The 72,089-nt window shown below is 36.2% G+C and overlaps 2 protein-coding genes and 1 long non-coding RNA gene across 3 annotated transcripts in view; 1 reads left to right on the plus strand and 2 right to left on the minus strand.

The window, feature by feature from the left end:
• gabra6b (gamma-aminobutyric acid type A receptor subunit alpha6b) overlaps positions 1–3,044 on the minus strand; it is a 30,502-nt gene extending 27,458 nt beyond the window's left edge. Inside the window, exons 1-4 of the mRNA XM_015034435.1 lie at positions 2,843–3,044; positions 2,580–2,698; positions 2,196–2,263; positions 256–476 (exon numbers count right to left, since the gene is read on the minus strand). Coding sequence (XP_014889921.1) covers positions 256–476; positions 2,196–2,263; positions 2,580–2,698; positions 2,843–2,901 — 467 coding nt within the window. The 5' untranslated portion in view covers positions 2,902–3,044. The remainder of the gene's footprint in view (positions 1–255; positions 477–2,195; positions 2,264–2,579; positions 2,699–2,842) is intronic.
• An 11,600-nt stretch (positions 3,045–14,644) lies between these two features.
• LOC106948642 (gamma-aminobutyric acid receptor subunit beta-2-like) lies at positions 14,645–56,403 on the plus strand. The gene is made up of 10 exons (XM_015034434.1): positions 14,645–15,159; positions 15,313–15,410; positions 16,016–16,083; positions 35,474–35,694; positions 41,468–41,550; positions 46,333–46,470; positions 47,806–47,958; positions 49,706–49,950; positions 51,209–51,349; positions 51,601–56,403. Exons 1-10 carry the CDS (start codon positions 14,984–14,986, stop codon positions 51,946–51,948), a joined length of 1,671 nt encoding a protein of 556 aa, XP_014889920.1. The 5' UTR covers positions 14,645–14,983; the 3' UTR covers positions 51,949–56,403.
• LOC106948645 (uncharacterized) lies at positions 26,226–30,595 on the minus strand. Its single transcript, XR_001425220.1, has 2 exons — positions 28,489–30,595; positions 26,226–26,729 (listed from the first exon to the last, which is right to left on the minus strand). It is a non-coding gene; the product is annotated as an uncharacterized LOC106948645 (long non-coding RNA).
• Positions 56,404–72,089: the final 15,686 nt, after the last annotated feature.

Consider the following 72,089-nt stretch of genomic DNA (forward strand, 5'->3'; position numbering starts at 1 on the left):
TATACTGTCGCTGACTCTAGTGGACTTTATATGCTGCATATTTACTTTTGGAACAAAGCTTGATGTCATGTTTGTTTGAATTGCTTTCAAGGACTGTTTTGAGTATCAGATGGCACATTTCACATTTTCTGGCACTCTATGATTCTTTTAATGTTTGTGCATATTCTTGGATGCCTATTCAATTGAATAGCTCTCCAGATCTGTGCTCTATTCCGGCTTTGGCTGGGTTTTAACTTTGCAGTCCAGCGCCGTTACCTCATGGTGTAGAGGATGGTTCCGTTTTGCATGATGCGGAACAGCTTGTTTGGAGTGGTCATGTTGTGAGAGATTGACCTCTTGCCATTCCGGAAAAATGTGTCGGGGGTCCAGATTTTGCTGACCATAAGGTTGTTTAGCCGCAGGATCTCAATTGGGCCTTCAAATTTGAGCCGCTCATCAATCCACGTCTGACGAAAGAACACATCCATGGTGTACTCCTGGAAAGGGGTCAAAGTGTTTATTATTACAGGTTTTACTGATACTAACACCATGCATACTGCTGATGCTGCTTCCACCATCTACTATCTTGAGTCATTATTATTTGGTGCCCCAGAGAGAAGGACAGATGGGTATGTGAGCAATGGTTTTTGATGAAAGCAGCTTGATACTATGCTACCAGTGCTGAGTTATTTTCCCACTCATGATTATTATTCATTTTGGGGGAGGGGATACTAGCTGCTATTGCTGAAGGGTTGGGTTATTTAGGCACTTCCAATGAAAAGTTATTTCACGGGGTAATTTTATTTACCACCTTGTTCTTTACTAGTACTGCATTTGAACTCTTTCGCCTTCAGAAATGTCTTAATTTTTCATGCCATTCATTTAACACAGTGTCTCAATCAGTCATCAGAGAGTTTGATAGTTTTGCTGAGTGTGTCAAACAGTTGCCTCATATTCATGATGTGAATTTCCCATTCCCCTGCCAGATGTGGTTACTATCATTTTAGCATGGTGAAATCATTTTCAGCAAACTAGTTTAAGAAGATTTTAACTATGCAATCTGGTCCATTAGACCGATGGAGGTGAAATTCAAAAGACGGTACGTTGAAGAGATGCACATTGTCAGCTTAAGCATTACTCCTTAGTCCTAAGAAATCCCAAGAGTCCAGAAACTATCCCCCAAACACAGGCAGGATGGATTCTTGCTTTCATGTTATGTGTTCCAACCCAAAATGTCACATCTTAATCTTGAAACAAAGTTTTATGGGACTGTGAAAATTGTAGCAAATGTTTCCTGTTCTTACCTGACAGGAGTTAAAGGTGTAGAAGTCTGCTGCTGATGAAGCCCATCTGCCTCAATGTTTAACATGTGCTATATTTGGAGCTACTGTTCCCTTTCTATCATCTTGAACCAGCCCATTTTCCTATGGCTTCTTGTGTCAGCAAAGAATTTTGTCCACCAGATCACCGCTTAAAGGATGTTTTCTCTTTTATACAGTTTTCTGCAAGCATTCCTAACATACTTAGACCAAACTGTTTGGCACCAACATCCACAACACTTTCAAAATCACCTAAATCTCCTTTCTTTCATATTGTGATGCTTGGTTTCAGTTGTCCTCCGCATGCTTAGATGCTTAGTTTTGTCATTCAATTGTCTGATTTGCTAAATCTGATGAACTGCCCAGAAAGGGCTAACATCTTTTGGGAATAAAAATAAAAATAATAACTTTGAAGTCAATAATGCATGTTTTATCAAAGTCAAAGTTTCCACATTTTCATAGGACTGATCTTATTCAGCTTTTAAGAGCTGCTCACATGCTTCACAACACAAATGCCTCCAGCATATTACAGGCTATAGATGCAGTCAACTAGTATCTAAAGCTACAGTGTAGAGCACAAAAGACATATATCAGTCAGCCTATCCCATGCCAGGAGTAGCCAGCCTATCATGTCCCAACATCAGCCACATCAATCTCTCTCTGGAAGGATGGAGTGGAGGGTGAGGGAGGTGGGGGGTAGAGGGGATTGCCAACCAGATTAAAATCCTAAGCTGTACTAATGACATCCTGCTCAAATGCCTCAATAATGAAGGATGAGAGAGCTATAAGTTAAGACATATATGCTTTGATTCACTAGGAAAACAGTATATTTGCATACAGCTGTTTAAATCAATACATTTGCAAATTGAAAATTAGAGTTTAACCAGGTTTACATACCATCTCTACATCTGAAACTGGACCAAAGCTGGTGACAAAGATGTCAGTTTTGACCTCCGTGACGGGACCTACAGCAGAAGTATAAGTTGTTGTTCTGACTTTGAATCAAACTATGTAATGTTCCTCAATATCTAAGAAAAAGTTACAATCAAACTTTCATTTTAAAATATATAAATGACAACTTCAAAAATTAGCAGAAATTTCAAAGATCAAGCAAAAATACAGTTGAAATCTAGGGATGATGTATCAGCTGTACCAGCACTAAACAGAAGATTAAATACACACGCACTGGAGTGAAACTATCCTCTGAGAAAAAATAAAATAATCCAAACTGTTAACTGCAAGCAACTGACATGCAAGTCAATAATAGAAATCTGTTTATACCTCCAAATCCAGGTCGCAGCCTGTTGTCATAGCCATCCAGTAATCTATCCAATATACGCGTGATATTATCCAAATAAATACTGGTTTCACTGTGTTGCGTCTCACAAACAGTACTCGCACTGAAAGTAGATCAACACACACAGATCATTCAATTAGCTATTAAATCATAGCAAGAGTGTACAGTATCTTTGTGCACAATATGACTGCGTTGCCATGCGTAAAGAAGTCAGCCAACAATGCAGAGAAAGAGTTGCCACACTTACCAAAACAGGAACAAGCTCGTTAAAACGAAAGCCATGCCTCGCAAAGACCCGATCGACATGTTGCATTATTTTAGAAGCATGATTGTTTGCGGATTTGAGTCCTTCCTTTTATTTGGAAACAGTGCGAGGAGATCGCGCCAGTCCAGCACGACTTGACTTTCCCTCTAGTGCGGTTGCGCCCGCCTCAGCCTGAATTGCTCAGCTGGAAAAGCCTAAAGAGTTTTCAAGAGAGTGAAGAGGAGGGGGAGTAACAGGGGAGCGAGAAAGGGGGGTGGATTTTTGAGTTTTTATTTTATTATTATTATTTTTATTTATTTATTTATTTTTATAGGAGACACACAGGTTTCGAGTGTTAGTGGAACAGAAATCGATAGTGCGTTCAATTGAAGGAAATGATGGTTATTGCCATTTTGATTAAGAAGGTTGGAAAGAACGAAGCGCTGGGAAGAAACCGAGAGAGAGGAGGGAAATGTGAAGGAGATCTTACACGTCAACTGCAGGAACAGTTTCAACCGAAGTCATTCTAAAGCCCCTTTGCTAAACAGTGTAATTTCTGTACGCACCACTGCTGCCTCTCAGCCTTTATACTGTATGCCTGCCCTTTACATGAAAGAGAAGCAAAAACAAAAAAGACAAGAAAAAAAAACATGAAAATTTAGAAAAGTATGATTCACATGGTGGTTCTGTGGTTGAGTGGAGTGGGTGGTAGGTACATTTGGTGCACTATGAAACTCCATAGACCAGGAGCAAGGGGACACAGCATCCAACCAAACTGAGGAATTACCACAAAGTACATTTTTTGTGAGCGTAACCTCAACACAGCTGAATAAATGAGTCCTTCCTTTTATTCCATTGTGCTCTTTGATTTGCTTTCAGCAGAGACCAGCATTGTTGTCTGTTCAGGCACCAGAGCCGTTCTCTAGCTATGTGGGGCCCCAAAGAAAACGTGATTGGGGGCTTTGAAACTGTGACGTCCAGTCAGGGGAAGCCTCACATGTCATCATGTTAAATACTAACAATAAGAGGAAATCAATCTGTCCACTTGACAGTTCTTTGAATTAGTTTTCTGCATTATTTCGAAATGTTTATGTTTTAAATTATTGAATTTGTGCATTGCCTGTTAAAATAAATGGTAGTAGTGAAGTAATGTAGCGCTGTGCCTGAACTCTAGTTGGGTGAGGCAGAAAGTATTGTACCACACTGATAGGGGGCGATGCTGCGCCCCAACCGCACAGTTACCAGTTGCTCTTATGCATGGAAAAAAAAAAAAAAAAACTATAAACAACCAGAAAAATACAGTCTTATCATATTGTTCAACAGTATGAAATTGATTAATGCATACTTTATAGCTGTTTAAATTGAAGTTAAAATATACAAATAAGCTTTTATTTTATATTTTTATATATACTCAAGAGGAGTCAGTGCCTCACCATGAAACTCATCACACATCACAGCTTTGGAGCTACCATTAGCCACCACTTTCATTTCAATTTCATTTAAGTACAACCAACTAAGGCTGAGGTCATGGAAGCACGGTAAGCTCTTTCTAGAAACTTGACCTGAGCTTTGCTTTGGTGGTCCATTATATTGTTCTGGTTCATAACAAGAACAAGTCAATATTTCAACAAACTTGTACCATGGGTTCAATGTGTGGAAAGAAAATATGACCTTAACCACACCACCAGCCAGAACCATCTACGCAGAGCAGGATGGATCCACACAATAATGTTGTTTAAGTCAACAGCTGAAAATTAGACTCATCAAACCAGGCTATGTTTTTCTAATCTGTTATTAGTTTGGTGAGCTGCTGTTAACTGAAGTCTTAGCTTTCTGTTCTGAGCTAACAGCAGTGTATGCTGTGTGGTTTATGCTACTGTAGCCCATCTGCTTCAGGGTCTAGTGGCATTGATGCAGCAAGTGATTAAGTTTCTGTAGAACTACGTCATCAGCCAGACAAGCAATTCTGTTCACTGTTCTCTTACATTAGCACAAACTTTTCACTGGATATTTTCTCTTTTTGAACCATTGTAAAACGGAGATGGTTGTGAGTGGAAATCCCTGTACATCAGCAGTTTCTAAAATAATAAGCCGAGGCTCTCTTGCTGTTCAAACTCACTCACATCCTTTCTTCTAAATTGTGATGATCTGTCTGAACTCCAGATAATTCTCTTTACCATGCAGAAATGTTTGAATGCATTGTCGATTAATTTACTTTATTTCAAGGGGAAAATGTACAACTCCAAAATAAAGTCAAGCTTTAATCTGCAGTTTCACACTATATTTTTTAGCTATATTAATATTCTTAAAAATTTACTGTGAGTTAACAACCAGTTAAGCATCTGTACCTAACTGTTAAATACACAACCCAGTTTAACAGTTTGGTTAAAAAAAAAAAAATCAAAGGTTAAAAAACCTAAATAATACTGTTCTTGACTGACATTTATTGCACTTCTACAAATAATGAGGAAGGAGATTAATCACAACACCTTCAGTAAGCAAAACTTCAACCTGGAGCAGAAAAGAGCAGATTTCCTGAAACAGAGAAAAAAGGAGCATCAAATGTTCTCTGTACAATGTTAGCAAGTTTCTGTAGCCTTGTGTCTTGAGTGATCAATGACCTAGAATACATTCTGTCTTTTAGCTATACATTACTTTTTCATTATAAGGGATATCATAGTCATAGCATCAATAATTCATATAAGGGAGAAAAATATAGGATTTTGCTGTGGCAGGATGAAAATGTGAAGACTGATTGCACAATAAAATCCCTCAACTCTTGTCTTCTTTTCTCCTTAAGCCATGACTTCCACAATGTCCTTAAAATATTACTTGAATAAAATGCAAACAATGGCGGATTAGATTTGCATATGACAGAATTAGGTTAAACATCATGGGTGGATCTGGTTTAATGATTTAAATTGCCTCTTAGGTTTTAAACAATGTTTGGGTTTTATACAGTTCACAGCATAGACATGTGTTCAAAGGAGTTGTGATGAAACAGGCTTATACGGTGCAATGTGTAAACAACATTTACTTGCCAGTAGACATATTAGGCATGCCAGCAGTTAAAAATGTTTCCTAAATTTATGTCGAACCCACAATCCAGAAGTTATAGTTATTGTCATATTACAGGAATTGCAGTATAAATTTTTATTAGAAGTAGATCAGTGTCAATTTTTGAATCTCTTTTGGATGGTTGACAGTGTCCTCTGACCTTGGTGTTTTTATCATCTTGATCCCATTGGATCGTCCGTCCCATCACAGTGTGCTGCCCATGACAGGCTTCTGGTCTCATTTGTTTTTGTGCCACAGAATGGGATTGTGGATGATCCTTGGGCTTGGAGAAAATCTCATTTCGCCTGTTTCTCATGGATTGAATATGCTTCATGTGTTTCTGAAATGGGTTTGATAACTGATGGGTTCACATGAACAAGGGAAAAACACAAACACACACAGTGTTGCATGATACCAATTGTTGCTGTAATCCCTTAATCCATAGTAGATGACTTTATGTTGCTATGGACACACCCACAATGATGGTAATAAAATGCTTGTTTAGATATTAATGTACTTTATTCTTTAGAATGAAATACTTTAGACACGTTACTTGGCTGAATGGGTTTGCCAGAAGCTACAACACTATGCTTAATCCCACACATGGTACATATTATACAGGTATCTAACCTACCTAAATGTCCCACTGTAAATTTGCATGTAGAGGAAATAAACTGACACATCCACGTGTCAGTTTCTTTCCCACACATGCAAATTTACAGTTTCTTGCAAAGGTGTTCATACACCTTTAAATTTTTCATATTTCTCACATTGCAACCACAGACTTCTTTGCATATAATTGTGATTGTTTTGTGACAGCCCAAAGCCACATAGTGAATTACTGTGAGGTGGAAGGAAACTGACACATGGTTTACAAAATGTTTTTACAAATTAAAATCAGGAATGTGTCTCATTTGCATATATTTTCTTCTTTTGATGCTCCAACATAATAGCCAGTGAAACCAACTTGATTCTTAAGTCACATATTTAGCAAACAGAGTCCATTTGTGATTTGTGGGTGATTTAATCTCAGAATAAATACAGGTCCTTTCCCTGGTGTTTTTTGAGAGAGAGTGAAAAAACAATCCAAACAATCAAGAATAAAGCTGTAAAGAAATTTAATAAAATTCTCAAAGTTCTGGTCAGTCCATAAACTTAAGTTCAAGAATTGTCTGAAGTCTCTTTATTGAAGTGTTTTAAGAGCAAAACCATTATTAAATGATATACATATATGACATCAATTTTAAAGTCAGCCAAATTCAATTTAGGGAACTGAGAACACATGTTAAAAATCATATGAAAGAGTGCAAAAACTGTGGAAGAGTTTCACCTCCTAGCTTGACATCAACCCTAACAACACACTAGGAACCACAATAGAAAAATGTAGTTTAAAGCATATGGATGTGCTGGTAAGGTCTATTCAAAATTCAAACCTAAATCCAGCTGAGAGTCTTGAGCTTTATCTGCAATTATTTTAATATGCAAAACTGGTAGAGACAAACTTAAAATTGCTAAAGTGAAAAAATAAAAAATAAATGTATCACTTTCCTAGTACTTCAGAGTTTGTGTTGGTATTTCACATAAAATCATAATAAATAAAATTAAAGTTTAAGATTGCAATGCGCCAAAATATAAAACGTTGCAGGCTTATGACTATTTTGCAAGTCACTGTAGTCTGTCTGATTGCTTGGTTGACTGGTTTGTTAAGTGGCTGATTTCTAAAAGACTAGTAAGTGTTTCCTCTGTGGTAATCTAAAGTACAGACAACTACAAGAATCCAATACTTGACTTAATGACTGGATCAATGGCAATCTTTACACTCCATCCTGGACCATGCTCTGTCAGGCATCAAACCTCCACAGTAAGTGGTGCAAGGAAAGGAGAAGTAAATGTTTTGACTGACTGTATTGGGAGGCGGCTAAGTGCAGGTTGTTAGACATTAAGTCTAGATCCTGAAAGCTAGTAGCAGTAACAGTGAGCTCCGGCTTTATTGATTATCCTGCTACACCAAGTGCAGTCTTGATATTTCACTACTTCCTTTTGGTGCGGTTCAGGCTTCCATTGTAAATGGTCATTAGGTTTTTAAAAACCCAGTTCAGTGAATAATTCTAAATAATGGGGGGTCATTACCTCCTGCAGATAATATTTCTGCAAAATATAAAACACTGTAACAATGTGTTGGACTGGAGCTTTGAAGTGAGATGAGAAAAGCCCAGTGATTATGATGGATTGCAATTATGAATGCCCCATTCCATGAGAACAATGCACCTCATATGCCAGGGATGTGGGAAGCAATTCAATTATGTCATTTTAAGAAGTACAATTACTTGTAAGATAAGGAAACATACTTCGAAATCCACTGGGTTTTGGAGAAGATAAAAAAACGCATCAGCAGGAGTTTGTTAATGAGTTCATTACTCAACAAAAAACGGTTTTAATTAAAGAAGTCATGATATGCCTTCTGTGTTTGATTCTACTTACACAAAACAAAACTGCAAGGCTGCATAGCTTGCAGATGGCTGCAAGAAAGTTTTCTAAACCTGCTGACCCTTTCAAGGTAGCAGACTCTGAATTGGCAGGAAAAGAAGCTGCATGCAAAAGTAGAAGCAAAAGGATAGAAAGGACAAATGAAGAAATATGAGATACTTGTTCAAGTTATGTTTTTTTTTTTTTTTTCCGCTCCATGGACAGGTTTAATGTCACATGTTTCTGAATTATTGTGATGTAAATAGTCAAACAAATCCAAAATAACTCTTGATTCAGTATCCATTTTTCACATTGTGTATTTTATTTCTGGTTATTACTAAAAACCAGAGCATTGTCTACACCCAATTCTGGCCACACCACAATGCTTCTATAAATACATGATTTCTCCCACATGAGATGGACCCACTGTACTTTATGAGCCTCACCATGTGGTATCTATGGTAACCACTTAGAGTAGAAGAAACTCAGCATGCATGGTGCAATTTGAGTTTGAGTGTGTTTCAAGACTATTAAGAACCGAGTGTGTTCACAAAATTGAAAAATAGAACAAATGTTCAGGTCACAGCCAGTAAAATGACTTGAACCAAATGTCATGTAAAACATGAAATTAGAACCAAGCTAAAAGTTCAGAATGAGCTTCAATCACTATGAAGTGAACAAAAAGGTCTAAAGTTGCAACAGCAATTTTGAGGTACTGTTATGGGAGTCAGTGAGGCAAATATAATAAAAGAAATAAGTAAATTGACTTGTGAATATCTTATATTCACAAATATCTTATCTTTGTAACTCACTGTAATAGACAACTCAAGTATTTTGAAGAATTGTCTAGGGATCATTTAAAATTAATTATTAGAAAATGTTAGACTTAATTTCCTCAGCCGCATTTCAACAGCAGTACTGCAGAATCTCTGCCTACTTCAAATGCTACGCTGCAACACCTGCATTTGACATCAGGAACAATCTTACCATGCTAGAACAAGCCAGTCATTAATTCAAAGAACATTTTATTTTTAGAAAACGGTTGACCATTTGAATGTTCAAACCCACATTCATACTCATACTTTGCCATTTGGAATATACAGTTGACCTACCAGTCATGTTTTTGGACAATGAGAGGAATCCAGTACACCCAGAGAGAACTCATGCAGCCCAGCTGATGCAAGGTAACAGTGCTAAAAACAACCTAATCATGAACAAATTCACCGGACACAGTAAGAACAGTAATTTAATCTTACCAGCACTTTCATGTTTAAGTGGCTCAAATCAGACTCCTGTGTAGCAATGTGCAACATCCTACTGATGTTTCAGAACCATTTGCCTAAGTGTGTGTAAAGAATCCATGCCTACAGCCTCTCTAACAGATCCCAAACAAGAAGGGTGATGAAGACAAATTCTTATGACCTTTTCCCCTCCTCTCACTATCTTCTGTATTTGTCTAGTTGCAGCTTGAAAGGCTGGATTTGTTATGGGGCCATAGCTGAACTGAATCTGTTTGGTCTACCATTTAAAAAATGTTAGAACAGAGAAAAAAAAGGGTTGAACATGAATTTTGTTTCCAATCACAGTTGAAAACATTAACGACTCAGATCTCAATGACTATCAAACAAATTAGTATGTAAAAAAGCTACTGGCAATACAGAAAACCTACTAAAACTATCAGACACCTAAACATGTTGTTTTGTTGATGACTGTTTTTCTTCCTAAAATTAAGAAAAATCCTTCATCCTGTGAAAATAAAGTGCTGACATTTTAAAACATTGCAGTGGATTTGAATTTCCTCTTTTAGCCCATGTATGAATAGAATGTCACTATCCAGTCTCTATGGTTACCCACTCTGGAAAAAAAAAAAACACATCAATGTTAACTTAAAGTCAAGGAGCCTGCAGAGATAGTACTTGGCAGACTAAACAGAACTGTATTTTCACACTGATGTGATCTGATTAAGCAGATGCTTATTTTCAGGAGTATTGCTTCAGTTGAATTTTCTTTTACTTGACAAATAGCTGCATAAATAGAGTCTGAAAGCTGATGTTTTTGTACTGTCAACATACCATCTATTATAAATGAACAAGTCTCCAGTGTTTATAAAATTGTAATCCCTTAGGATCTCTTTGAATGTCAGCTTCACTGCATCATGGGAGCTCTTGATCTTTGTAATCTGCAGGTGGTTTGGAGGAACAGCAAGAGCAGAGGCCAACCACTGCGTTGTCATCCTGTGTCACAGTCTAATCACCTCTTTTGATGCCAAGACACCAAAATAGGGTCGTTTGGCAGAAGTTGTCCAATAATCCTTCCTTTCGTTTCTCTTTTTTATCAGTCCCTCCATCTTTCCTTCCATCCAACTGTGGCTAAAGCTGACACTCAACCTGGACTCGAGTCAGCAGTTCTGGCAGAGCTAGCCAGCGTCTGTCAGGGGCAGGGTGAGCAACTGAGAGAGAGATGAAAAGAAACAGAGTTAGCCAGCAGTCCATGGTTTTGGTATTGGTCAGATGGGTAAGGACATTGCAACCTTGAAAAAAAAGCAAGTGGCGCCTCCTCTGGTAGTAGTAAGGTAATGAGGCATAAGGAAGGTAGTTGATGGAATTTGTTTGTTTAACTATGATTAAGAGGTCAAAACTGTTGCCATGAAAACTTAAAGGCTATGAGGAAATAAAGGGTTAACAACAGCTTTCGAATGGATACCTAAAATGTTCTGTACCTCAGTAAGATTGGACTGCAAAAAGTGAGGCTCAAGCAGTTTGTGCCATCACTTAGGGATAATATAATATTCATGATCAGTACTTCAGCAAAATGGATGTATAAAAACCCCTTTAATATTTAACATTTGTTAAAATGGGTTACAGCTGCGGTACAACTTTTACAAAAATATGTTTTTCCATATTTATTAACACTGTCACCATGTCGTCACAATATACTGTGAGTCAGTTAATGTGAAAAAAATGAGCTCCTGCACCTCCTCCCAGTGCTACTAATGCCATCTGCAAAAATGCACCACTCCAGTCAAAAACAGCCAATCAGAGCCAGAAGGAAGGTTTTAGCACTGTAAAAACAACTTACAGGTACAGAAAAATCATTTATCATTGGTGGCTATGCTAACTGGCCTTAGCATTTGTGGCAGCCTATGTTTTGGTGAACCAGGTGCAGCTTAGCAAAGAGCAAGCAGGAGGGGAGGTGAGCACCAGAGTTATTAACAGTGCTATAACCCTCCTCCTGGCTCTGATTGGTTGTTTCCTTCTGAGTGGTGTATTTTTGTAGCAACTAGTAATAGCTGCAGATGAATGTCAATTTCTGAGGAAATTCTTGTGATAAAATCTTTTATAATCAACAAGTCATTTTTCCCACAAGTTTCTGTTGATCTCTTTCACAGGTATCAGTGATGCAGAGTGATCATGGTTTTACTGAACAAAGCTCATATGTCCCAGAAACTATTGAACCAAACAAGAAGTTCCTAACTTCACTTTATGAGGAACAATTTGACATTTTTTTCCATTAACTTTACAATAAGCATATAGATTTTTCTGTGGTAAATTACACCACTCAGGTATATTGAGTATCTTTTTGGATGTATATTAACGGTGGTTCACATACCTAATTTTAGCGAGCCATATAATCAAGGTGTACAATATAAAAATGGATGTAAACAAAAAGATAGTGTCACTTTAAACCAAAAATGTGATTTTATCAATTTAGTCGCACGTTTGTTTTACCATTTAGAGTCGAAGGCTATATCCACTCTATTAATGTCGTGTTGGGTCAGATACTAAAAAAAAAATAAAAAAAAAAAAATAGCAAGTTAATGGAAGGCAGGCCTGTAAATATGAAAGCTCCCCTGCTGAGTTAGGGAGTTTTAATCAGCAGTGTCAATGCTGTAATTACACCATGCATAAAAGAGAAATACACAGAGATGTTTTAATTATAGGCAAACGAGAAGGCAAAGCAGACAAATTGTGTCTGATTATTCCACATATATACATCCAAAAACATACTCAATATGTCTGAGTGGTGTAATAAACTATATATATAATGCATGATGCAGATCATTTTAAGCTCTGGTACAGATAGGTGAAACAAGGAGGCAATTACTGTACTTTATCTGGGCCATGTGCTCTGGCATGCTGCCAGTCTATCAACACAGTCCTGGGTAGATATCAGCCTGCCAATCCATGGGAGGTGTTACCTGCTGAGAGCAGACCAGGTGCAAGCTCCACAGTAAGACAGCATGAAGTAAAGGTTTATCAAGCACTGCATGGCAATTCACCCTCTTTTCGTAGCGCGGTCATTCTGTACACACTGGTTATGTATCAATAAGTAAAAGCCAATTGCTATTGATTGTTATGGTCTTGTTGGCTTACCACTAAATAAATGGTAAAGACTATTACATGTCTTAAAAAAATTTCTTGGTAACCGAATGCATCTTTCAGAAATTTACACAGATGGTAGAATTAATCAGGCTATCTGACAGTCTGATCCCATTTGTTGCTAAACTTTGTTTTAAAACACATGCTAAAAAATAAATACGGTAATTTGAATTCTGACTTTTTCTGTTCTGAAGAACTAACTTTGGAGCTGTGAATTTGTGTCTTTTTAAAAACAAGGTGACTTCATGTCTTTCTCTTGCTTAAAATCAAATCATTTTAACATTTAATGTCATTCCCACCTAAACAACAAAATGTTCATCGACTACTTTTACTATGTTTAAAAAAGTTTTAAAATGACATCTCAGAACAAGAAAACAGAAAAAAACACTCCTGACTGAAGCCTGGATGACTGGTCAGACATCTGTTATCTGTGTATTCAGGCCCTTCTCAACACATTTCTTCATCAATGTATGATGTTGTTTACTAAGTTTATTTCCAGCATTAAAAAAGCTTTTTTTTTTTTTCAATTCAGCAAAAGAGGCACATTAGACTGAAAAGTGTGGTGTTTTATTAAGGGGCTCATAAAGTCTATTATATTCCTCTTCCTGGAGAGATGCAGAAAAACACAACAGATAGCAGAGCTAGATACATTTTGGAAATATTAAACAACTAAATACATCAGTACCTATTGTTTTATCTGTTCCATCTTAGTTGAAACACTGACTTCTTTTAAATCTCAACTAAAAACCCACCTGTTTAGAGTTGTATTTGAAACTTAGCTATGTCCTTTGGTTGCCCCTCTGTTCTCCATTCACAGGGTTGTTTGTTTTAATGGATCGGGGCTTCTCAAGTTGATATGGTGACCTGAATTTCATTCAGTCATCACAATGAACAAAGTTCGATACAATTGTATGTCACATTTGTTTTTCATTTTTTATTTTTATTTTTAATCTTGTTCCTCTTTTTCTCCCATTTCAAAAGCCAAACTTTGTTTTGGACAATCACACATAATCAAAATAAACTACATTAAACTTTCTAATTTGGTACTGTATTCAGTACAGAATGTTCATCTGTTTTATTTGATAAAAATAACCTACGCATATATTAATTTTATTAGTTCAGATGTATATAAGATGCTAATTTATGTTTATCTTTTTTTAACTCAGTATTTTTGCACTTTTACACATTTTAATAGATGCTTTAGGTCAAACTAAGTTCAGAATTGTTCTTGATCATATTGAAAAAGGACTGGATTCCATATTCATGAGATGAAGAAATCAGCAGTCTAGAGATAAATAAAGTCATTAATTATGCATTTACAGTTCAGAACACTCTGCAGATTATGCTTCGTTCTTTGACTTTATAATGCGCTCATTCCTCTAACTTCCAGCTCTGATGATACCATATCCATGACGATTTGTGTCCAAGTTCACACAGCGGAGCTCATCCTGCTTAGCAGTGCATGGAGCCAGCCAGCAACGAGCGTGCATGGCTGTGAAAAAAAACAGCTACGGAGGAACCGGCTCATGCTCCATCACCCCGAGGCGCTGCATGGACACTGCGCTTCCCTGGGCATTAAGGCTCTCCTCTCATCAGAAACCCGGATGAGTTGAGATCGATGCGTGAGCAAATGTTGGTACAGAGAATCATTTGTAGCATGAGACCCCGAAGTTTACTACATTTTTTCACAAGAGGCACTGTGGCACTGTGAAGTGTGTGTTGGGGAGTGAGGTTGGAGGCGCATTCAGCACCATGGACAGAGCAACTGGATGGGTTTCTTTAGCAGCAGGTATTTGATAGATAGATAGATAGATAGATAGATAGATAGATAGATAGATAGATAGATAGATAGATAGATAGATAGATAGATAGATTGATTGATTTCATGTTTTTCAGTTGGAGTTGTTTTGTCGTGCTCCAGTAACTCTGCTGGAGGAAGCAGGGTTGCAGGACTTGTTCAGTGTCAGCTGAACGTCAGGTTCAGGAACAGCGAATGGAAAGAGAACACCCCACCCACATTTCCTCACTTTTTTCCTAAACTTTTTTCTTACGGTCCCTCACACCCCTCTCCCCCTTTTTTTTTCTTAAACACTTAAAACCGAACTTAAATATGGGAAGACCCCTTGTCCTTTTGGGTAACACGGAGTCATGATTCTCCTTTAAATTCTTTCTTGTCTGGATCTGCCATTGGCATCAACAGCAGCACCGCTGCTGCTTCTTGATGTTGTGATCTGAAACACGCATGCGCCCGGAATTGGAATTACTGCACTGGCGAGAACAACTTAGACCTCGTCAAGTCTTCACTAAAAGAAACCGAAAACCATATAATTTTAAAATTGCAGCCGTAAGCGCAAGAGGGATGAGGACGACGTGTGTCTTGTTGATCTTCTTCATGGCAGCTGTGCTGCGCGCTCAAAGGTGAGTGAAAGGGGGTCGGAGGATGCTCCACTCATTTTACTAAGTGTGACTGTCTCACAAGCGGGATGCAAAACGATTGGCATGTATTGCACAGCAGTTCTCCGTCTCTAAAGCTCTGCTCTCTGCTTTCTCTTTCTTTTCTTCCTCCTATAGTGCCAGTGTAAATGACCCTTGCAATATGCCTTTGGTCAAAGAAACGGTGGACAGACTGTTAAAAGGTTATGATATACGACTGAGGCCAGATTTCGGAGGTAATTAGGTCCATTACAAACATGTTGTTCCAGTTTGAGCGTTGCCAGGCGGGAGTAGAACAGCGTTATTAGTCCAACTTGGTTTGCAATTCCCGAAAGTACTTGTATCACTAATCTAAGAATTTTAATGATAAAACATTCCTAGACAATCTACATGATACAGTCTGATGATAAGTTGAAACATCCTGCCGTAATGCTGGCTTAAATGAGTAACATATACTCAGACATCAATAACACAAAAATACTAAAAATAAAAAATAAAATAAAATAAAATAAAATAAAGAAAGAAAACGTGTCAGTCATCTCCGTGTTGATTTCTTTTTAATATCTTAATATTTTGGCGATCAGAAATGCATATTTGGAGGGATTGTGATTTAATGTGTGGAAGACACTTTGATTGCAGGTCGGCGCATCTAATCCTAACCCTGGCGTGAGCTGTGAACTAATCATCCGCCTGACAACAGCTAAATTTACAAGTGTTAATCTGTGTTCCCATTACACACCTATTTTAAACTCTTTCTACTGATGAAAGTCAATCATTTGATTCCTTTTGGTGGTAACTCCTGCTGTTTTCTGATGCTTACTGTGTTTTTCATCTGTCCCAGGTCCTCCAGTCGGAGTGGGAATGAATATAGACATAGCCAGCATAGACATGGTATCAGAAGTCAACATGGTAAGAAAACCAACAACATTTATAATTTCAAGAAACTGGTGCCCGTTGTAATCGCCTCCTGAGGGAGACACCCCCCGTCCCTCCCTCCTCCCTCAAAGCGCAATGGGGAAACCCTCCGTTGGGGGAACTTACGTGACACTGACCTGACCACTTCCAGACTACAAGGGCCATTAAAGTTGCAAGAATGATGTCATGACTTTATTTTTGCTGCTCCGTTAGAACTTCTTCATAAAGAGAGATGTTTTACTTTAAGTTTTGCACTTAGATTTGTGAAGCGGAGACATTATCATTCCAAGAATCACCAGCTTTATAAAAATCAATATTTGAAGATTACATTAACCCATCTTTTAATGTGTCTGAAGGAACATTTCTTGATCAAGACGTTTTTTTTTTGTTTACTTATTTCCTGATGTAGAAGGTTTGTCGTAACTGTTTCTCAAGGAGCGGAGACAGTGGATGAACTTTGGTGTTGCGTGTCTGAACATCGGAGATTAAGTTTCATACAAGTGCGCCTCTTAGTGTTGAAATTGTAGAACTGCACTTGATTATTTTTTTTCCAGACAGACAAGGCATCACGATTGAAGGTCACTCTTGACATGATTAAGGTGACAAAGTGAGAAAAAATATTTTTAAGCTAACATCCATTGCTAGATCCATTGTCATCAAATTTTTTACTTTTATTTTGGTTAAATGCTTCTTCCTGTGCTTGACCTACAATGTGTTTCTATTGCATACTTTTAAAACAGATTTTTTGGGGGGGTAGAATCACCAGAAAACTGATAGAAGTACGTTTTTATATTGGTCCTGTAAAATTTTTAGTTGCAGATAAGATGAAGCCTCATATTTTATGTCTGTTCACTTGTATTTACACAGAAGACTGGCTTGGAAACTGATGCAAGCAGACAAATGCACATAAACATACAGAGCAAATTTTCAGTAACCTCCATCCATCCGAAAGAGCATATTATAAACAGAAAAGTCAGGCTTCTGAAAAGTCTTCATTTCCACACGTTAATTACTTTGTAGTGGTTCCTTTAGCATGAATTATTTCATCAATGCATCGTGGCATGGAGGCAGCGTTATTAGTCCAAGTGGCATTGTGAAGCCATGAGCCAGGTTGGTTTGATAGCAGCTTAAAGGTCATCTGCATTGTTGGGTCTGGTGTCTTTCATTTTCCTCTTGACAATACTCCATAGATTCTCTGCGGGTTTAAGTCATGCTTGTTTGCTGGCCAGGCAAGCACAGTAACACCAAGAACAAGCTTTTAATACCTTTGGCAGTGTAAGCAGGTGCTGAGTTCTGCTGGAAAATGAAACGAGAAGCTCCATTGAGAAGCTCCCCAAAATTCACTCATGGATTTTGCTCAGCAAAACTCTCAGGAATGCTGCTATCCCTTTTGCTGATGCATCCTTTCCTACCACACTTTTTCCTTTCACTTAACTTTCTATGAATGTGCTATAACTTAACATTTTTCTAATTTTATGAGAGACTGAATTTTGGGTTTTCATTCTCTTCCATTATCAAGTTTAGCTTCTTCTGATTTATTTTTCAAGTGTGACTAAACCCCTGAACGCCTTAGCCTTTTCCCTGTCCACATAAACTATTAGTTAGGCATGACTGTTGCTCTTGTCAAAGGTTATCTGCAACATTTGGCAAGAGCTAAGACCAAAATGTTTTGTTCAGAAAATAAAACAATACTCAAGGAGAACGAAAACTAAAATTAGGCAAAAGTTATTTTCCTGAAATTAATTCCTTCTTTCTTTTTTAACATTAGCAACTTTGAGAAGATGTTAAAGTACATAGTTACACCTGTGCTCAATAGTTGCTTTCTTCAAAACTAGTTAGTGCTGAAGTTTTCTGTATGCACACACATCCAAACAAAAAAGGTCCAACTCTGCTAACATACAAAGCGAGTGCCGTGCAGCCTCTTTGATCATCCCATTCCTTTGAGAGGGTTTGGCTCGCTCAACACCCTCTAATGTGAAAGGGGAGTCATTACCACCTGACCCATCGCAGCCTCGTAAAAAAGAAAAGGCCACGTGTGTGTGTAATGGTCTCATCCTCTTTGATCTGCTCTCCCCACTAATATAAATGTAGCCACTTTTCAGAATAGCAGCTGGTGTAGAAGCACTTTCCTTTCTTCCATTTCCTGTACCCCATCTGGCTCTCTATCCGGCACTTATTTGGTGCATGGGTAGAACCGCCCTATGTTCTGTCTTTTAGTGAACAGATAGGGAACTGAGTTGAGGGTAATGGAAATATGTCACAGAGGGATGCTTCCAACAGTGTCCTTTTTTGTCATTATGGCAGAGCAGGACATCAATGCTTTGTTCTGTATGAATGATGCAGAAGGTTATTTCTTGTCTATGCACATTGTTGGAGACTTCACATTAGAAGCAGACACAAAATGAGGCTAAATGTTTTCTCCTAAAACAATCTCATATTATTCAGTTATTACCAATGCAACAGGGAAGAAAAAAAACAAAAAGTCTCTTGTTTACTACAGATGAGCTACCATCCAAAAGGTCAGTATGGAAGTTCACCTGATGTTAATTCAGCTTGATTTTTTGTCAAAAAAGAAAAAACAAAAAAAGTTTTACACTCAGAACAAAAACTGAAATGCTACTAGAACACAGAGATAGGATAATATTAGAAAATATTTATTGATGTTCGGTGCCTTACAGAAGTATCCATAAATTTTTCACATTCGTTCATAAATTTAAATATCTATATTTGGATTTAGAGCTGAACTTTGACTCGTCTGTTTCCACCCATGAATTTGTATCATGTTTTCTGTTCAGGGTTCTGCTGCTGGAAGGTAAAGATTCATATCAGTCTCAAAATGTTTAACATTAATTATGAGCTTCTCTGTCCATGATAGAAGTGTATCATTCACAAACAATAATGCTACCAGGTTTTACCATCAATGAATGATTTTTCAGGGTTATGTGCAGTTGTAGCTTTTATACATTTATGTACTGCTGTAAAGGAGAGTTGTCTCAAGTGTTGGTTGGTTTCCTTGAAACTGTTATTTCATAAATGGTTTCCAATAAATCTCTGAACCACTCTGTACCATTGCTAGCGCAGATAAATTTATACTGAGAGACTCTTTGCTAATTAGGTACTCCTAAAGACTTTTTGTCATACTAAACTTTATGCTTCAGGTTTTGATTAAAGGGGGAACCAGGTATCTACCCAGCATCCTTCATGTATATTTATTAAACATTGCATTGCTCCAAATTTATGGTTGTAAAGCTGCAACATGTGAAAAAATTAAAGAGAGGGATACTTATGCGAGTAAGGACTTCTGCAGCCTTTCATACTTATGCATCATGTAGACAACATGAGGCCAAAATGTCATTCAGGCCTGGAGCCAGACATGAAATAAGGAGGCTGTTGCTGGTGTTTCTTGCACATCCAGAAAAGGTCAGTGCTTTCTGAGCATCACAGTACAGATCCCAAGCCTGCTAGGGGTAAAACAGATAGGGTGCGATTGTATAAGACCTGTGGGTCAAACTTTCACCCCTCAGCATGTGACATAAATAGAAAGAGAAACGGATGGAGACAGACATAAGATGGAGCTCTAACATTATCAAGTTGCCACATGGAGAAAGCACTGTGCTGTTAATGTTGGGGGGAAGGTTGTGTACCTACTGGTGGTGAGGGTTCATTGTGCATGAGTCAGAGGTGGACATACACATAGTCCTACACACACACCGCATGCTGATGTCATGTAAGATGTCTGGGCAGAGCACTTTGGCTACTAAAGCCTTCAATTTTTCTCCTGAAAAAAAAGGATGGAGAATAAGAGAGCATGGTGTGCCACTGCTAGATGTCTCTCTCTCTTTTATCTCCAAGCAATTCCCTTCAGTGATCCTCTGCTGCCATTCTACTCTCAATATTTACTTTTAGTTGAGCCCCTGAACACTTGAATTATAAGCCAGCAGCTTTTACAGGGGAGGAATACTCCTGTCTAAGGATGAACTAAAACTCTCATCCTCATCCAAAAGGCAGAAATACTATTATTGATGCACATAAAGGTCGAGAGGAGCTTATTGATTGTTGGAGGAAAGCTATGAAATTCTTCCCCAACTACCCCTCCTCTCCACCACAATGTCAGTATGTTGTGATTTCCTTCTCTCAACATGTCTACTGTAAATGCATAAACAATGTGCTGCAAAAACAGCCCAACTGCTTACATTATACAGATGTATAATTGCAAAGTACATTATGATGTACTTTGCAATATTAAAGGGAAGGAAGTTGGATGAAGCACTTATGTGTTATTGCGTTATACATCATCCAGACCCAACAGCCATTAAATTATATGAATTCTGTATTAGTGTTGTGTCTAAATCTGTTTCACAGTCACTTTTAATATTCTGCTCATTATTTGGACATATCTCCTAATTCATTAGTGGCTGGAATCAGCACAACCCGTCATCTAAAGGCTGTAGGATTTTGGAGGAATTTCCATCAGAGGCTCTTAACCTCTATATCATAAGATGGCTGGAAAAATCTTAATAGAAAGTTCTATTACTGATCCTGGCTATTTAATTGTGTTTATAGATGTTTAGAACAAAAATCATATATCTTTGTTATCCATTTGGACTTTTGACACTAATTATGCTTCAGCTTAAATGGGATGTAACAGAAATAAAAATGGATTTATACTTTTGTCAGTATGTTTTATGTTAAAGGATAAAATGATAACAGATTGCTCCATGTTCTACCATAGAACCAATCTTTGATAGGTACTTTTACATTTTATTAAAACAATAAAAAACTATACCATTAAAATGTTTTGAGTAAAAAAAAAAAGATATTAGAACCATCTGAAGTAGAGAAGCATCTTTTCCACCTAAATATGTTGCCTTTTTAAACGTGCTTTCAAAATAAATCCAGTTACACTAGCATTAGATGTTGCTGAAAACCTATTCACAGTGTTAGAACATTTCAAATGAAGAGCTCTTAACCCTTTTTACCAACAACAGGTGAACAGTAATTAAGGGGGAGAGAAATAGTACATAGGACTATTTTTTTAAATCCTGAAAAGGACAAGAGAACAAGGGATTGCACAATTAAGAGAGTGCCACTCAAACCCCAGAATGAAGAAAGACAAACCATGAATGGATCTGCATAATGAAAAGCCTGACATCAGAGAGTACCATCGACAGTGTAAAACAACCCTACCAGTGTGTGCTCTCGAATGAAATCTGCTTTCACTTTCTTCCTTGTTTTTTCATTGCTTGTAGTTAAGCTGACCTTTAAGTTTCACTTATTATTCTTAAAAAGATCTGCTCCATATTTAGAAAACATTTCCTAACTTTGTTCTTTACAGCCACTTGTCATGTACAAAATATGAACAAAGTAATGTATTACTTTGTTCATTGTTCAGTTGTATACAACTAATGAATTTTAGGGGAGTTAAGCATTTAGGTCTTTATAGAAAGACATTTCTTAAACCAAGACCTGTTAGAAAGATTTCACAGTCTATTGTTTGTGATTGTCTGAGAATATTCTCTATGCTCACTAAAACTAGTTTACACACATTTCAAGCAGTATAGCTTGTTCCCTAGACTTTCATTAAATACGATTTGAAGCCTAATTTTGAGAGTTATGAAAATGCTAACACTTACTTTTCTCAGTGTTATTATTAACAGTTCCAGTCTAATTTAATCTGTATTATTAGTTTACAATCACCTGAAAACAAGTCCACAAGTCCTTATGATAACTAAAATAGTAAAAGTACTACAAACAAGAATACTGAAAAATATACAGTACATGTTCATGTATGTTGTGATGAGCCCTAAATGAAAATATACAATTGCCCAATTTTTCTGTAATTTAACTTTATCTTTTGCATAAAAGGTAGCCAGGGTTTCTTGTTTTGCAACTAATAAGGTTAGGAACCACTTAAATAAAAAAACACTGAAATTACAAACTAGAAAACAGAACATCATGTGTTGAGGAAAGTCTGAAGGGATATGGGGAAGGATACATGGATTGGGTGAGCAAAGTGTTGAATCGACCCACTCTCAAACTTGCATTATTGATGTGTGAAGGTTTCAATACCCTTGCTGCTCTACAGAGTTTAAGTAATCCATTTGGATCACATTCTGGGGCTGCTTTAATGCAATAAAAAGAACATGCATTAATACAGTATCCCGTGCTAAAGAAAGGGTTTACATATTTTATTCACAGAAGGGACAGTGCCCATGGATAACACAAACAGTGCAACATACTCCAACCACAAGGCTGTTGGTTGCATTTTGAATATGATCTGACAGATAAATGCAACATGGGAGACAATAAAAGAGGACGAGTTATTTCTAACCCTCCTCACAGGGACATTATAAACATCACACAGTATATTTACTGAAACAATTAAAAATCTGGACAGTGAGGATATGCCTCATTGTATTCAGTTTTAACTTCTCTAAAATGGAGCCTTAAGGACTAGACTAGAAAGATCCTGTGGGTAAAGCAGTGCTAAGTTGACAAAGCACTGAAAATTCAATCTTGATATCAGTATATTTGTCATTAATAATAATAATACTAATTGTAGCAATTATTATACTAAGATTTCTAGAAAAGCTTCGTAGTGAAGATGTTTTGATGTTTTTAATAGACAAACACTTGTAATAAGTTATTCAAGAACTTGCCAAATGCATTTAATAAATGCAACATCTTAGATAAATGCCATTTATTTCTCCTCAGCCTCCCCAAGAACTTGTTGCTGTGTAAAGCTCCCAACCTACATATAGTGTTTGTAACCGAGAATATAACAAACTCAAACTGTAGATCAGACACTAGTGCTTCCAACACTAACATTTTGGGTAGATATATTAGTAAATTTCTGGATTATTTTATTTTTATTTCTTCTACCATTTCTGTTGCAAATAGAGGATTGTGGCATAAAACTTCAAACTTTTACTGTCTTTAATTCTTAATTAATGCTTTATTTCTGTAGATGGTATGTTCTTTTTAGGTTTTAAAACACAACTACTTAGGATGAAGTTTAATTGATTATTTATCCATATAAACAGAGGCTAAAATAACGGAACACATTGCTTTTCTCAAATAATATATTTATAGCAATTCTACTGACATGGAATTGACACAAATTGTTGACAACAACCCAAGTAATCCACCCAAAATAAAATCCAAATGAATGTTGCATGCTAAACATTTGGTTAAATGGAAAAAGGTTGCAAAAACACAATTCTTGTAAAAATATTGTCTCCAAAATTTGCTGAACAGTAAACAACTCTTTTAAGTTAAACATTTTCACTATCCTTCTTAACAGTGTTCTGTTACTGTAGTTCAAGAACAGACTGTCTTATTTGAAAGGAAGCTTGGGGAATTCAAAGCATACTGCCTCTTTACTGTACACTACAAATGGGAAATGTAGTTCACAGTTGTCTCGTGTCGCATGTCTCATGTTCGCAGTTCGCCCATATTCTTTTTATCTCTGGTTTCAGTCTCATGTCTGTTTTTTTCTCTGCTTGTTTTATGACACCGTACTTGGGCCCTGCTGCAGGGAGGATTAGACAGAGTTGCAAATCAAAGTGGGTTAATCGGCTAGAGTACCATTTCAGGAGTCATCTCTCAGCTTACTGGCCACACTGCTCCATTTAAGTGCTGCAGTTGACATTTACACGTTTCAGGCTTTAGGGAAGCAAAGACTCTTAAGAAAAATACGTATCTTTCAACAGAAAGATTAGCAATGTGATCCCATCTTTGTCCAGTTTACATACTGATATTCCATTAGGTAGGACATTCATGTGCTGATCACCATAAAACTACCATAGGTGGGATAAAGCAATTGTTTTGCAAATCCCAAGTAATTTTTTTATCTTTCTGACCAACTTTTGAGTCAAGCCCCAAATAAAGGCATGAAAGTCCCAAGTTGAGCTGAAAGTCCTAAACTTTTAATTTCAAATCTCAAAAAAGTCATATGACCCTTAGTGTAATTTAATCAGAATAAATCTGATGCTGAGATTTATCAACTGTTTTAGACAACACAGAAACACGGATACACAGAAACACGGATCATGACACTTCTATCCCATGGTTTGCACTGCAGAGCTCTGTTCTTTTCATTGAATGTCGTTTGGTAAAAACCATTAACTCTCATCTCATCATGAGAGTTTTAGTGCATGATTAAATGAGAAGTTCATTACATTTTGACATTGATTCTGTTCACTTTCTAAAAAACAGTTTGAAATAAATAGCCTCAGGATTGGCCTTGGTGGTGGAGTGCATTCTGAGTGCCTTTTTAACTCTGACGTGCTAAACGTGAACCAACAGATATTTGCTTTTAAAAGTTCTGCCTGGACATATTTTGTGTCATTTGATGACATGGCTTCAGGCCAGGTGGGTGTTTATGTTAAAAGCAGCAAATTGTGTCTCATTTATAGTTTATTGTAAATAGTCTGCTCCCAGTTGTTCAGCATGTCATAATGCTTTAGCTCTTGTCAGATCATACTTGTTCTATTATTTATATATTATATATTTGGTCACATCCATGACTAACTCAAACGTAACAAATGTTTTTTTGTCAGTACACCAATGTTACACCGCAGACCCAGAGGAACGTCATCTAAAAACAACTAATCACTATGAAACTGTAAGAGGGAAAACCGAACAATGGAACAAGCATTACTTCTATATAGGAGCATAACCCCATGACCTGATGTGAGAAATACAACATATGATATAAAACCTAATACCTAGATTCCATCTACATGCTCTAAAAAGCACACAGTATACTTAGTTTCACCAGTTTAAATAAAGAATCTAAAATGATGTTGTAATCTGTAAGAGGTGTATTGTGTTTTTGAAAGGGGCTTCTGGATGTATGTGTTACTAACAAAGTGAGTTTGTAACGACTGGTAGGATCAACAATTACATTTTTCAGAAACAGTTTTAAGTGTCTGCAGTTTGGAACTCACTTCCTGTTGATTTAAAGCCTGTAACCAGTTTTAGTACGTTCAAGAAACAAGTGTTTTCATTAATATGCGTCTTGATTTCACTGACATAACAGAAATCCATTTGGTTGATTATATCCAGTAGTCTGGTTGTAATCTTTTCTCTTGGCTGTGGTCTAAAGGGGCTCACCCATCAGGTTACTGTTAAACAAGTTTAATGGAGGGTTTGACACAGGATGATTTATTGCATAATTAACACCCCCTGAAGTGACTGCACAAAGTTCAAAATCATATGTGTAAACATTAAACCTTCTGAACTTTGCTATGATGAAACATTAGGATGTAAAATTGATTTTTCTAAATTTCCTTGATCTAAAAGTGATGATTTATAACTGAGCATGATTCTTTAAGTACACTGTATCTGTCACTTGTATTTGAATGTAGAGCTGTGACTCAGAGAAGATTATGACTGTGACATTAATGTGTCATTGACTGTTACATGAGTTCATAAGACATTTCTGCTTTTTGTGTCTTTTCCATTGCTGAGCACCAGAGCTTTCTAATGAGCTTAATGTCTTTCTGTGAACCTTCCTTCACTTTAAAAAGGACGGTGCCATTAATGTGTTGTGTAAACACCGGTTACACATGGTATCAATTTCACTCTTCAGACTTAAATGTTTATTAAAATGCTATTGAGAACCTGATCATTTCTTTATCTGTACAACCCACTGAACAAGTTACTGATACCAGCATTCTTCATGCAATAACCTGGTAAACAAAAACTTATTTTCAAGTTCAGTTTATTCACTAATTGTTAAATTTAATCAACATTGCCCAGTCTATGTGATTCTCAAAGAAGAAAAAAATGCAAATGATTTACTGGGATGTGAATTTTAAGACTGAATTTTTGTTAAGATTCAAAACTTGTTTTAAACTGCAAATATTTGTTAATCATAAAGCTAACCAGCTTATTATTTTCCCAAAAGTTATATAAGTCCAACATTTTTAAAAGAGTATTTAGTGCACAACATCATGCATTATCTGTACTATGAAAAGAATATGAGTTAAATTGAACAATATAATTCAGGAGCTATTGATTTAAGGTGGTGAGCTATAAGCATTGATTAATCCAACTTTATAATGTGTTCTATTATGTTTTGTTGTAAACATATGTGCAGACATAAACTAAGAAGTCAATTTTTTTTAATTAATTAATTTATTTTTTCTTTATTGCTTTTAATATGCAGTTTTAAATAGACAGTTGAAGAAACCTGCCGCAGTGTGCCTAAACCTAACCACAGCAGCTTCCACTGTGTTTGATATATATGAAATGTTTAATGATGGCAACAAAAGGAAAAGAGTGAAACAAGTAGAAATGACCATTTGTGTTGACTGTTTCAGATGTATTGGTGTGTGTGTGTGTGTGTGTGTGTGTGTGTGTGTGTGTGTGTGTGTTTTTATTTGAACAGAGCCTTTCACATGATTCCAGCAGCGCTGTTGTTGCAGTCTTATAATTGGACAGTTTGTGGGTTCTGTAATTTGGCGTTTGTCTGGCAACAACACAGATTTTCACAGTTTGTAGAAACCCTTCACTGTTAGTGGACTGCAGTTCTAGTTTCAGCTTTAACTGTGATGATCAGAATTCACACAGTTGATGTCTGAGCTGGAGAGATGGCAGGTGTGGATTGGTCTTCACAGCAGCTGAAAATTACACTGAGAATGATAAAGTGTTAGTATTGAGAGGCAGAGGGCATAGTTTGCTTTAGGTGCCTTTTTCCACCACGCCCTTAGTGTTCTATAGAACAATCTAACACTGTAATTTTTTTTTACATTTTTATAGAGCAAAATCAGACAAACAAAAACTCTCATTGTTCACTGTCTCTTATAATAGCACAAATAGGGAAAGATGGCAAATAGTTCTGTGGTTAAATTGAGCAGGAAAACCAATGTTTTCCTGCTTTAGCACATCTATATCCAATAAATCCATCTTTAGACTCCAGCAAACCTGGAGAAAGGCTGAAGAGAACAACCATTTAAACCAGATTAATTGCAACAAAGAAACTTTGTAGATACTCAAGACATCATGGCTGAAGATAATCAATTACCAACCTCTGATCTGGAGTTCAAACTAAGAATAAGTTTAGCAGTTTTACTAGTGCATCTCTATTTAGTCCAGTGGAAGAATTTAACATGTTATCTTGCATCCTTCCTGGTTTTTTGAGTGTTATTAGTTTTGTTTGACTTTCATAAACATCTTAACAATTGGGTTAATAATATTGCATTTCTTCAAAGTGAGTGCTTGTCGGGGTTAGAGGGCATGGTTGTTTGCTCTGTGTGTTCATGTGTTGCAGTATGCTGGATGGTCTGCCCAGCCTCCCATCATCATCAGTGATTGTTAATTACTGATGATGTTGAAAAAGTGAAATACAAAAACAAAGTGTTTTAAGTGTTAATAATGAATCTGCTGGTCTTTCTTGTTCCTCAATTATCTATGATTTTGTGATTTTGCAGATAGGGAAACAATGAATCAATCTAAAAAGGCTTTTTTTTTATTTTGCTACATTTGTATGTCACCTCCAAACACACCGGCTCTCCTGCCAACAGACAACAGGCTTGATGCCCCCAAAGACCCCCTGTGTCTGGTATTGGTCACTCCTACTGGGGGGAGTGACCAATACCAAGGGTGTTCTTACTCAAGGGAATAGTGCATACAAGCCATCAAACCTGTAGTCCAGAACTCTGGACTTTGACAAAAAACAAAGAAGTTCACTCAGATCCATTCATGAATTGGTTCTTGATAAAAAGTTTTTTGATCTGTCTGAAGATGTTTTCACATTTTAGATGAACGAAGACTGTTTGCATTTTCACCTTATATGTGCTTTTTGGAATTAGACAGTAAAACTTTTCCCCTGATCTCTCCAGACTTCTATAATGCTTTATTTGTGGCATCATTTCAATGGGATGTTTTCTGACACCAAACCGTCTCAACTACGTGCTCTTTAAGCAGTGTCAGAAAGAAAATAATTTATTTTATTTGACACCTCTTTATATAGTGTCATATTACACCATTAGCTTGCAGTGCTGAAGTGATAGGCCAAAATGAAGTAGCACATTAAGAAAAATCATACATGGTTTTATTTAAATAAAAGGGGAAATCTGAACAATGTAGGTTGCCTTTACATCTAGAACCAGATAAGAAAAACGGAACAATTAATTGCCTTCAAAAGTCACTTTGTTAAGAATTGTAATTTTCTGTGTTTAATCTCACTCATTTTTCAGCTGCTCTGTGAAAGCCTCAGTGATTTCTTAGAGAACACATTCTGCATGCTGACACTTATAAAGACCAAGTAACAAGCATGGCAGGTCAAAGTTGAAGGTTTGTAGAAGTTTAATGCTGAGTTTGGTTATAAAACTATGTCACAATCTTTAAATACCCTTTATCTGAAAGTGGAAACTAAAACTGTACACCTACCAATATGCTGTTGTCCACCTAAACAAACTGGCTTTGCAAAGAGAAGATTTGCAGCCAAGAGACCCACAAGAACTGTGGAAGAGCTGCAAAGAAGAAAAAGGACATGGAATCAACAAATCACTGCAACAGCTGTTGTTGAAAGTAATGTTTCATATATTCAAGTTAAAACTAATTCTGCATCACAGTGAACATACTATCAAACTGTGGGTTCTGGTTTCCCATAAAATCACAAAATTGTATGAAGTTTGTGGTTTGAATGTGACAAAATCTGAAAAGGTTCAAGTGCAGTTTCCCAAAAGCCAATGAAGTCATTAATCTACTCCTCTCATCCACCTCTACACTAAAACACACATACAATTTATTCCATCAGAAGCAGGAATAGGGACATACTCCTCCTAAAACGTATTCAATTTTTAACCCTCATTTCTGCAGCTAACCTTCGGTTTCATGGGAATGACAGCTGAAATTGAAAATTCCTACAAGCTCTGCCCCGTATTCCAGTGCTATTCAAATGCACCCTAATAATCTGCCTTCTGCTCTGCTGTGTAGCCCCCCACCACCACCAGTCCATGACCTCCCGATCTGAATTGCCACTCCACTCAACTCATCTCCAGAGACGGAAAAAGCCTGCAGATGCTCCAATCAACTCTAATAAATTCTATGTAGTCAGTTTAGCTGCACGACTGCCAACTGGCAAAGCTGTGAACTTCTACTTTGGGAGAACTAAAGGATAGGGACGGGAGAGAGGGTCGTTTTCTAAATTTGATTCACCTTCAGTGAGTTGAAAGCCATGTTCAGGCCCAAGTAAATGATAAAAGAGTATGGAGGGAAAATGGGATGTGTACTGAAAGATGGAAGGGACACTGAAAAAGCATGACAGCATTCATGTAATGGAAAAAGAGGTTAGACAGAGTACAAGTAAACAAACAAGAGTCCATGCTTTCTTTGTGCTGAAATACATTATCTTGTTTTGAACAAGCCGTAAAATAAGGAAATGGATTTCAGAGGAAAAATATAAATAACATATGTAGTCTAAAAGCTTTGGTCAAAGTAATATCCTCTTAGGACCTTAATTTTTAGGCACACATAGGAAGCCAACACTTTTTCTACTGCTGACCAAAATTTAAATTAATTGTGTCGTAGCTCAGATCTTGCCTGCGGTGGAATAAACTAACATGCAAACTAAAACTTTCTGTGTTTAGTTTGCAGGCTTTTCCTCTGTCTACACTTTTATCCAGGTTTCAATACACAGTCCAAAAATCAAAGATGCTTTGGTAATTGGAGACTGGTGAAGCTCTGATGTGGTCGTTTTTGTGAACGTTACATGTCTAAAGTCTCTCTTGTCAGCCTTGATGGATTGTGGGATCAGCGCAGAGTTCAATCCGATTCCTGCCCACTGACCACTGATAATAGGAAGCAGCCCCCCAAAACCATGAACAGAAAGTCATGAAATTCAATGACCACTTACATCAAAACACCCTGTCATTACTGTAAAAACTAAGCTGTCCCAATAAACCATGATGAACTGGCATCTACTATTATTAGTGAACAGCTTGAATTTTTTGAACCTCTCTGACTTAAAAAATGTTTTATTGCAGTGATTATTATTTATCTTTGATGATTGTGTTAGATTTTCAGCTTTTCACTGAGCGTTCTTGGTGGAAAGAAAAGAAAACTTTTATTTTCAGAAGAATTTGAATATGGCATGTGTACAAAATGTTAAGATTACAGGTACATCTTGAAAATTGGAACATTACATAAAAGTGGAATATTTCTTGCTAGTGATCTCGAAGTGAAATTCATTATCTAGAAACACCAACAGGTAATGATATATTCCAATCCTTTCATTCCTGTAAATGTTAATGGACTGCTGTGCAATAGCGTGTTGGTCAACTGTGTCGTTTGTATCCATAATCCAAACTCATTAAACTCGCAAAAAAAATAAAAGCTTGAAATATTTCACTCTTTGTGTTATGTGTCTTTATGAAATGAGTATTTCACTTCCTGAGATGATGGGCAAGAAATATTGCCTTTTAATCAGATTTTGTTTAAACGTATTAAGTCTTAACGTAGCCTAAATATATTTTGATTAAAATTTTATTTGAATTTTCTTCTTATGCTTTCACAATTTTAAGAACTGTTTCAGTGTAGAGAGATTTATATTATGTTCCACCATTTTGGATTTCAAAACTAATCATTTGATTTTTGTATTTGTTTGCCATTGATGTTGTAGGTTTTTAGAAAAATGAATAAATGTCCAAGTGTCACTATCTGATTGTTTCCTCACCTTCATGTCTTCTGTCATTTTTCTGTTTAATATATTATTTATTATTGTGTTTTTAATCTCAGCTCTGCATTTTTACACCTATATTCAAAGAACAGAAACAAAATCTAGTGGAGAAAAACAACTGGAAAAGAAAAAAACAATGTATAGCTAGAGCACAGAACAGAATAGGACAGCGAAAGAAGACGGTGTGCACAGGAATGTCACTGCTGGTTCTGCATTCAGAACCAGAGAATAAAAGCAATTTGCATCACTGCTCCACTGAGCTTTGAAATGTCTTTCATATACCCCCAGCTAAGCCTCTGCACCTTCCATCCCTTTAAGCAAACTTGCCATACTTTCCCACATCTTTCACAGAAAACAAGATTTAAGGTGAAATGTAAGGATGTATAACCATGATGTCCACTTTTAGTCACTTTTTAAAAAAAAAATATTTACAATCACAGATTTTTAGGGAACAATAGGTTCATGGACTTTATATGAAAATAAAGATACACAATTTTCAAATGATTCAGAAAAAAAAGGTCAATCAAAGAAAACTTTCCAGTTTTGAAAAATTTAATTTGACCTGGTTGCTATTATATTTTTCAGTTGTATGGAATTGATTAGAACATGTTAAAAGCTGTAGATATAGTACATAATATCTATCTGATAAATCCAATATTAGCTCATATTTTGGATTAGGGATTTGCACATCCTGTTCTGGGAAACTTATGAAAATTACCACATGTCACTGGAAATTATTTGTTTTCAGTGCTGGTCATTATGACCTCAAGCCTTCCTTCAAAATTGAAAGCATTCTGATTCCTAATCTAATACATTATCATAAACTGCTCTTAGATCTTAGTGCTGCACTGAAAATGAGTCAAAGTTTTATACTAGCAGTGGATCTAAGTTCTGGTCCACCTGCATCGGTATCTGAAGTGGATTTATCTCCATTGTTACACATCTTTTGGTAAAAGAATTTTAAATGACTTGCATTGCCATCTCTACTTCATTGTCCTTTCATTGCTGACCTGTAGCAGTTGGTGGTCTTCTTTTTGTTGATACTTTACAGTAATTATCGCAGTGTAACATGATTGTAAAACGTTTTTGGATATAATTTCCTGTGGGTGGCAGGTGTATTGAATACAAAAAAAGATAAAAATCCTTGTTGATTTCAGAGGTCAGGGTAATGGGCTCAGACTGGTTTAAAATAAGGCAAAAGTAGCTCAAACAGCCACTCATTGCAACCAAGGTTTGCAGAATGTCAAATATCAAATGTTAACCTTCAAAGCACGAAACTTACAACCTTCCCATTGCATGACACCCACTGTTCCCACTGCGCTCCTGCTACAGAGCACAATCAGAAAAATAAACTCAGTAAACTTCATTAAACTGAGTAAGGCTATATTCTAATATGTTCTGTTCTAATAATCCCCGTAGCTTCATGACTTTTATGTAAATTGACAGTGTTTTTCCTCTTCTTTCTTTTGGACCTGCATGTTTTTAATAAAGTGAGGTAAGTAAAATAAAACCTAAAAACACCTTGTGGCATACTTCCAAGTGGTTTGCATTAAAACATGGATCTGATCTTAAAATCAGACTGTCAGAGAGTTACATATTTAGTTCTTCCTACACCTTCACTTACTATGGTTTCTGAGCGCATTGGCATAAGATGGTCCACACAATAAAATAAAATTGGTTACATTTAACAAGTTTAATTATGAACAGTTTGGTAAGAAGTTATCTTAATTAGGGAACCTATTACCTCTGCAGGCAATGGGAACTGGGTATTATTAAATTTTGATAATGAATTCTGTAACAGTCTTGATGGCACATTGTCTTCCTTTGTAGCTGGGGAGCTGCTTTCATAAATTCAACATCTTTATTTCATAACCGCTGCCTCTATTTCCATTCCTCTCCTACGATCTCATTTCACATCTCCATAGTTTATGTACTGATGCTCATTATGACAGTTTTTAGGACAACCCCTAGCTCCAACACACACTCCACCATTGCAGTTTTGTTGGAGATGTGGAGCCTCATTTTTTTTCCAGTTTCCCACAGAGAGAAAACACTAAAGACACAGGAGCTGGATGTTCAAAGTAAAACCTCAATGCTGGCACAGTAGCCACAGTGCAGATATAGTGCGTTTCATTTAGTTGACTGTGTATGTCTCATTTCTTGATTCTGTACTGATAGCCTGACATAAAAGCTTCATTATGCATATGTAAGACAGGCATTTCTACAGTTTTGCATGTCAAAGTAAGTGCTAAAGACTGGCGATATGTTTTAATGTCTGTAAAGTAGGTAGTTTTAGAGGATGGCATGGCAACAAGCATATCTTCGCTGCACACGCTGTGGTGCTCAGCATGCTGGAAAGTAGTGTGAGCTGTTACATAATCACCAACCTGGGACCAAAGAGCAGAGCAGGCAGCACATACAGTCAGAGACGGGCTTGTGCAACCCAAATTGCAAACATCAATTTGCAATTGATGCAAACTTTCTTCAAAGTTAAAAACAAATTACAATAAAGATGTTATTCAGTTATCTTCAACCTTCCTACATTTTGATGCATTTTGCCTTCGGGTTGGAGCAAATTATTTCTGTATATAGCGCCCCTCTTTTTCTCTTTAATCCGTTTCTTTCTCAAACTTATTTCACAGATGCCCTCCAATGTAAATAATTGAAAAGTACCATGCTGAGTTTTAACTCTGATCTGCTCAAATCAGGATTTTCTTCCTAGACCAATTATGGTGTCGCATGCTACTGCTCCCACTAATGTCTTTAAATAAAACTCTGTTCTCAAACATGGCTGTCAGCCAGTAGCAAAATATGCTACAAATAACAATAACATGACAGAACCTATTTAAGTCAAGCATGAGGAAGGCTGCTCCCATTTCCCTGACTCGTCCTAATCAACATCCCAGCTTACAGATCCCAAGGTGCTGGTGGATGTCAGATCCATAGCCAATGGGTGTATTCAAAAATGCATGTTCAGCCCCTTTGTGGGGAAGTGGATGAGCCTGTCATGACGAAAAGTTCCCTGAAACAGCTATTTTATTTAACCTAGTTTTTATGGATGATCTGTAGGCTTCTTGCTTTATTCTGTTTCAGGAGAATCTCACTCCTGGGTTTGTTTCTGACATGTCCCAGATTTACTATCAAGGAATTCTTTTGTAATCTGTTAAACTGCTTCTATTTCTTTATAGATAATTAACTTACAATACATGGTTCAGTAGGACTGTATGCTTGTGTGAGAGAAAGTTTATATTCACAAGAATTGAGAATATGTGTGCTTAAATATAAGATGTTTTATAAAACTGCTGGATATTAACAGAGCAAACAGATACTTGACTGCAAGGATGTTAATACTTTCTATCCAAATGCCCATTACTTTAATCTTATGTGGTTTATAACCTTAATTTGAGGTACAACAACAAAAAAGATGTCTATGTCGCAGTGGCACTTTGTGCTTCTCTAATTCTGAGTTTCAATGACAATAGCTTAATCAATAAATGGAAATGCATATATTAAGAATCTGACAAAAGTCTGACTATAGAAGCTTTAAACAAACAAAATCGCTCAGTTTTAATCTCAACTTTTTATTTTCCAAGTTCATATTCTGTCCACAATTCATTAAAATCTTTATCATTCATTATATAACTATTGTTCTTGGTTCTTAATTTCAGTATTTGGTGATAAAGTTCACCAGAATTTATTAATTTACCGTAAAAGTAAGTAAAATGTAAATAGAGTATTTTACAGCTGAGTCAGTGCACCTCAGAGCCAGTGAAGGGATTTTATTCAGAGATCACTTTCTAACAATGCCCATCATGCATAAACTACCGTTTAAATACGTATTTTGGTGTTTCGAAGTAGGTACAAAAATAACTGGTTGTGTTTGCAAGCAGTCACATAAAACTTATAATACTTTAGTGTTACATGTCTTGAGAGAATTCTGATATCTAAAACATCCCTTTGAAATTCATTCATTTGCTTGAGGCTCACATTATTCACTGTAGCTCCTACAGTGAACACCTTTTGATGTTGCTGCAAAGAAAATCTGCCTGTAATTTGCAACTGGGAGCAGAAGAGGTATCTAAAACTCTAACCAAATAGTTTGATCTTGTAAGCATGAGAAACTGCTGCTCTTCCTGTTAGGGAAATACCAATCAGGATGTTCACATATAGCTAGAAAAATGAGAATATGCACAACTGGTTGAATCAACAGAACCGATGTCCTTCTGAACAGCTGAAGCTTTGATTTTATTGTAATTTTTTCTGATGCCAGGAAACATGGATCACCTTCAGTAATTTATGACCCAGAGTTTTTTAAGCAATACAGCAAATATGGATTTTTATCTCATTGTAAGAAACAGAGTTGCTGCAATCCAGACCACTGGTGCTTCTCACTTACTTCAATCATCTACTGAAGTTTCTGTTGTGTACTGGGCCCTTCTTTGCCCAGCACAGCTCCTACTCCTCCATTTGCTTGAGTCTGAATTTCATTCAATATTAAAATCCAGTCTTATCTAAACTTAGTTCTTGCCAGGAAAATAAAGTACAACAGCACATTTTTTGTAAAATGCTTGCTTTGTGAAATAACCATTTCCTCTCTTGCTCATCTCTTTTGTATGTCTTTGCCAATTTGACAGCTTATCTCTCTTGTTTTTTCTGTTTCTCTGTCCTCCTTTGCCCTTCTGTGTGGACTCACAGGACTACACATTGACAATGTACTTCCAGCAGGCCTGGAGAGACAAGCGGCTGTCCTACTCAGAGATCCCCCTCAATCTGACCTTAGATAACCGGGTGGCTGACCAGCTCTGGGTCCCCGATACCTACTTCCTCAATGACAAGAAGTCGTTTGTTCATGGTGTCACAGTGAAAAATCGAATGATCCGACTGCATCCGGATGGCACCGTATTGTACGGCCTAAGGTCAGATTTTAATCTCTTGAAATAGTATTTACAACTACATTAGAAGACATCTGGGTTGGATTTCATGTTTGTCTTTAAAGCACAAATAAAGTAAATAATAATGGGTGCTTTCAGGAAGTTAGAACATAAAATTTAAACCAAATTAATTTCTCACCTTCACTATAGCAGTAAATCTACACTCAGAGGCAAATTATGGAAATACAATGTATCTTGTCTTTTTTCAGAGCAAAGATATTCATAATAAATTACTTTTATGTTAGGTTATGGGTTTAGAAAAGACTTAAAGGACCTTAAATTTCAAATTGAAAACCTTCTCTCTTTAATGTACACCAGGGATTAGCATCACTGACCAGTTTGCAGGATAATCATCTGCTCAGTTCTATCACTTTGAAATTCAGCAAATATAGATGCTTTTATTATAGTCACTGTTACAATGCAGCTTAATTATGCATATTTTAAAATGTCTTGATTCTGTTTTCTTGCAATTATTGTTTTTTTTGTTTTGTTTTATTTAACAAGATGTTTTACAATGGAGACTACTTATTAAAGTTACAGTCTAAAACCTAAAAGTTTAACTCTTTTGAGGAGAAACCAAAGAAAATGTGGGTCCGACTGAAGTTTTCTCCCCCTGTATGTAGCATGTCTCTCACCATGTTGCCCCATATTAAAGACATCCTACATTGAGAGGATGTTAAAGACAGACATTTTAGGAAAAACAATTTCACTGATTAGGGTTTGGATCAACACTCGGGTTTCCTCTTTGGCCTGTGCTTGGCTGGGCTCCATGGGTCCATGAGGTGCTTGCCAGCGGGCCCCATGTCCTGGTCAGGCTCCAGAGGGGGCCCTGGTGAGGAACACCAGCTGAATTTCCATTAACTATAGAATTGCACAATTTATTATGCAATTATGGGAAAATAATGAAAATAAATTTGCTTCATGGTAACACATCAGTTTTGAAATAACTCAATGTTAGAAATAAAAGTTCTTCCACTTGGATGAAGTGGTTTTTCAGTCAAATCAAAATAGACGTATTTCATAGAACTGTAATGGAAACAGTTCCTTCGCGTCAAATGAGTCATGTGATCAACATCACTGGAGCAAACCATTAAGATGACAACCGAAAGTAGTCTTCTTCATAGTTGGTAGTGTTTTGATGGGGGTCCAGGGGATCTTGGACAATGTGCAGCGGGCTCCTTGAACCAAAGCTCTCACAGCAAGACAGTTCGTTAAAAACATGCATCATTCAAATGAGTTGAATCCATAGCTCTTCTGTAAAACTGCTCACTACAATTTCTCTAAAATGTCGAATACGTAGTACATAGAATTCAAGTAAAGGAGCTTGTACCTACAATGGCTGAAAAAGACACCAACGTCTCCTCTGATTGGCTGATAGTTGATGGGTGATTCCACAATGGCTGAATGATGAATAGTTTATTCAAAGATTGTGTATATGGTAAATTAACTTAATTTTAAAAGGAGCCATTCTATCATAGCCTCTGTGGTTGAACATTTAAAGGATATTAAGGAGTTGTAGCATTTTTTTTTTTTTAATTGTCACTTGCTCTATCTGGTCTTCATCTCATCTTAGTTCTGTTCTCACGCTCCATTTTGTTGTTTTCAGCATACTGTAACTGGCTTGTAGATTTAATTTTTTTCTGAAGTCCCTTTACACTACAACGGCTGACAGAATAAAACTATCTGTTCCAGTAAACAGCTTTGATTTAAACTGTTCAGTGACTTTGCATGTATCCCACAGTGGAAAGCAACAATCCTTTTCTTCATTATTGGTTGAAGTTAAAGTTTTCAAACCATTTCTGTTTTCAGAGGTTTGACTTTCAACTTTTTTTCAGTTCGTCAAGCTGGAAGCACCATCACTTAATAACATGTTGTATTGTGGTGTATTTCCTCTAAATGTGAGGAAATGCTTAACCACAGCGCTAAGGAATCCCTTCCCTCTTTTCTGCTTTCATTAAAAGTTGTTTAAGGAGATGGATGCTGGCAGCAGTGGCAGACTGTGGCATTAAAGGGCATATTTAATCATTTTTATAACTCTTCCTTTTCAGTATGTTCTAACTTGTAGCTCACAATGGTTATATTAATTCCAATGTCTGAAAGTTGGGAAGATGCTAAAAAAGAAAAAGAAAAAACAAAGGAAAGAACATTAGTGCAAGGAAGCCAAGGACAGTCACATGATTGAAAAGTGAATAAGTTAAGTACGAAAACTGTGCATAAAACACGGGCAACCGAAGATAAAAGTGATGGTGCTTTTCTGAAAGTCTGAGTATAAGTGGCAGTAGTCAAAAAAACGTGACATGAAGAGGAAAAAACATATAGGCTATAAGCCTCACTGGACAACAAGTCGGATTTATATAGAAATGTTGGAATAAAGGGGAAATCTCGTCCATGTTGATATAATTCAGTGGCACCTTGTGTTCAGTTATCTGTTATTCAACAAACACAGAAAAACTGTCAACTGTCATGCATCAAAAATACATAAATACCAGGATTCATCATTAACACACCAAGGAACTTCATAATTCTAAATGGGACTAACTTGTTTGTAGTGATTTTATTACAAGATTAAAATCATTCAATCTGTATTAGCAGCATCCCCACAAGGAAAATAGTTCTGAAAGCAAAAAGAGGTCCAACCTGGAGTTACTCTGCATGTGTGTGTTGCAAAGTGTATGCCTTGTGTTTCTGAACATGATGTTTTTCCTGAATAGACACATTGGGTGTAGGATTACATAAAGTCACTTGCTGAGCTGTTTATCAAGCTTTATCATAGCAAAACGAGGCACATGCAGAGGCAACAGCAAGACATCTACACTGCACAGCTTTATTGACTATTAAGGATTTAAAAATGCAATAATCAGAGATCAACTAATTAGGCATTTTCAGTAAAAATGTCAAACAGCAATATTTTCCCCTAAGATCCACCACCCTTATGTTTTCATGATCGGCTGTGGGTGGGAAGCAGCTGGCAGTGGGAGCTGACTGCACTCTGAATGCTGTCATTACCTTAAATATCAAATGATGCATCACTGGTAGTCGGCAAATACTGCGCTTTTGAATGGAATTGCCATGGTAATGAAGTCTTCAGATCCTACACAGTAAATGTCATCTATGAAAAGAACATTTCAGTACGCAGAAAAAAAGGGAAAGCAATTTCAGAGTCTCTCTCGAAGTGTTGCACGTTCTGATTTGTTCTTTCCTTTCACTTCTTTAATCACATATTATAACCAATTCATGAATCTGCATAGCAAAGATAATATCACACACTGATAACATTACTGGTAACATTATTACTTACCTATTTGACAATCTAGTTATCATACACTCAATTTAAAACTATTTAGTAAATTTATATACATATTTTTGTACTCAGTAAAAAAGTTAAACAATCATAGCTAACAGCATTTGACTAAATGTCAGCCACTAACTATGATTGACAGAAGCTTCAAAGATTTACATCGGGTTAAACCAAAGGACTAAATGGATTTGGATTGCACCTTTTAGTTTAAAATATTAATTACTTTATAAGTGTTCCACCTGCAGAAACCTTTTCCAGGCACCAATGTCATCTTGTGGGACCAATATTATTCTCTCCATTATCACTACACCTACAAAGATTATAAAAAAAAAAAATACCCCAGAAAGTAATACCAGTAGAGAAGTGGGACTAATTTCTTTACCATCTACGTTTGGATAAAGTTTATTCGTTAGAGTGTTAAATGTTTTAAATTGGTTGAAATTCTACATTGTAATTCGGTTATTTTAGTTTAAACTCATCCACAGTTCATATTTCTTGTGGACTTTAACCATAACAGAATTGAAATCATTGATATCTTCTACAGATACTTAAATCAGGGAGTAAACATATTAGTTTTATTCAAACAAATAATTTAGGTTTTAAGTGGTTTATGTTCCCAAGCAGATATAAAAACTTTTAGTGCATCAAAGTTGAAACCTATCTTTAGACTTAAGTTTCATGTGGATCTATCAACATTAAAAATAAATTCTCTAAAAGACTATATGATTAAAATTATTACTATTCTGTTAAAGCTGAACAGTATTTTCAACATTTTTGTAGAATTATAACCAACTAAGAATTCAGAATAAGATTCAATTATATTCATATCTATTCATGTTCCAAAAGGTCAATTGATGTTACAGCAAGTATGAAAACTAAAAGACAAAGTATCAAGTTAAAAAATAAACAAAACACACAAAAAACATCAAATATAAATCAATACATAATAGGAAGAGTACAGCAGTGTATGTCGTTGTCAACCAACAGTTACTACGAACACCAACAATCAGATGAATCGCCTGACCTGATCCAAACTGCTGTAGGAACAAACGACTGCTCCTACCTGTTACTTTTCATACTAAGAAGAATTTGATCAATTAAAAATAAATGCAAAGTAATGATTTAACCAACAGTGACATAACTGCATTTATTATTATTATTATTTTTTTACATAAATATATTTTAAAGTGATTCCCACTTTTCTCAAAAGCATCTGATGTTACATATCTTGTATTGGGACTCAAATGTACTTTTTGTCCTCTAAAATATATAGTCACAGATTATCAACCGTAGGTTTGATTCATCCTTAATCTGGTTCACTGCATGTGACTGTGGAAACGTTGATAAGATTCCAATTCTTTTTAACCTACTCCCAAAAGGACCGCATCAAAGGAGGAATGTTGCTGTATGCCACTTAACTGAAAGAGCGAGCTTGAAAGGAAGATAATAGTAGGGAGGCATTTTAACCATCCAGCGACTCTCAGATTCACAGCAAGAAACAATGCTTCACTCAAACATTCAGTTGGTTTTCCCCAAACTCTGCCTGAGGCTATTGTACTGAGTTCTACACCACTGTATCCACTGTAACTAGATACAGTGTACTTATGAATTGTGGCTGTAGTTTATTCAACAAAATTGTGTTACTAATAAAAAAAATATTTAAAAAAGCTTTCTTTATCTGGCATAAAAATGTAGTGACACGTGACAATTCACAAACCAAATGTTATCACATATCACTAAACGTCTTGTTATAAATGGAACTTCAAATAAATAATCTTCACAGCCCTATATTGTTCTTGAGCCATCTTATTTTTTCGGCAGGCAGTTGTCAGACTAAAACACCATCACTGATATTTCTGGCTTACAGCTATCCTGCAGAGTTTGATCCCCGCTGTTGCTCACATCTCAGAAGGGGGCAAACAGAGGACCCACAGGATTATCCTGTAAACTGGGACAGAGAGATCAGCTCTTATCCCTGGTGGAGTTCCTGCCACCACCACCAGAGCTCAGAAGAATGTACCTGTAATGTGTTTTTTAAAAATTATATTCATTTGAATACCACTTGTAATCATAAGTTGTTCAAAATACAACTCTTGGCTGAACGAGTTAAAACTAACAGCATGTAAATCAGATAAGCATATATTGCAATTTTATTGAGAAACCGCATGGCAGATTTTTAAATATAGCCTTTACTGGCTGCATCACAAGGCAATTTCCTAAAACTGTCTAACCTCCAAACTCATGCCCAGTTAATATTGTGTGATTGTTTTGCAACTTCATTTATTGAAAATGGTTTTTATTTGGTTCTAGAAAGCAGCTTCTTACATGCTTTTGCAATGTTGTGTATTTCACCATAAAAGACACCAACGATTTATCGTTTTCTTCTTTATGGAAGGGTATTTACAGTTGTCTCAACTTCATGAGTTATGTCTATTCTCTCTTTTTTGTTTTACTTTTCAGAATTACAACCACAGCTGCTTGTATGATGGACCTAAGAAGGTATCCACTAGACGAGCAAAACTGCACTCTGGAAATAGAGAGTTGTAAGTAAAAAAAAATCATTTTTGTTAACTAGCAACAAAGCTCTCAAGTCACAACTCAAAAGATTTTAATCAAACCTCATGAGGCTTATAAACTTTGACACTGATTGGGATGATTTATTCTGGTATTTTACAGGATGACAGCGTAGTTCAACTAAGCCTTAAAAATCTCATGTTTGTGTAAAGTTACTGCCAAGTAGTGTTCTCTTACTGTAATATATTGAGTTAATTAGAACTAATTCTAGTATGTGCAATAGATTTTTAACTAGTTTTAGTTTAACCAACATTAGATTACAACCTATGGGAAAAGCCGAGTCACCTGACATGGAGTTTAAGCCAGATTGAGCTTTTTCCCTGTTGCACTCATAAGCAGGACAATAAAATATGTGATGAGTGGGAGCAACCTAAGAGCTACTGCTATTACGTTCCAAGCAATTTGCTGGGAATATGCAGACTCCTTTGCTGACTGGATTGCTAATGCACATAAGCGAGATACTCCAGATACGAACTGAAGGCTAAGCTCATCGAGGATGAACATGCTTTTAAAATTACACACTGTTTTTTGTCATCATCTGTTTTGAATAATTTGAAATTAGAGACTCTACTTGAAATGCTGGGACTGCAAAAACAAATATACATAAAAAATATATCTTCAAAATGTGTGTACAGTTGTCAACTTCTGATGTAATGTTCTTCCCTGAAAATGTGAACATTCAGCTCTTCTACAACCTGTTTATTGATTCATGCATTCACCAGCAGCAAGTGTCCAACAAATCATTGGAGTGTTGGTTACTAGGTTAAGCTTCACTATTTTTCCCTTCCAGTGTTTAACGAAATGATTAAGTTTTGTTTAAATCAGATTTACACATGTCACGGTGTGTGCTGTGTGGGATGAACTTACAGCTATTTATTTGAACATACCTTTTGCAGTCAGTAAGCAATTCAGAGGAAGACAAAGAGACACTGAATGGTTACAAATGAAACATTACACAGCGGTGATCAAGGTGTGGGCAACAAAGTTGTCCCTATGGACTATGTTGGCCATGTTCAGGGTGTGAATTGGCTGCAAAAATGTTTTAATGGGTGTCAAGAATGAATCTAACACCTAAGTTCATGTCAGGATGAATCTTTTTCTAGCTAAATAATATGGATGCTGTTACACACTTTTGCTGCAATGTCAAGGCAGATCATTGTATGAAAAGGCAATGTCCCCCAAAGATAAAAAAGAAAGACTAAAAAGATCAAAACACACACACACGCATACACGCACACATGCCACTTGCTTAATCTCAGCAGTGGGGCTTTGGGAAACGCACTGCAGTAATATCTGAAGGAAATCAACTATTCTGTGAGGTTTCATATGTTACACTGCCTTCACTGTGTTCAATCATTTGTTGGAAGATTGATTTACATCCTGCTCTCTCCAATAAATTCCAAATTTCCATTTTCTCGGTTCTTACTGTTTCTGTTGCCCTACTTTGATACTTTCTCTCTTTCTCTTTTAAACACGTTCAGTTACATAATTAACTGTTTCATTTATCCATCAGGATGACCATTAATTATTGCCTTTGTAACTGCTGTGTTAAACATAACACCATGAACAGTTTGCTTGCACTCAGATCTTTTACTCATTTTTTTCTGTTTAGATTTTTACTTCACTGATTGTTCAAAGCAAAAATCTGAATCCATTTTTTTTACTTTGTATGTATAAACTCATTCAACACACAGCGAGGTGTGGTGAAGGTTGTATGCTATTTTTAATTTATTTCAACCTACTAGTAACTGGTCACATAAACTCCCATGAACGTTGTTCTTACCGTTTCTGTTTATCGTTATCAGAAATTTATTTGTATAACTAATTTATTTTTCTATTCAAATTACAAAATGCTTGTGTTCTTCAGCATTAATATTCAACAATCTTTTGTTGTTGACAAGGAAAAAGCTTGGTACCAGAATACATATTTAATGTTAATTTAATGTTAAACTATTATGCTAACTAAATGTTAATATAACATTCTTACATGGCAATCATTAAAAATGATTCATGTAATGTATTTATTTCTACTATTAAAAAAAACTGATTGTGAAGCTGAAAGAAAATAAAGCAAAGCTGAGTAAAGCCTCACAGAGGCCCACAAAATCTGATGATCTCACTTTGTATTTAGACTCTAGGAAAATAAAAGTAAATGTTTGAAATTCCAGTAATTTATTTCTACATCCTGAGGACGTTTGGCATATCCAAGCTGTGGGAATGTCATATACATTTACTCATTGATGCAGTTTGAGTGTGACTGTAGTTATTGAATCAGAGAAAAGTAAATGGAAAACAAAATTATACCAACAGCTGGATATGAATAGGGTTAAAATAACCCAGTAAATTCAACACATTCAGAAGCAGAATTTTGCGTCTTAGAGCCTTTTATATGGATGTTACACAGAAATATGTTTCCTACTGATTAGCAGGTTAAAATGTTTTTCAGTGGCTGAAAAAAAACAAAGAGCACAACAAAGACAAACCTTCAGGACTCGGTGTTTGCTCTCATACATGCTACAACAGAAACAACTCATGGAGAGACGAGGTAAAAGAACATCACTGTTCATTTCTCCTTTAGCTTCTGTAAACTTACAGAGAAACTAATATTTTCTAACAGCATTTCTTCAAAATAGCAGCCATATTATCTGCTCCAGCAATCCACATCATATAGATGGATTCATCTTTCCTTTCCATTTCACATCTGCTGGTTGAGCTCAAACTATTTCTAGAAACTGCAGACATCCTGTGGGGTGTTAATGGTTTTCACACTCAGGTTACGTGGCTTATTTTTGTTTTTCTACCTTTGAATGATTCCTCCATGTTCAGACACAGTGATGAACAGTTTGCAGCACACTGCAAAATCATTTTTAATTACTAGACTAGGAATGACATTACAGTCACTTCAAACTTAATGAAATTCATTTGAGGAGCATTTGGGAGTGAACTGGGTCATCCTCGCTCACTGCAGAGGATGAGGACAAGGTTGTCAGCAGGAATGTTTTGAAATGCTTTATGTTTTTGAAGCATTGTCCTTTGGTAAAATATGAAAACTGGGATTATAACCACACATTTAACTAATGTGATCAGATTATGTACAATTTACCTGGATAATGCTTTGTGGGACAGTCTTCTGTCTGAGGAGACATATTTTAAAGTTCTGAGATAACAGCTCTAGTGAAGCCCCCAATCTTAGTTTATAAAAACAGCATCTATTTTTGTATTTACACTAATTTGTCCATGCAGGAGTGCAGTGGAGCTAGTGTTATTTAACACAGTTAATTAGTTAACCTTAGCTTACTGAGTTAGTTAACTAAGAATAGTTCTCTCTAGAGTGACTAATTAACCTTAGCAGTCATTTTCCTGGACTGTGGGAGGAAGCTGGGCTGGAGGACCCAAAGAGAACCCAAGCTTGCATGGGAAGAACTTCCCAGAAACGCATGTAGGAAGAGGCCAAACTGGAATTTGCATACAGGACTTCCCTGCACCATGCAACATCACATGTGCCAGCCCTTTCAATAAAAATTATATATGTTTTTTGTTGTTGTTGTTGTTAATAAAAATAATATAATATTAAACTTTATTTAATATTTTTAACCCTAAGGCAGAACAAAATCTTTTTTTTTTTTTTAATCTTCCTCCAAAATCCTTTTCTCTTATTGAAGCGAATCAACTGTGACATTATTTCATAACTCTGAAAAAGAAAAGAGCCTGGAGTCAGATTCGGTAGAGTCCCAGTTAAATAGCTTTAGTATCATATTGTTATTCCATTTGACGTTATCATGAACAATTTTATTTATTTTGCTCGGTGCAAATGTTTTACCCCTGCAACAACAGATGGACTTAATGTGTCTATTTGACTCATTTCAAATTACGGACAATTTTGTGTGGCTTCTATTAATGACTTTTGTATTAAACTATTTATAAGGGAAAGGGTGAAGAAAAAACACTGAATCAATAAAATAAATATTTGTACTTGTTCATAGACAAATAAGTACAACTATTGCTGTAGTTAAAAACAAATCCACCGTCCCCCATCAGCTCTAGAACCTTAAAGAATAAACGATCAAGCAATTAGTAATTAAAGATTAATCATATAAAGCACTTAAACATGAGCTTTAAGCCCAGAATGCTATCTTGGTATAACGAAGCACTTTCTAAAAGTCTATCCAGCTCTACATTACAACAGCTTCAGACTAAATTAGGTGATTATGACTGTGCATATTAGTGTGACATTAAAACCACATACTTTGCCAAAGTGACAAGCACTGACTTCACAAAAATGTAATAAATATTGGTAAATGCCATAATTTAAACAGATAATAGGACTGCTCACAAGGTAGCACTTAGTATTGGTTTTGTTATTCTTCTAACTGTTCAGATGCACTGAGGAAATTCTTATAGGTCATATAAAGCACCATCTTCATGAACTACTGACATTTTTCTACCATGTGGAACATATTTTAATTGATGTTTTTTTATACCTGGTACAAAGTTATTTGCTCCTCATAAGATAAATAAATCAGTTTTATTCAATTATGTCTCTCTCACTCCCTTCACTGAAAGCTAATTTTGTCTTATTCCTTCAGCAACATCTCTAATGTCAGTGGCCCCATTACCAAATATTGTCCTCTTAACATAAAAATGTTAAAAGTTGCTCACGTTTTAGTCCAAAGTGTCATTTAAATACCTGCACAGGTAAAAGGGGGGTCATATTTATGAAAACATTTAACGATGTTTGTCCTCTGTGCCAGATGGTTACACCACTGATGACATTGAATTCTACTGGCGAGGAGGAGATAACGCTGTGACAGGGGTGGACAAGATCGAACTGCCCCAGTTCTCTATTGTGGATCATAAACTTATCTCCAAGAATGTTGTCTTCTCCACAGGTAATTTTCATGTGCATACGTCACATTATATACCATCATAAAAGTAAATGTTTATGCTATTAGTTACAACTTTGGTAAGTAAAGAAACTTGCTGTAAAGTCTGGGATTGAAATAGTCATGCAAATGCAACATACCTCTGGCTGCAGCACCATGCTGGGAGATAAAGAAAAACACAACATAATCAGTTATTTAGCAATAATGGAAAACACACACACACACACACACACACACACACAAAAATCAGATACAATAAAGTCATCTTCCACTTTTAGCATATTTATGAATTTGCTTTGCAGTTTACCATTCACTGAGGACAATGGGTTTTTTGAATATAGTGTAGAGGTGTAGATATTGAACTGTGTAACTACTTAGTGATATTAAAAGAATGCAGAGACAGAGTTTGTTTTGTTTGCAGAATTTTAAAAAATCTGAAAGCCTTTTAATAACCTTTCTGTAAGTGCAGGATGCACCATGCAGACCGTCATTGTGCATTCTCAGGCCGGTATGAATGACTTTCATACTGGGCTAACTTTATATCTACGTGTGACAAAAACTGAGCAAATGTACTATTTACATCTGACTGAGTTTTCCAATATTTTTTTAAAGTGTGTTACATTAATGTGCGAGGCTAAATGTGGTTCAGTTTCATCACTCAGATTTAAACAATAAAAGATTAAAATGATGTATAAAATCATTGAGCTTGATAAGTGGGTAATGAGAGATGGGGGACGACATGTGGCAAAAGTCACCAGCCTGGCAATCAAACCTGCGACAGCTGCGTCGAGGACTCAGGCCTCCACATGTGGGTTGTGTTTAACCCCGGCACCACCACAGCTCCGCCAGAGCTTGATACTTAATGCTCTTTCAGCTTGAAGTGACTTTTGGTTATTTGTGGTTTTTTATTGTTTCTTAAAAAAAGTTTCCATTACCGTCCCATTTTCACGGCAGGTCGGAAGTATGCTTGGATTACTGCACATTTTAACGCAACGTTCATGAATTGTGCCTGAACTATTGTGCACACTTTTAACAGTGGCACTGTTTAAATAAACACATACAATGTGTTGTAACACTTGATTCAGACCAAATGATGGCCGATGCTCCCTGAACCAATTTTTCAGGATCTGACCCTGACAAATTCTGGCGTTGTCGTCCCATGTGATGTGATTCTTTAAAGTACGATGCCACATGGTATGTTTAGGGAATGAGAAGCTGCTTGCTTCTGCATTTAGTATTAAAAAAGTAGTTCCCAGCTAAAGAATTTAAAAATGAAAACTACATATGTTATAGTATTCAGATAATTTTTTTGATCAGTGCCCTCTTTTCTCATCTGACCAGGTTCTTATCCACGTCTTTCCCTGAGTTTCAAGCTAAAGAGGAATATTGGATATTTCATCTTGCAAACATACATGCCTTCTATACTTATCACCATTCTGTCCTGGGTCTCTTTCTGGATCAACTACGATGCCTCTGCAGCCAGGGTGGCTCTAGGTGAGCACACAGTGAAAGTTTGATTAACGTTAGCTTGTATTAAGCTTCCTAATTGTTGCATGTTATGAAGCACAAATTTATGGAGGTAAACATTTTCCATCACATCAGATGGACTTTTACGAAGTCCAATATTTACAATTTCAGTAAAAAAAAGCAACTTACATTTTTAACTCCTCCTCTGGTTTGTAAAACCAGCATAGGCTTGTTTCAGAGTTTGCATTTATCAGAAGCTTCATTTTTTTTCTTTTTAATCACAAAACTCCATCAAGCTAGCTTCATCCTCAATCCCCAGTTTAGCCCACAGGGCAATTTCACTGATTGACGACTATGCCGCATTTAGTGATCCTGTGGGAAGGCATGCGTGGGATGAAAAAAAACAAAAAAAAAACAAAAAAAAAACAAAGGTAATGCTCTGTAATGGAGGCAGGTCAACAGTGTTGGGAAATATTCCGTCATGCTCCTTTCCACACTGGATTTAGGAACCACTTAACTCTGACCTGATTTAGGGGCATTAAAGTGGACATGTAAAAGCTGAATCACATGGTTGCTGTGTCCAAAAATCCTTTGTTAGTGTTGCTAAGCCTTTACAAAAACTGTGTGGGACATTGCTTCAATCCTTTATAAACACAGGTCAACGTTGTGACAGTGGTATAGTAGAAAAAAAAAAAATGTTTTCTGTGACTAAGTAGAAATTAGCTTATTTTTTGTTTGTTTTTTAAAAGCTGTTGTCTTTGAGAGGATTTCATGGTGTTTTATGTGCTCTAACCCCACGTTTCTGTTTGCTCTGGAAAAGTAAAGCTAAGCTTTAGGATTAGGCTTCTAATGTTATTTACAAAGCACATTCCACAATGATTAGCAGCCTTGGTAAAGATGTGTGCAAAAACATCAATGTTTTCAAGATTTCAGGGAGTCTTACTGTATGTGGATGCAAGGTAATTGTGGACACTTCTCCAACTTTGTTTGTCAAAGTTGTAATTGTGCTAAACTTTTCACTGATTGATCTTACACCAGATATGGGTAGGTTAAGGTAACTATCTACCTTTCTTGCATCCATTGACTTAGGAAGATTAACACTCCTCTGCTTTATTTCAATGGCAATTTCTCTTGTAGTTTTCCATATTTTAAGATGGATCAAGAGAAACTTCCTCCTGTATCCTATAATATTTATATTCTATGAAAACAGTAATGTATTACAAATTAAACGTTCCTACATAAAGTCAAAATGTTAAGTGTAAATTAGGAAAACATTTCAGCCACTATGCATTTTATCAACGGTTGGATAAAAAAAAACAACAAAAAAACAAACAAACAAACAAAAAAAACTCAGATTATGCAATTGTGTTTACTGAATACTAGCACTATTGTAAATCAGGATGACATTAAAAATGAGAATATTCAAAGAAAGTGCTATGTATAAAAGTTGGCTTATCAAACACTAGAAGCTCTTGACAAGTAAACACAATTAAAGTTGACATATAAAATTAAAATGGCTGCACTACTTCAGGTTTGAGTGCTTTATCTTGTCCCTCAAAGTGTATTAAAATGACTGGAGTGTCATTGATGTTGGCAGCTTTAATGAATCAGAAATTGTTACCCTCTTTGGTGTCAAAAGGTCACATTTGAGTGAGTGACTTGGTTTAATCTTACAGAGTCATATCTTTTTGTTGTTCTTCTCAGGGGTAGTTTTATGTAGTGATGCAGTGCTAGCTTATGTCCTTCACGCTGTGAAATTATTCTTTTTTACCAGGTATTACCACGGTGCTCACCATGACAACCATTAACACCCACCTGAGAGAAACCCTTCCCAAAATTCCTTATGTCAAGGCCATAGACATGTACCTCATGGGCTGCTTTGTATTTGTCTTCCTGGCTCTGCTGGAGTATGCTCTGGTGAACTACATCTTCTTTGGCCAGGGCCCTCAGCGTCAGAAAAAGGCTGCTGAGAAGACAGCAACAGCAAACAATGAAAAGATGAGGATGGATCCAAATAAGGTAAAAGCTTACTATATGTATTTGGCACGTTGCAGAGTCCAGATCAATTTCAGCTTTATTTTTTTTATATAAAGATGTTTCATGTTTTCTTTATACACTCTGACATCCTGACAAACCCAACACTTCCCTCTCAGAGCTTCACAGGTGGTGTGAGGCGTTTTTCCTGTAGCAGGTTTATGTCAAACATCATCTGCTCTGGTGTCCAGTTTAAGGTTATACTCATGTGTCAGAAGAACAATTTTTAAAACTCCCTGGTCTAGTTATACATTTTATCTGCCAAAAAAAAGTCTGGGCTTAGTGTGTTAGAGGTTCCTTTCTTGCAAAACTCTACCGATGTTAACCATAGTTAGTCTCTTAATGCTTATGTGGGCGTGTTCTTTCATATTTGTAACAAGAGCCTGTTGTAGGTCTTGTAATGATTTTTGTAGCAATGTTTATTACTTTTATCATCTAGTGGTCAGCTTTCAGGGGAAGTTGTTTGCAGTCAGGTCTGAGCATGTTGTCAGTTGCTTTGACTATCCACTTGTAGAGTGTTTTCCTTACAGCCGAATTGATTTTTTTTTTTTCAAATTCCTTTGAGATGTCTTTAAATCTCTTACTAGCCATACAAGCTTCTACACCAAAAAAGCACTTTTGATCTCACTGTGGTTTTCACTCTACCTTTAACAGTCAAGACCTCATCAAGCTGTCTGTATAAGGTTTATGTTGGCCAAACCTTTATTTAGTTGCAGGTTTCTATTACGTTTCACAAGTTGGAAACGTTATTTTGTTCAGTATATATTGTTTGATAGTTTTATTTGAATTTCTGGTATGATATGGGTAAAGTTCATACTAAATATCAAATTTCCAAATAAGTCACAAACACACATTACGTCATCCTCACATGAATTTAATAAAATTGTAAAAGATTAATTTGTGGTAAGTGGATTGATTTGAACATAATATGAACCAAGTTTGCTTCTATGGCTGCATTTAATTTGGACCTGTTTGCACAGTGAGCTAAGATGGTAATTACTGTAATTGTCTATTATTATCTCTTAAGGAAATATGAGGTGCTCCAGTCAAGTGAGACCATGTAGTGTACCCTTTTTTGGAGTTACATGTAGCATTGAAAACACTATGCTTACATAACAGTTTCAAAAATTTAGGACATAGTTTCAAAACAATTTTTTTTTTTTTTTACACAAATGTTCTACTATCATTCAGATATTAAATTTCCTCATGTTTTCTTAAAGTTTTCTTTGCTACTTGTCTGCAGTGGCTTGTGGGAAATGTGGTTGGCAGAGATGACACTCTGTACGCAAGAATGAAACAAAGAGACCTTGCTGGTCATGATTCAATGTGGGAGCCAATCTTTATGGATGACGCAGCAATTGGGCTTGGAGATCAAAAAAACAAGGTACTGCAAAATCCGTTTCTATACATTCATAGCATACATAGTATTGACTAACATGCCCACCTCAATACAAACAGTATTCATATGCAAAATTATGTACATCTGAACCTTATGCAGTTTGTTAAATTATTGAGTAAATAATACCAACACAGGAAAGTGAAAAGGTATTGAAATTTACATTTACCTTTACATAATAGATTTGTATTTTATTTTTTTACTGCTCAGTGATATATCTGTAACTCTTCTGTTGACAGATGGATACACATGAAAACATCCTCTTGGGCACTCTGGATATCAAGAATGACATGGGTGTTACAGAGCTGGCTCTGGGTCTCAATGACCCGCGAAATACCATGTTAACATATGACAGCTCAAATCTGCAATATCGCAAATCAGGGCTGACAAGGCACAACTTTGGGCGAAATGCACTGGAGCGCCACATGACTCAAAAGAAAAGCCGACTTCGGAGGCGGGCCTCTCAGTTAAAAATCACCATCCCGGACTTGACTGATGTAAACTCTATCGACAAATGGTCACGAATGATCTTCCCAACTGTTTTTTCCTTCTTTAACATTGTTTACTGGCTCTACTATGTAAATTAAAGACAAACAGGACATGAGTGAAATCAAGCACATCACAGGTAAAAAAGAATTTAACGTTTGTATTTGAGTGACTTCATATTTATGTTCTCTTGTAAAGCCAGATGGAATTGCTGTATCCGGGACTGGATCCATGATTTCTGGGAGCACAATCTTTGCTGGCTAACACACGAAAACCTTATGGAAAAGAGATTACATACTTATAAGGTGCCTGTTCCTGAACATTTGTTTATACTGTTACGCGTTTTCTTTTCATCTCTTGGTCTGTTTGTTTTTAACTATTAAGTCAATTTTGATTTAAAGTACACATCATTAACAATACTAGACATAAACTTATAAAAAAAAATATTTCAAAAATGTTTACCTTCACTGAGACTGCTTAAAAATGATGAAACTTACTTAAAGTCTACAGGGTTGTCTCACAATAATCATGTCAAAGACTCTAGGCTATCACTGATCTAATTGCATGAACTTGCTGAAAAAAAAAACTGTAAAAATGCTTAAGAATGAAAATATATTGTATGATATAAAGTTAACATTTTTATAACACCGTGATTTTTAAAACTTTTTCTAACGTCATAAATTGATAGCTCTACAAAACTGTATTTTCCTGACATTTTTGTCAGTTTGTCATCCTCTTCTGTAAATTTACAAAAAATACCAACAATTTGTACAAATATCCTTAATATGCTTGTCGATTTAAACAAATAAAAAAATAGGATATAACTACTACAACTAAACCATTTAAAACCTTTAGTTTGGTTCACTGTATCAAATTCCAGAAAGACTGGAGAACAGGAATGGCAAAAAAAGATATCAAAATTCTGCTCTTGATTACTTTACTTTTGTTAAAAGCACATACGTAAATAAAAAAAGCCTCATTGTTCATTTCAATAAAAAGAATGCAAGAAAAGAATACAACATTTTACATCTCCTTTTTTATGGCACCACTTCAATAGCTTTGTATAGGTTTACTGATTATTAACTTCTGAAAACATTTTTCTGATTGTTGTAGATTTAATTATTTTTCCAAATCAGGAAAAGGCTCGTTGTAATTAAACAAGTTTCCCTTAGCATCACACACACTATGATTCTAAGCTTTGGAGTGCACAGCTTTTATTTTAGATTGTTTACAAGCCAGGAGGCTTAACCACTCCTTGCACTTGGTGCTTTTGGGCCTCGTCTTGAGGCAAACTTAAATATCATTACTTTATTTTTGTTGTCAAAATTTACTAGGAATTAAATTGCTTGCAAAATATACTTATACTTAGATCTTATGTACTTTGTGCATAACTTCAGCTCTAAGATTTATAAATTATGAACTCTTAAGATCTAAACGACATTAAATTTGTGACTATCAAGTTAAAAAATGTGTTCAAAGCTGCATTGGCATTAACAATGTTACTCTGGATATAGAGTAGTTGTGAATATCTGAATACGTTTAATGTCAGGGATTTACAACAGATTTTTTCCCCAGGTGTTTTTGGGGCTTGTATTTTATGATGCATATCCATTAAGTTGAAAATTGAGAATGATGTGAAAACACAATGCCAAACTCAGACATCAATGCATATCACAGTAGTCACCCAAAATGAGATCTGTGATGGCTAAATCTTCAGTTCCACTTTAGGTTCATAAAGTGAAGAATTAAAGAGGTATTTGTTCAGTGCAGTACCTTTAATACTTAACAAACCAGCACCCTACATGTATTTGAAAGGGCTCTGTGGTATACTCAGTGTGCCTGTAATTCACCACAATGTTAAAAGGCAACTTGTGATAAAAACTATCAAACGTAAAAAAGTTCAGCAACAATTCAGGTGGAACATTGAGAGTTCAGCTCCGTTTTAAAAGGTTTGTTAGGCTGCTTTGACATAGAAAGTGGCGTATTCAGTGCTGCCCTCAAAACTCTTACGAATATCTTGTTCAATGCTAAGGGATGCGCCATGCAGAGCATTCTACCATGTGCCATATGATCAAGTTTATATATTTTAACTTGTGCATCAGGCTTTTTGTGATCTCAGCATTCCCAGTCAGAATTACTCAGAAGGATCACAGTAAACGCCATTGATTTCAGAAAACCAGGTTCTTTTTAGTCCTTCCTCTCCACTCAGTGTCAAGTTAACTCTCACATTTCAACCACACCACTGCTGCTCACATTCCTCTTCCATTCATGATCAGTAAATGTCTGTGCATCGGTTTCTCTTTACCACATTGCCGCATACTAGTTTTCACCTAAAAATAATAATAAAAACACTATTCGTAACAAACAACTGAGCCAGTGTGAAGTTTCCAAAGTTCCCTTCTCCCCAACACCAGAATGCACAGCTGAACATAAAAAATGCTACTTCCTATGTAAAACCAGCCTTATTCTGATGCCCACGTGTCAGATTCACAACAGCTATGTCACCAAAATATGTCACGTGAGAAAGTACATTTTTGAAAATTGACATCATAGTTCACAACTTCTCCTTATGTTTGCTGATTGGCCCATTTGAAATTCTACCACAGGAATCCAATAAGAGAAAGCCCAGATGGAGCACTGACAGCTTAGGAAAGATTAGAATCAAGAGGAATTGTGCAGGAAGGAAACGGCCATTATGACGAAAGTGGCCTCAACAAAAACAGAAAATGAAAACAAAAAAAAACTGAAAATAAGTGGTTCAGTTTCAGAATCAATACACACAAAGTTAAGGCACAGGTTAGAGAAAGAAAAGACAGAAAAGTCTCAGATTAAAATGAATAGAAATTTATATAAAATAGCTTTAAATGAATGCAAAAAAAATATAAGTAAATGAATATGAAGAACTGAGGGAAAATATATTTTTTGCACTAATTCCAAATGGGGAAGGTGTAAGTGAACATATGTAGAAAGACAAACAATGCAATCAGGAAAAAAAATGACTAAAAACAAACTATGTATATATCAGGAAAGATCACTAGTCTTGATTTGGAACATATTGCTGTACATACACAACATTTGGAAATTAAAGCAACATTTCCAGTTTTTTTTTCTTCTGCTATGTAAAGCAAAAACAGAGGGTGATGTGAAACGATGTAAATAGTCTGCTGTGGGGTCAATTCTACTTTGTTTATGAAAGTCCATGTTGTTTTTACCAAAGTGTAAAATTGTAGTCATGAATGTAGCTCATGCTTTTGCACCATGGATTTATTGACTACCAGTAAAAGTAAAGCAAGTTCTACAGCACATGATTTACTAAAGCAGGATTTTAACTGATACCCTTCATCAGGCCACAATTCAGCTTTCAAAAAACACAATTTCAACTAATACCAGTCGCAGTTCTTGCCCTGGAGGAACCCCGTCTTCTGTTGCCCCGAACCAACCAAAACGTAGAAAACTAAATTCTAGGTCAAAATTAAATAAGTAGCCGTCCCACACGAAGCACATTTCACCTTTCAACAGCGAGCACCGACTCCTTTTAGACAGCACATGCAAAAAGAAGCAATAGAAAACCTTTTCAAAATTTAACTAGTAGATGAGTTATATATTTTTTTATTTTCTGCTGACCTTTCTAATGTCACCCTAAAAAAAATAACAAAATGGCACACATTTGTTGCTGGCCATATAAAAATTTAATAAATTTATTTGTTGTTCTTGAGAGAGAGGGGCTTTGTGAGCTAGTTTCTGATGTTTTCATTTGTTTTGTTGCTTTCTGTGTGAATTACACAGTTAGCTTAAGCAGAATTGTATCTTTGTTCCACTAAACACACAATCTAGCCATTGTAACATATTTTCAAGTGTCTTTTACATACTAAGTCCACCTCAGCTATAGTTTTAGCTTTGTAATATTCAGAGTACTACTGTACATGGTTTGATGTGGTGTATTTAAATGTAAGTGTGCTAGGAGTGAATGTTTTCCAGATACATGCGTTTTAAAGCACACTGGTAAAAATATACATGAGTAACTCACTGATTTTTTTTGTTATTTGGTTTCATATATTTTTATACTTCTATATTCTATGTAAAGAAAATAATCAAATTTTCATATTTATAATACTGAGAAAGATTACATTGCCCTATTGGGCAGAAAATGTTAGGATATTTATTAGAATCAAAGCAAAATTCACAACTACAAGGTCACAAATGGTTTGAAGTTCACTTATTTTCTTTGTTGTGCATTAGCTTGAAGGTTTTGGAAACGGAAGGTTTATTGCAGAGAGTTATGTCCTCTGGAGCATAAAAGGGCGGCTCTGTAAACGCCTGCATGACACGTCTCAGAAACGGTCTATGTTTGCACACACTCACAGAAGAAGCCTTAGCCTCCTGCTGCCCTGGACCTCCTGCCAGACTGCTTCAGCCCCCATTCACCTCCTCAACACCCTCTGCCCTGAAACCAAGAGCTCTTCCCTTTTTGAAGATATGCCCTGTAAAAAGTCAGTTTTTGTCTTTATTATAAAAACAATGGAATTTACTACATTGTTAATAAATATTGTATAAAGTTCTGAATATGAGTGATTATTTATTACGAATTTATGTTCTGTTCTGTTCTAGTATGGCCATGAGTTACATTTATGCTTATGTAGCTTATAAAAAGAGAGATGATGCTGTTTGGGTCCAGCAGCATTTACTTTCACTACATTCACACAGCAGGCAAATGCAACTCAAACCTGCTTTTTAATGTGATGTGATCTACATCCAGCCTTTCACCTCAGTCTGAACAACCCAATTCCGATCTTTTCTTTTTCTGTACCACTTCTGTATGTGATTCTAATTAGGATCCTTCCCCCCCCCCCAAGAAGTCTGCAGTTAAAACAGTCATGTCACATTTTATCTGGCTTTTACACAGTTGAAGTGAGACATGCATCAAAATTTTGGACCAGAAAAATTAAATAATATAGGGAACAAAGATTTATCCAAATTAGCTTAGACTTTAAAGCAAGCAGTCCAAGGCCAAGATTTGAAACGGTTCCACTGTTGTGTAGGAATAGCGCTTTGGTGTCTCTGGATAGTAAGACATGAGTCATGACACAGAACTGTAGGCAGGCTTGGCATTCCAACAAAGACATTAGAGCCTAATACAAAATGTTCCTTTCCATCCTTTACCCACAGCTCTGCATTTTTGTCATCACCCTGTGGCTTTAGTTTCACGTTACACTGACAGAGGAGAGCAGTGTTTGTCCAGCCAATGATATCATACGATTACTGTTGTAAAGCATGAATCACAGATGACGTGTAACTGGAATACAAAACATGACAAATACTGCAGAATTTCAATCAGTTTTTTTGAGATGAGACTAGTTGTTATTTTGTGAGAATGCTTTTTTGAAATGTTTCCCCCTCTTACATGAATCACATTTGTCAAGACATATATATGTATTGCTCTACAGCACTGTCAGATTAGGACTCAGCTCTGAAGTGAATTCTGCTCTATATCAGAAAATCCAGGAGGAAGAGGGCAGTCCATCAGTATGTGACCTTAAGCTCAAACAGACTTGGGATATACTGCATGACAACAATCTGGGAGCAAATACATTTTCACAGCATGTTGCACAGTTAAAAGATGTTCACTTTCTGGATAGTGTAGAGGATCACATTCCTTGTTTTCTGTTGGAAAAATATTTGTTCATTATCATTTTTGTCTAACTTGTCTGCTAATCATCAACTCTTTTCTAACCTTACATTTCCAAACAGTCTGGCTATGGCCAGTATGACATTTGGCTTTTGGAAAATGAACTGTGGTCGTTGTAGCACCTTCAGCATTCACAGCATGAGCTCATTCCCCGTCTATGTGCAGATCCTGCATTTGTAACAAATTGGGCACAAACGCAGACACTGTTTAAAAACAGAAAGCTTTGAACGGTTGGTCATCAGTACCTTGCATTATGTAGTCATTGTACTCCTGCTTCCTGGGAAGTAAAACATTCAAAGAGACAAACTCTTGTGATTTCTGTATTGGTTGGTTCAAATCTTTCTAACATATTCATACAAAAATGGATTTGATGTTGAATTTTAAAGAGTTCCTTAATTCTCCTTTGGGCCTTAGACTCTGGCTCATTGGTTTTAGAATTGGCTATGTGATCAGACCAAATCAAATACAGATTAATCTAATAAATATAATTAGTATCTATTTTTGTTTGCCATTGTCTGTCCCACCAAATTTGTAAAGCTGACCTGATCCATTTCTGTTAGTGAGGCAGAATAAGGCTGACAGATTAAAGCTTCACATTTGCTTTGTCAATTCATTTCTTGGCTCATTAAACTTCAAGAAATGTCTGATTTCTTTGTCACTTCCTCTCCTTCCCTGAGTGTGTGTCCCTGGTTAATTGGGAGAAATATATGTTAATGTGACGCTGCTAGCACAGTAATTAAGTTCTGATTAGAGTGAAGATACTGTCAGCTCGCACCAATTTATGCACACATTTGCTTGTGTGTGCATTTCAGAATTTCTGGTCTTGTAAGGCCCATTTTTCTAACAAATACTATGTTGTGAGGACCCACTGCTCTTTATGGGGCCCAAAGCCCAGGCCCCATAAGAAGTGCTGTTTTGGGGATAGGGCTAGGTTTAGGACAAAGGTTTGTATTGAGTTTAGATTATGATTTGGCCTAATCTAGGTATAAATTAGGTAGTGATTATGGTTAGGTTTAGGGTAAGGATTAGCTTATAGAAACTGATGAAAAATGAACTCCTGCTCTACTTGCTAAAGTCAAAGCCTGAGTTTTAGAAAGAACCACAGATTTAAAAATGAAATGTATCCATTGATGCCAGTGGCTATTTTTCCTTATTTTACATTTGCACTAACTGTCTATGTGTTACATTGAGCTACTGCACACTTCAACCCTTTCTTTATTATTTTTTCATTTGATCTGCCACAAATAACATTAACAGAAGCTGAGATAATTACTATAAAAGTTTAAAAAGGGCTTCTGTAGGCCGATGTTTTGTGACGATGGAAATTGTTCCCACCAACAGTGACAAGCCTTACATAAAATCCTCAACCGATGGATAAACAATGATGGTACCTCTTTGTGTAATGAAGTTAGGTCTTCCTAGATAACAGTGGTTCCTGCCATGCAGGGTTGACCACACTGCTTACCCATAAGTTAGAACAACCCAAAAAAAGACCACAACCAGCTCTCCAAAGCAACACTCAACTCTTCATGAATAGGTCCCCAAACTCACTAAGGGGACAAACAAGCTGAGGCCGCAGTCAACTGCAGCACACCAGCTGCCAGCAAAGTATCCAATACCTGCAACACCCAAGCTGTCCCACGTGGCCCAGTGGCACTGAGACTGTCCACACCAGGCTTCATACTCTGCTCCTGAGGGTTCAGAGTGAAACAAGCTGTGCCTGTTTGCCTCTCAGCAGCAGCACAACTAAGGGGAAGAACAACATGCAGCATGGCTTCATGAAACACTCACTCAGTTTCTGCTTTTATTATCAGATAAAAACAATCTGAGTACATCCAACATGCGGTTTCAAATTAGATTTGATGCCAGCAGCGCAAACTGTTGGTCAGACGTCCTACTTGAGAGATTTCTGATAGAGCATAATCCATGGTTCCAGCAATGAAACACCAAAAAGGTTCAAGACGTCACATTACCAACTCCTGATCATGTCGATTTTCCATGAGATTTTTAATGTTCAATATTTTCCAAAGAGACTTGAGTGAGCACCTCTGATATTTTAAAAATAAATCTTGAGATTTTAGCCTGAATGACCATCTTAAAGATCAATCAAGTGCATCTGCATCGCACATTTCAATTTAAAACAGACTTATTGGAGTTCCATCGCTATGCTTTAGTACGAATTTGGACATTTTCATATAAATGCTAAATCAGCAATATTTTACATAAAACCATCAGTGCTGGGAGACGTATGGAGCTCAAAACACTGTAAAAATGCTTTAATTCATATGAATAGGTCATGAAGTAAAAGGACTCACAGAATCACATTAAGAAAAAAGAAAGTAAGTCCTGATTAGTACATTTAAATGAGCAGCAAACATTACACTAAGCCATATGTTTTGGCAATTTCTAAAAATTGCCAAAACAATTCCAAAGATTTTCGGAAGATGGAGGAAAAAAAAACTGAGAAAACTGAGAATAAGTGTTTTATTCTCACCAAATGTCTGTTTGGTGTTTAATTTTAAAGTCAGGACAGAGAAATCATTTTTGCCCACTTATAGCTAGTGAGTTTGTGGAACTAACACAGTCTGGGTGGTTTTGGCCGGAGGCGTGGTTCGCCAAGTCCATCACAAGGTCATTGGAAGGGAAAAAAACAGCAGCACATTTTACACAGCCAATTTACAATAGTTAATTAACTTCAAATATATCTTATCACAGTGTGGGAGGAAAGCATGATAGTCAGAGAAACCCCATGCAGCCAATGGCAAAAAATAAACATTCCTGTTAAACAGCATCTCATTGTCAGGGGGTAAGCATGGATGTTAAAACATGTCTTAAGCAAATAATGTCTAACTTTTGTTTATAGCAAATCTAAGCAATACGAACAATATTAATTTCCTCCTTCTACTGGAAAAAAAAAAAAAAAAAAAAAAAAAAAAAAAAAAACATCCTGGCATGCCCTGCAACTATGTGTCTCTTATAATTTCCATCTATTGTGAATAATGAGCATGTACTGGACAAATGTGCAAAATTTCATCTTTTTCTGCATCATTAGGCTAATACGTTATTATTATTTTTTTTTTAAAAGGTCGAACAAGACTCCTGGCAATTAAATTTCAATGTTCAGCGAGTACACACAGATGGTCAGATATTTGTTAGGCAAAATTAATTTCAAAGTAAGTTATGGCATCAGTTTCATTTTCTTTACAGATTTATTTAAGAAACAAAAATTCTTTAAACATTTCATGTTGTATGACGGTTCTAGTCACTGTATTCAGCTTTCACATGCAGAATGTGGCATTTCACTTTAGAAGAGACAGTTATGAGCGCCCTCATACTCACATGGAAATGTGCAATATTCACATGTTGTTATTAAGGACATTTCCACAAAGACACTGATGGCACTTTAAATGTTATGGCAAATGTCTATGCCCACTCAGAACAGATTTGAAATAGTTTGAAAATAGCCTTCCACCCTGCAGTCAGCTTTCTAAAATAGACATCATTGATGTTATCACCACTATAGAGAGTAATATAAAGGCATAAGAAGCATTTGGAGGATGAGGTCATCGTTTAACATGACCACCACATCCTGGGAACAGCATGAGTCAGGAAAAGGAGATGCTGTGAACCCAAAACCATGTGCTTCTCATGCCAGGTGGGTCCTGCAGAGTGAACTGGCTGTGCACAAATGCTGTATAATTACATGTTAATTTGCCTCTGAATTGTAAGAACAAGCAAAGAAAAAAACAAAGAACCTAAATAATTAAGTTCACCTAAATAACTTAGCTGACTGTCAAAGTCAAGAAAATGGCACGTTAACCAAATTACACAAAATTATATGGCTTAAGATCTCCAAGAAAAGCTCCACTTTGACCTACCAGCACAAGCATCCTTATCCACCCAGAGTAACGAGGTGAGCAAACTTCTGTTTAGTGAGTTTTTTCATACACACATAATTCAAAAAATACAAACAGATTGTGTTCTGACACCCATTACATTACGTCATCTTGCTCAAGTTTGTAGTAGGAGCATCGGACAGGACAGACAAAGTAAGCATGGACAAAATAGATTTGTTTTGGAAATTAAAATTATATGACACTGCTCATTGTTTTTATCACTGACTGTCGTTTAAGAAAATGTATTTATAAATTACATTATTCCTTTCCTGGCCTGTCGGATCTCTTTATGTTAGGTTTGTGATGCTGGGGCAGTTGGTTTTATTTTTTCCTCATCTCAGAGTCCGAAAAGGTTGCCAAGGTGACACCAATTACATTCTACACTACTCTGACTCTTTGTTGTGGTCTGCTTATGTCCTGTATGAAGGCTGAACCTGAAGCACTTCACCAATTACTTTGTAGTAGCACTGAGGCAAGTTCAACAGGAACAACTTACTCTGCTCAGCTTTTTCATAATGATGTGTCAGTGCTGGATTTTAGATGGATGGATACACTAAATTATGTAACTGGAGGGAGTAGCATGTTTGCCTGTAAGACCGACCTTCAGCACAGCTGGTGTTTATGACTCCCTTTCTACTATATATCCCAATAATCCCAGGAGATTTTATGAATTTAGGGCAGACAATCTAAACCCAAGCTGTTGTATCCTGGAGTGTATATCTGACATCTAGCATGGACCTAGAAAGAGTTGTTCCTGCCTTACTTAGGAATTAAAGTGACGTTATATAACTGGTTCATGGTATTGTGCTTTCTGAGTCGACTCTGTGGGAGACATGATGACCAGACAGATCCACGTTTTGCCGTGTCCACTGATGGCTGGAGACGTTCACCAGCCCCCCAGTGGTCACACAGGGATTAGGTGGATTTAGATAATCAAGAAAGTTTCTTAGATAATCAAGAAACTTGATTACTTTCAGACTTCTTAACTCTGAATAAGATTCAAGTTTGAGTTCATTTTTAAAACTGGGACAGTACTCATGAATGAATATGTACGTGTCAATACACGATTATAGCCAAGTGGTTCATTTCCAGCACTAGTCCCACTCACAGGTTGATGTTAAAACACATTATAAAAAATAAGGATAAAAAACTACAGATATAACAAAATAAAAACCACAGGATGATCATATGTTCAAAGTTTGAAAAAATATGCAACTTATTTTTAAGTATAGGATCAAAGTAATTCAAGTGTTTATTGAAGAGAAGTGGGCTGCTCTCAACAACAAAAAAAATCCTAAACAACTAAATCAGTTTGGTCTTTTATCTGGCATGTACATCAACACAAAACAGCTTTGCCAGAATTTGTATTACTGAGTTGCAGAAAAACACGCAAAAACCAAAAAGCAAGCAGTTGTTAATAGATTAGAAGATTTTATTTGATCAAATGCTGTGGTTGTACAAATACAGCCACCTGTGGTTGGCACAACATTAGAATCATTTGCTTTTGGTTGTTGTTTCCCACTTTAGTTGATAATGTGGCAATTATACCACAGCGCAGAAGGTGTCTGCTAAGTATTTACTTTTAGATAATTATAGGCAACAGGCATTGATCAGTACTGTGGCTTATGTTCATACAAAATGTGCAGATGCTGATCTAATCTCACTCCTGACCTTCTCCCTCCAGTTTTTTATATTGACATAAACTGACCCTGGAAATGTAGTAACTTACTTAAGGCATACTTTTGAAATGCTAAAGATCTACAGTGGCATCAAAATGAAAACATTCTTGTCTTTGTGTTCAAAGACAATTATTAAAAACAGTAGTAGTTTTAAACAAAATCATCAAGTGGGGACCTGATTATCAGGAATTAACTACCAAACTCAAATCAATCGATTGTGTGAATTTGCAGATTGGTTTTCTCAAACAGCACAAAGTACTACAAAGGAAATAGAATACTTCAGGTTCTGGTTAAAATACTTTAATCAATATTTAACTGAGTTTGTTTGATTCAACAAAACTACTTAGTAAAAATGAAAATAAGGAAACAAAAAAAACTTGAAAAAAGTAGTATGAAGGAAAACATAAGAAAGTGATGCAGTGATATCATAATCTGATGAAAACATGCATGTTTAAGAACCAATTTCTGATTTGAGACATTGGGATTGAGGCAAAATTAGTTTTGAAACTAATCCTTAGTGTTCAAACAACCAATACACAATTCAAAGCCGAAGGGAAAACCGAAAAAAATAAATAAATAACAATATTAAAAAAATTATTCTTGAATTAGAAATCAATCTTTTGGACAACTGATTCCTAATGTTAACTATCCATCACGGTGACTGATTGACATATGCTACTCATCTCATAGCAAATGTAGGTGTTTTAAATGCAGTGTGCAGTAGGGTAAGCTCAGAAACTGAACATTCACAGATGCAGATGGAGAGACACTATAGGAATTCAAATAATTTTAAAGGATTCTGTGTCCCAAAATAGAAGAAGTAATAATAGCCATGTTGACTAATCCTTTCATTTTAGAGCATTGTGTGAATGTTAATATCATGCTGGCAAGATTGTGTGCATGCTCTTTGGAGAGTTAGAGGAGACTGAAATGAGAAGCTGGAAGAAAAGCTTTCAATAAGAGATCTTACACAGAGTAAATCCCTTATGTTGAGTGTCAGAAAATTGAATTGGAGCCCACATTTGTGGGTTACCACAACTCAAAGGTTTTCAAAGCATTAAATTTCCAGCAGAATTTAAAAAACAAAGACAACACAATGGGAATTACTTAGGGGACGCAAAGATTGTTACAGGATGTCGCATCTATCGACTTCATTCTTTTGTAAGCCAGAACAAAACATCTGTATCTGCAGTGACAGAGGAGTGCCTCCTGGTTTATCAGCATCTCTCTATACAGTTACCATGCTTATACACAAGAGGAGCAATGTATAACGTATAATATTGAACTCCTGAGCCAAAATGTCTACACTAAAGCATTGCTACTTGCCACTACTACTCAGCACATTGTGTTACTATAAGATTAAGGTAGCTATCATTATGATACATGCTTAATAGCATTGTTTAATAGTAGCTGCCTGCCTCCCAAAATGTCCCACCACATTGCTAAAGCCACTGCTCACTTTGGCACATTGTTGCCCCCTACAGGTCTGAAGTAGAACTTGAATGCATTTTTTCTTTCTGTTCAAACTGGTCCAAAAGCAAATAGTATGCTGCTTTGTTGCTTTTTGGGTTTTAAATCTGCCTCTGTCTTTATACCGGGACCTAATACTGTTACTTCTCTCCATTTCCTTGACATGTTGTCATCCATCCATTGCCTCCCATTTGTCTGAGATCTGTTTGGGGTAGTAATGAATCCAGCAGGGGAAACCCAGCCATCCCTCACTAGTGACACTCTCCAGCTCATTCTAATGGATTTTCAAAGCAGTGCATTCTGGGTTTGTCCCAGGTTCTCCTCCCAGTTGGACCAGAACAGGAAGAGGTCTCCTTATCAGATGTTTGAACCATTTCACCTGATGCTGTTCAATTTAGAATATTTCCACATATATACCAGGTAGTTCATTGATAATTTGAACATTTTGTGCACAAAATGAGATGAGATGAGCAATACATAAGTAAATATAAGTGCAATTAAACTGATTATATATATATATATATATATATAAACTAAAACATTTTAAGGGCCTTAAATAAGGTCTACACAATTTGAGTCATCCCTTCTCCCAGTACAGTCATGACTCAGCAACAGGAAATATGGCTTCCATGAGAGAATTGAAAGGCAAAAACTACTGCTGACCAAAAATAGCACATTTTCCAGAAAAAAGTAGACCATGGAAAAAAAGAAGTTTAGATAAAGTGTGTTTAGAATAAATCGGTAAGGGGGCAAATAACTCTAGGAAATTATATTATTCAATATGTAAAAGTCAGGCTGGAAACCAAATAAAATAATCCTTTTAAAAATCTGGCAAGGGACTATTAAAACGGTATTGGAACTGTATAAAAAACAAACATGTCCTATTGTGTACAATTAAGATTCATGCAAAGGAAATCAATCTCCTGAAAAAGCCTAGAACTTTGATTAATTGGTTAGTTAGATAGTTAGATCATATTCAATTATTGAGTTGTTAGAATTTCTTCACTGGGAAACATTTTTTACAATAATGAAGGTTTATACAATCACCACAGAAACATCTTTAATGTCATTAATCAGGTTAAAATGTCACTGACACATTATCAAATGTCAAGTTCATTTTCATTATTTTTTTGGTTGCTCTAATATCATTTGAATGTCAGCAATGTGTTACAGTTAAAGAGAGCAACAATGAAAGCCTCTCCCATTCTGAGTGTGTAGGCTTCTGATACTTAGTAGTCACAAGTTAAAGTAACTTCTCTTCATGTACTTCTATTAATCAGAATTGAAGACTATAAAAAAATATATCAATCTCTTTTTAGGAACACTTACTGCTCAACAACTCCCAAAATGCAGTTTTGGACCTTGACATGCTGACTGTCCTTGCAGCTAACAACATTTCCAGGCAACAAAGAGCATGATCTGCAGCAAAGCTCTGATGCTGTGATCCCCATTTAGATTGGTTTCTGCTTGAATCAGTTACAAAGTATATGATTTATGTCACAGCTTTTATCGTAAGCAGATTGACAAAAAACTGTTTTTTTGGTTTGTTTCTTTTTTTCTAGCAAAACATTCAACTGGCATGCAAAGTTTATTCTGGCCACTTAATCCTATGTGGCTATATTTTTAAATGTGTGAATATTTTCTACTCTACTTTTCTGCTCAGAAGTCCCCAAATCCCTCAAGTAATTTTCAGATACAGACCCTGGTCTTGGTAGCAAAAGTGGTACACCAGTGTAACATCCTTTTCTTTTAAAGCTGTTTTAACTACATCAGTAAATCTATCCTTTTATATTTTCATGTGAATAGTTGCTTTCTCTCAGCAGTACATGTGTCTTCAAGATGCATCTCAGATCAGAGGCATTCTTGTATTTTTTATTACAAAAATTAAATCAGTTACTAAATTATCACATCAGGTTCTAATGGGTAGTATAAAAAGCATGCATCAGGGTTCCTTTATGTTTGTTTCAGAAGATACTTCTATTAAGATGAAACTGTTAACAGTACAGATCTGACATATATATTGTTCTCCTCTTATCTTATTACTGGAGCAAAGAAATTGAAATACATTAAGATATTTAGCTAAATATCATTAAATAATATTTATATAATGTTAAACACCATCAATCTTAGGAGAGGATAAGTTTGAAAATACCCTAATTTAATGTATGACATGTTTTGTCATTAAGTTATTGAATATTTCATCCATTTTAGTTAAAAAACATAAAACAATTTCTGAAGTGGATTTTCATTTGAGAATGTGTGTGTGGATTTGTGAATGACAAGCAACGTAGTGTGAAGCGCTTTGGGATCCAATGGATTTGATAAAATACTGCACAAGTACAGGCCATTTACTTACTAATCCCAAACGTTAAACATCCAATGGATCTCTATGCAATACATCATCCAAAGATGTTGCAGCAAAAGCCCTAACATATTGGTTCCCTCAAACTGATGGGCCTAGCAATGAGCACATTAATCACAGAAACAGCAAAAAGCTCTACTGTAACTCTGGAGGGGAAAAAATCCCATTTGTAGTAGACACAAAGAAATGTGGAAGAAGATACTCCAGTCATTTGACATCATAACTGAACTTTTTGGGTGATATAAAAACAGGAAGATTCATTTTTTTTTTTTTTTTTAAAAAGGTCAATTAAGTTGGATAATTCTGTTAATTTACCAGATTTACTTTTTTAAAACCTCACGAGCTGATAGCAATGTTTCACAATCATTCACTAATAAGATGGAAAGAAAGAAGCAGCATATGCAGATCTTCTAAATTAATTATATTTACAAAAGAAATCAAAAACACACGTTTTAGTATCCTTCAGTAACAGATACAAGAAAGAGAATCCTCAGGATGGATTTCAGCTTGAGCTGCTATCATTTCACACCTGAACAGTGTTCGAAAAAATGACTGGATGGCTGTCAGCAAAATAAATGCTTCACTTGTTTGAATTCCACTCCTTCCTCTTCTCTTTGCTTCAAATGCCAACTGCATGGTATGGTGAAAGTGTTGCAAAGAAGTAGGAAGGATGGTGAAAGGTTCACTTTTTTGTCCTAAGTGCAACCAGTCTAACTGACATCTGTGGCATTTGTGCCCTTGCATTCAGTTTGAGAGCAGTTTTCACATTTTCTGTCAGGTTTGGACTATTTTATAATTGACTAAGTCGTTATAAAAAAGGGGAAGGAACCCCAACTAAAACTCACAGCAGATACACAATATTATAACTAATTTTTATGATTTTAAAGACTTTTCATTGTAGTTTTAATTTTTCATGCCATTTTTTATACAATTCTGGATATTTGAGTAAAGAATTTGATCAACTTTGGACATGCAGTGTTTTTCTTCAATTAGGGAAACACCAAAGTGCTGAAATTGTGTTTTAAATTTTAGGATGTGGTTTGGATCAGTAGTTTCATTTCCATATGCAAATATCTAAAACAAGACGTCTAAATAATTATTCAGAACTAAGAGCCTTTTTGTTTCTCATGATAAAACCTCAGTATTGCTAATAATGCTACAAGTTGGAGCCCTTAACTGGGTTTGACATCACTCCCAATGCAACAGCTTCCAGTTCGACTAAACATTATGCACACAGTAATTTAAGAAACATTGGTTGAAGTGCTTTGTTAGGGAAAGACTGACCTCTAAAGAGATTTTCACTGCCTCAAAATGAGAAGGTAGCAGAACACTGAAGCATTTTGTATGCACACATTGAACCTATTGAAAGGCTCTGCAACTGTTTACGATGACAAACTGTCCTCACAAGTTAAATCAAGGTAATCTGAGAAAAGTGAGGAAGCTAAAATCTGTGAGCTACATTACCAAATCAAAATCAAATGACAGAAAGCAAATGGGATAAAATAACTCATCCCTCTTCTTCATGTAACAAAACAGTAGAAACATTTATTTGTAGAACTTTAATAGATTATCCTATTAAAGTTCTACAAGTTAAGTTCTACAAGGTAAGTTGGAAAATGTCCCCAACTTACCATTATAAACTTTAGAAATGTACTTGTTTTCCTCAGCATTCTTTGAAAAGAAACTTCTCCTTAGTGCTTGTTTTTGTTTAGACAAGACCTGAACAACAAAGCAAAGCTGAAACTTGAAAAGTCTTGCTCTTGGGACAGAGAAAGGCAATGAAGATGAAATATGGATGGGCAGACGTAGCAAGCAACCAAGAGGCTCAAAGATTGGAAAGGGGTCAGATATGAGAGGAAAAATGTTATAGAAACACGTTAGGAGGAGTGTAGAGCTAAAACTCCCAGCTGTGAGGGGACACGATGGATGGGTATTTTGGGGAAACCAGCTGGAAGAAAGGAAGAGGTTTGGTTGTCTCAAGCTGTGCCAGCTGGTGCACCTTCTTCAACTCATAGCTGGAAACAGACTGAAAGTCAGGAAGATGCATTTATGTCAAGTGAACTTTAGCCTTGCCAAGCAAATACATACATAATAGGGGTTCAAGTCAACACATTCAACACCATTAAATAAATGAACATATTAATAGAAACTACTCACACATGAAAGTAGGAAAATATAAAAAGTATTTAGTTTCACTATGCTCCTTAAGGTAAAAAAAATGCAATGACTTAAACGTATTGACCAACAGAACTGCACCATGTTAACAGTCAAAACAACTTTATAATTGCCAAATAATATAAATTTATATTTTATAGTCTCTATTCTGCTTTGTCCCCAAAATGACTGAGGCTGAACTATTTTGAAACAGGACAAATACTTTAGGCTTTAGATATGCAAACCTGGTAAGACAGTTTTTTTTGTTTTTTTTGTTTTGTTTTTAACTGAGATAAGTATATCCCTGTTTTTGTCAACCCTGCTGTTGACAGACCTTATATTTGTTACATTGACTTTCCTCTTGTTATGCCTTTTACAGGAATGTCCCTGCAGATTTCACACTTAAACGGAGTTTGAAAAAGGTCATGATGGGCCGGGACTCTGGAAACTGGGAAAAGCCATTTTGACTTTCAAGGCCTAAATTTACTCTTAGAAGCCTGATAGGTTCTCAAGTTATAATTGTTCTTTAAGGAGCCACATGATAAGCCACTTGGTGTTTTGCAAGCCATGTTGAGGAGTGACTGTGACAAATGCTTTGCTCTTAATTTTGTTGTCAAAATCTATGGAAAATGCCATGGCGTTAAATGTTGCAGTGACTTGGGGTCTAACTCCCACACACTAAGCATTCACTGCCTTATGTGTGTGAATCTAGATTCTAACACACCTTGACAGGAAGATCTAGCTAAAGAGACCCACCAGGCCTAAAGTCACTTTCCTATTGGAGCCGCATGAGGTTTATATGGCGATATGGACTTTTATTGACTGTGCTCTAGGGCTCCCTGAAGATGGAGAGACAGGAGGCAGGAGCTGGACCGCTCGCTGTGACTGGCAATTGGCTTTGTGCTCGCTGGTTCTTGGCTCTTTCCATCACCTGGAGCCTAAGCTTTTGACAGAGGCTGAAACGGCGCAAAGCCTTTGGCTACAACTTTCAACATGACATCAAACTTCTCCAGACACAGCTTGTTGCATCAATCCACCTTTAACACTTTGCAGTTCCTCAAAACTATAAACCAGATTGTAAAATGAGCAAATATGCATAAGGGAAAAAAATTACAAAAAGAAAGAACAAACAAAATCCAAGCATGCTGTCAGCTCCAACTTTTCTTGAATTACTGTTAATTTACAAATTTACAGTTGTATCTGAGTATTATGAATTGTTGCATCAGGCTTGTAGGACAGCAGCATGTCCAAGTTTTTTCCACCTTTGTCCTTTAGTTTCCAAGTGATTGTGAAATAATGTGAAGTCAACATGATCTTTACTTGCTGAATTGTCACCTCTACAATGAAACAGTCAACATATAATCTGCTTTGGCAACTTACTGTAGCTTCATGAATTCTCCTTGTAAATATGCATGGTAGTCTGATAAAATAAATGATTTCTTAATAGTTCAATTCAGTTTGTTTATGTAGCCCCTGTCACTGCTACGGTTTTCATATTGTGCACAGTTTAGATTAGCATGCCTGAATGTATCCTTGTTGAGAACTGGCATTCTCCACATGTGAGCAACTGTAATTAAGGAGCTAATGAGTGAAGCGGTCAATGAGACTGAGAAAAGGACAGATGGAGTGACTGTGAGAGAGAATGGCAGATGGAATCAGATGGAATGACTAGACGTTGGGTAAATGAAAAGAGATGAATGATCACCAATGAATGAGCTCAGTGCATGTGATATGTGTCAGTAGTGGGGGTGGAATGTCCTGTCACTGTCTAATTGTCTTTGTCTGAAATTGCAGTTCCAGTGGACTCCCAGAGATCCCATCAGGATGACCTTCAGAAGCTAATTGAGGGGGAATGGGAAAAATGGATAGGGGGCAGGAAGAACTCTGGAGTATGAATTTGTATGCGAGAAAGAAATCCATTAAATATTTTTATGTTGGGAAATTCTATTAGAATAAAGCTAACATAGTGGGTATTATAGAGAAAAGGAACATTTTCAGCTATGGATAGCTTGAATGTCACACTAGTGTACTTCAGTAGTTTACTGCAGTATTTTAACTAAAGGAGAAAGTATTTTGTTAAAAGATTATTGTGTTGTGGAGAGAAGCTGACTATGTTTATTCTGTATGTGTTTGTAGGGCACAATCTGCTTAATCAGTTATTCTAGAATATTACACCTCACCAGGCAGGTATTCATAAAACAATTACCGCCGGAGACTAAGAGCCTTTTGTCTTAATTTCTGGTAATCATCCACTTCCCAAAATTGGTGATTTAGGTTTAAATTACAACATTTTATGAACATTCCTGTTGGCAATTATTAATGTTTTATTCATAGCTACACTATGTTGTGCATACACTATATATACAACATTTAAAAAGAAGAACACAGTGAAAGCAATGCTGCAAGTCAAAGATCTTTACCAACAACAACACGGCCTTCTGGTGAAGGTGTTAAAAAACATCTGGCAGATCATAAAAAACTTGGTGCTCTGGCAACCTACTTAAACACCCATGAGACAAAAAATAATCAGCTTCAAAAAACTGCTAATTATTAAAACAAATGTTTGTCTTAAATAATATTAAAGTAGGTTACCTCAAAAACCTTTTAAAACAAGATATTTGGCTGAGGTTCTGAGCACTGTGTGTTAAAATAAGTAAAGTCTGGAAGTAGGGGAGCTCCGATTTAAACAGCCATTTCAAACAACTGCCTTTCTGTAAGAAACCTTAACAGATTATTGTCCATCTTCTATTTCCAGTCACTTTTCTGCCTCTAGTTCTGCCTTCATTCGAATTCAGCTGGATATCAAATCAAGACATGCACATAAAACTTTAAAACTTGAAAATGTTCAGCATGTCAATAAAATAGCAATTTCCCATTGGGGATCAATAAAGTATAGTCTATTCTGTGGATTACTGCTAGTTTTTCCTCAAAGTTGTGGTTACAGTTTGAAAAGTAAAAAAAAAGAATATATATATATATATATATATATATATAT

Source organism: Poecilia latipinna, unplaced genomic scaffold, assembly GCF_001443285.1.
Source record: "Poecilia latipinna isolate Pla-1442-1.1 unplaced genomic scaffold, P_latipinna-1.0 Scaffold298, whole genome shotgun sequence".
NCBI classification, from domain to species: Eukaryota; Metazoa; Chordata; class Actinopteri; order Cyprinodontiformes; family Poeciliidae; genus Poecilia; species Poecilia latipinna.

Coding starts and splice junctions, on each gene's coding strand:
- LOC106948642 (XM_015034434.1), top strand. CDS start 14,984: ATGCGCCCGGAATTGGAATTACTGCACTGGCGAGAACAACTTAGACCT. Junction 41,551..46,332: donor CACTCTGGAAATAGAGAGTT/GTAAGTAAAAAA, acceptor CCTCTGTGCCAG/ATGGTTACACCACTGATGAC. Junction 51,350..51,600: donor TTGGAGATCAAAAAAACAAG/GTACTGCAAAAT, acceptor TTCTGTTGACAG/ATGGATACACATGAAAACAT.